The sequence below is a fragment of the Clarias gariepinus genome, chromosome 10 (assembly GCF_024256425.1).
Source record: "Clarias gariepinus isolate MV-2021 ecotype Netherlands chromosome 10, CGAR_prim_01v2, whole genome shotgun sequence".
Taxonomy (NCBI): domain Eukaryota; kingdom Metazoa; phylum Chordata; class Actinopteri; order Siluriformes; family Clariidae; genus Clarias; species Clarias gariepinus.
Window position 1 is genome coordinate 31,285,656 of NC_071109.1, and position 72,089 is coordinate 31,357,744.

Below are 72,089 nucleotides of genomic sequence, written 5' to 3' on the forward strand. Positions count from 1 at the left end.
GGAGAACAATGTACGCAACGTGAAGCGGCGGCCACAAGGTAAACGAGCCGGCGTCAGGAACAGGTTAAGAGCCCGTGCACACCGCACACCTCTGCCTAGCATCCTGCTCGCCAACGTCCAGTCACTGGAGAACACTGGAGAAGTTTGCTATATTTCTATTTGTACAGTATATTTCTATTTTTAGTTCTATTTTTCCTAGTTCAATTTAATTTTTTTATCATATTTCTTTTATTCATATTTCTTTTTTTATTATAAGCTTTAATTCTCTTTTAAGATCACTGGCGGTCGTATAAGCATTTCACTACATTTCGTACTGTGTATGACTGTGTATGTGACAAATAAAATTTGAATTTAAAAAGGATTTCGTGTGCTCTCGTTTTTATAGTTTTTTTATATTACAAAGTGTTTAGGCGAACCTGGCATGAATGCTCGGTCACATTAGCAAGAGTGTGGTAACGTTAATTGTAAGATGGCGGGCGAGTTGTTCGTGACATAGAACGTGGGCGGGCAAGTTGTTCGTGACGTAAAACGTGGGCGGGCACGTTGTTCGCGACGTAGAACGTGGGCGGACATCATGCAAATATGTTACGGAGTGCCGTGCATCCGTAACAGAGTAAAAATAGATTTGCTAACGACTCGTTTAGGCGAATGTGAGCCGATTCTTTTTTTTATAGACAAAAACTCCATTTTTCGTGCACTGTCAGCGTCACAGATAATGCAGATAATTTATGTTTACATACAGCTACATGACACACTGCATGAAAGAAAATATTTGAAAAAGCATAATAGTGGCACTTAAAAAAAAAACTAAGATTCAACTTTGTAACTTTGGGCTGCATTTTATTAATTATAAGCTGTTTAACTGCTCTGGCTTTCAATGGTGGCCAGCTAAATGATGTCTTTATTTGGAAATATTCTGTCATTGTCTTTTAATTGGATTTAGGCAAGGCAAGGCAAGTTTATTTGTATAGCACATTTCATACACAATGGTAATTCAAAGTGCTTTACATAGAAGAAGAAAATAAACATGAAATGAAATAAAAGATAATAGCAATAAGACATTTTAACAAAAACTTTTAAATTTCATTTAAAATAAAAATAAATGCAGTTTGCAACAAAACTTTAAACTAATTAAAATTTTATAAAAATAAAAATAAAAGGCTGGGTAAAACTAATAAAAACATAATTTCAAATAAAAATAAAACAGTTTAAGAAATTAGATAAACATAAGATAGTACAGTCAGTTCGGACGTAGCACAGTGCTCATTAAATAAATGCACAGCTGAACAGATGAGTTTTGAGTCTAGATTTAAATGTGACTAATGTTTTAGCACATCTGATCTCTTCTGGAAGCTGGTTCCAACTGCGGGCAGCATAATGGCTAAAGGCGGACTCCCCTTGTTTTGTGTGAACCCTTGGTATTTTTAACTGACACGAACCTAACGATCTGAGTGGTCTGTTAGGGTTATATTCAGTGAGCATATCTGTAATGTATTTAGGTCCTAGGCCATTAAGTGATTTATAAACAAGTAAAAGTACTTTAAAATCTATCCTAAATGTTACAGGAAGCCAGTGTAAGGACCTGAGGACTGGTGTGATGTGATCAGATTTTCTGGTTCTAGTCAGAATCCTGGCAGCAGCATTCTGGATGAGCTGCAGCTGTCTAATGGTCTTCTTGGGAAGGCCGGTGAGGAGACCATTACAATAATCCACCCTGCTGGTGATAAAGGCATGGACTAGTTTCTCCAAGTCTTGATTTGAGACAAAACATCTAATTCTTGCAATGTTTTTGAGATGATAGTATGCTGATTTAGTTACAGCTTTGACATGACTACTGAAACTAAGGTCTGTCTCCAGAATCACCCCAAGACTCTTGACTTGATTTTTAGTTATCTGACCCCTAGAGTGAAGGTATGCATTCACCTTCAGAGCTTCATCTTTGTTTCCAAATGCAATGACTTCAGTTTTCTCCTTGTTTAATTGAAGGAAATTCTGGCACATCCAACTGTTAATTTCATCAATGCATTTGCAGAGGGAGTCTATGGGGCTAAAATCATTTGGAGATAAGGCTAGGTAAAGCTGGGTATCATCAGCATAGCTGTGATAGGCAATTTGGTTCTTTCTCATTATCTGACTTAGAGGGAGCATATATAGGCTAAACAGGAGCGGTGCAAGAATTGAGCCTTGTGGGACTCCGCATGTCATGGACGTCCACTTGGACTTGTGCTCTCCTATACTCACATAATAACCTCTCCCTTCTAAGTATGACCTGAACCATTTGAGTACCATGCCAGAAAGCCCGACCCAGTTTTCCAGTCTTTCTATTAGTATGGTATGATCAACAGTGTCAAACGCAGCGCTAAGATCTAGCAGTACCAACACTGATATTTTGCCGGAATCAGAATTTAAACGAATATCATTTATTATCTTTAGGAGCGCTGTCTCTGTACTGTGATGCGCTCGGAAACCAGATTGAAAACTGTCTAGGTATTCATTTGAGTTTAAATGGTTGTTCACCTGATGAAAGACAACCTTTTCAATAATCTTACCTATAAAAGGAAGATTTGATATTGGTCTGTAGTTATTTAATACGGAGTTATCAAGATTATTCTTTTTTAGAAGTGGCTTAACAACTGCAGTTTTCAGAGAGTTTGTAAAAGTCCCAGAAAGAAGTGAGGTGTTCACCACTTCTAATAGATCTGTTTTCAAACAATTTAACACACTTTTGAGAAAAGATGTAGAAAGTGTGTCAAGGTCACAGGTTAACGATTTGAGGTCTTCCAAGATTTTGCTATCAATTGCTTGAAAGACAGACATAGTAACTGTTTTGTGGGGTTGTGTTTGAGTTTTTTCTGATCTCTGCACAACTTAATGTGTTGATAGCTCTTCTAATATTACTGATTTTCTCAGAGAAAAAGAAAGCAAACTCATTGCATTTGCTGTCAGAGAGCATTTCAATAGGAATCTGACTTGGTGGGTTTGTCAGTCTCTCAACAGTAGCAAAAAGAGTGCGTGTGTTGTTTATGTTGCTGTTTATAATGTTTGAAAAATAGGTCTGTCTAGCTTTGGCTAGTTCCACACTGAAAACACGAAGGCTGTCTTTATAGATGCTATAGTGGATTTCAAGTTTTGTCTTCCGCCACATCCGCTCAGCTTTTCGACATTGTCTTTTCATATTCTGAACTGCTGTTGATTTTCTCCATGGTGATTTCTGTCTGCCCGCCTTTCGGACTTTTTCTGGAGCAATATCGTCGATAACATTCTTAACTTTTGAGTTAAAGGAATCAAGGAGAAGATCAAGATTTAGATTTGGTGTGTCTGCTTGAGCGTTTTGGATAACCACCTGTCAAGTAAAGTTTGACTCTGTCTCTGCCTTGTACGCCCCTACTGCATCCAGTGAACCTTCTCAGTCAATTCAAATGCTGCTGTCTTTTGTCTTTAGCTTAGTTTGGCTTTAAACCTTACCGTAGCTCCCCAGTTCACTCATAGCCCCTACAGAGGATCTTTCCATTCTCATCTGTTGATTGTTAATTGCTAAAAACCACAGACTCACACCCAGACTGCTCATTCCCCCACTTTCTTGAACATTCCTGCACTATAGTCATATATAAATAAAAAGATATTTCATTTAAAATTAAATATCTTAAAGGCTTCCCTGGTATCTATTTCAGTTCTTCCCCATGACCCATTGCACATGGCTAAGGGTAGAGTTTTGGGCCCCCTGATTCTAAAGAGGAAAAAGAAGCAGATACGAAACCCAACAAAAATTAAGGAATCCAACATGATCATGGTTTGTTTTTTATGCATATGTAATAAAATAATTAAATAAAATTTTTCATATTTTTGAATTTTTTTAACATTGGTGAAAATTAGGGTAACTGGCCTTTATTTTGACGGATGAGAATGTGAAGGGTCAATCTGCAATAATTTAAGGTAATTCTCACCCCAAGCTCTTGTCTAGTATTCCTCAATCTCATGTGCATGACCTAATTTTCTGACAGGCTTTAGCCAACATGCCAAAGCATACTTAAATGTACTTGCAGCCAGACTAATGACTAGTATACTTGAAGTTTGCTATTTTGGAACAACTAATTTTGTACTAAGTGTATTAAAGTTGTAATTAAATTGTACAAAAGTACAATTTGAAGTGTATTAAGTATACCTTTGTGTGCTAAAGTGGAACAACTTTAAGTATACTTAGTACACTTAAAGTATATGCCTGTGTGTGTACTAACATACATACCTGACAGTAATTAATACAATTTAAATATATATTATTATTATATATTTAAGTATATATAATTATTATATATTATAAGTACATTACAGCTATTTTTACTGTGTTACAAATACATGATTAATATACTATAAGTATATATTTTTATTACAGCAGTAGCTGTTATACTTCTGGTCAATTACAAATACCAAAAAAGTACACTTCGTGGTTAATACAAATATACTTTATTGTATCATACAGTACATAAAACCTTCTATATTACAGTATTGCAAATGTATTACCAGTACACTAAAGGTGTTTAGGATAATTTACAAATGCTGAATGTATTTTCTACACTATAACATGTTTTTAAAACATTACATCAGTAATTATGAGGGAGATTTTATATATGAGTTCCACAGATTTAATTTGCACAAGGTTACAATATAGTTTATTTGTATTTAACAAACACACAAACTAAAATGTAAACTGTTGTGTGAACACAGGCAGACATTAGTATTAGAGTATACAGGTACAGTATTAGTTTAAACCTGGTGTGTTGATTCTAGCTGTTACACAGAGACTGAAAACAGGCCGAGAGCTACGGAGCCATTATACCACAAGCAATAAGATTTAGCGACAACACATTAGACAATACATTCAATAGCTTAAACGATGTACTTAATTTTAAACTACCGAACAAAAACCATTAAATTTACCTTATGTCAATGAAAATAAAATAATAACGATATCAACGAACGCACGCGATGTTGCAGCTTCCAGCCGTTAATTCAAACTAGAAGTGGAGAACTGGGGAGCCAATCAGAGAGCGGACTTTACGAATCTGCCCGCCTACAATCTCTGATTGGCTGGTGGGGCGCCGAATACTAGTCTATGGTTGGCTGAAATAGATACAGAGATATCACACCGCTTCAGTGTCACTTTATTCTGTGAGCGCACAGAAGAGTAAAAGAGTGCAAACATAAATTATCTTAAACAGGAAAAAATTATTTTCAGCGCACAAAAATGAGTTTAACATCGTGCGCGCGAGAGAGATTCAGTGTGCAGAAACGAGTCTAAAAGCACGAGAGAGTAGTGCACTAAATATAAGTACATTTAAATTTAACTGATAATATACTAACCCTACTGAATATTAAAAATTGTCTTCTAATGTGTACTTTCTGTACGTTTGTACCATGATTATTTTGCGCATATTTTTTATTATTATTAATTTTATTTGCTTTTTTATGTCAATTTTTACCTCATCATTAAACTGACACCAGTTAAAAAATACACTTTAGTGTATTACAAATATATTGAAATCCTCGATAGTACATTGCAAATATACTAACAAAAAATTGTACCATCAGTTAATATATAAAAAGTATACTAACATCATGCTTTTACCAAATTTTGGAATTATACTTTAAATATACTTTAAAATAATTGTATTATAGTACACTTTCCAAAAATATATTATTGGAAAATATACTTTAAGTGAAAGGTTGGTCTAATTTCCAAAGAATACTTATTTAAACTTTTTTTTCAATGTATTTTTGGTATATTTTTAAAAAATATGCTCGAAATAATAATTGTACAAATGTACAGAAAGTATACATTATAATAAACATTTTTATATAAGGTAGTCTCAGTATATTATAAAATAAATGTAAATGTACTTATTCACATGTACTTATATTAATGCACTACTCTCTCTCCCGCGCGTGCCCTCAAACTCGTTTTTGCGCGCTGAAAATCACTTTTGCGCATTCGAGATAATTTCTGTGTTTAAATTTTCTTCTATGCGCTCACTGTAATAAAGCGACACTTGCACGAACTGCAGCAGTGATATAGCTCCTCAACTATTCCAGCCAACCAGAGACTAGAATTGGCGCCACACCAGCCAATCAGAAACCCATTAAACTAATACTGTACCTGTATACTCTAATACTAATGTCTGTCTGTGTCCACACAACAGTTTAAATTTTAGTTTGTGTGTTTGTAAGACAACCTGACTTTTGTTGAACACAAATAAACTATAGTAGTGCTTTTTTGTAACCTTGTGCTAATTAAATCTGTTGAACTCATGAATAAAATCTGCCTCATAATTACTGATGTAATGCTTTTCAAAAACATGTTATAGTGTAGAAAGGGCATTTAGCGTTCGTAAATTATCCTAAACATATATATATATATATATATATATATATATATATATATATATATATATACATACACACTATGTTCCAAATTATTACGCAAATGATATCTTTCTCTAGTTTTCATAATTAGTCAATGCAAATGACAGTCAGTATAATTTTTTAGTTATCAACCATAAGTGTATAATTTGAATTTTATTGAACAAACTTCCTATTGATAACAATATTTATTAAAAAAAAAAAAAAAAAAAAACGGAAATGGCTTACAATAATTTGTTTCAAATTATTATGCACAACAGAGTTAAAACATTTTATAGGCTGTAAAGAACTGAAAACTGGGCTTTTGTTGAATTTGCAGCTTTAAGAGGTCATATTCACTGAAATTAAAAGCTATTTTAATTAAAAACATCCTAACAGGACATGTTGCATCTTGACATAGGACCCCTTCTTTAATATCACCTTCACAATCCTTGCATCCATTGAACTTGTGCGTTTTTGGACAGTTTCTGCTTGGATTTCTTTGCAGCATGTCAGAATAGCCTCCCAGAGCTGCTGTTTTGATGCAAACTGCCTCCCACCCTCATAGATCTTTTGCTTGAGGATGCTCCAAAAGGTTTTGGGTTTGAGGTCAGGGGAGGATGGTGGCCACACCATGATCTTTTATGCCCATAGCAGCCAATCACACAGAGGTATTCTTTGCAGAATTAGATGGTGTATTGTCGTGCATGAAGATGATTTTGTTACCGAAGGCATGGTTCTTCTTTTATTACCATGGAAGAAAGTGGTCAGTCAATATACTTTGCAGAGGTCATTTTCACACCTTCAGGGACCCTACAGGGGCCTACCAACTCTCTCCCCATGATTCCGGCCCAAAACATAATTCTGTCAGCTCCTTGCCACCAACCATCCACTACTCCATCCATCTGGACCATCCAGGGTTCACAACACTCATCAGTAACCAAGACTGTTTAAAAACTTGTCTTCATGTATGCCCGGGCCCGCTGAATAGTAGGTTTGTGCACAACAGCAAGCCTCTGAAGGATCCTACACCTTGAGTTTCGTGGAACTCCAGAGGCACCAGTAGCTTCAAATACCTGTTTGATGCTTTGTATTGGCATTTTAGCAGCTGCTCTCTAGAATTTGTCTGGCAGAAACCTTCCTCATTTTGCCTTTATCTGCACGAACCTATCTGTACACTGAATCAGCCACAAATGTCTTTACAGTATGATGATCACGCTTAAGTTTTCAAGAAGTAACTAATGTTTTCATACCTTGTCCAAGGCATTGCATTATTTGACGCTTTTCGGCAGCAGAGAGATCCTTTTTCCTTTTTGCTTGAAACCTGTGGCCTGCTTAATAATGTGGAACAACCTTCTTCAGTACTTTTCCTTTAATTGGGTTTATCTGGCAAACTAATTATCACAAGTGTCTGAGATTCATTTCAGTGATCCAAAGAGCCCCGAGACACAACACCATCCATGAGTTTAATTTAAAAACTAAACATTTAATGTTTATGACACTTACATCCAATTTGCATCATTTGCATATATATTATAACAGCATGCCACTGCTGCAATAAGAATATACTTATAGTATATTAATAGTTTATTTGTAATACAGTAAAAATAGCTGTAATGTACTTATAATACATTAAATATATGATTGCATTTTATTAATTACTGTCAGGTATGTACGTTAGTACACACACAGCCACATACTTTAAGTGTACTAAGTATACTTTTGTGTGCTAAGTTCCACTTTAGCACACAAAAGTATACTTAATACACTTAAAATTGTGCTTTTGTACAATTTAATTACAACTTAAATACACTTAGTACAAAATTAGTTGTTCCAAAACAGCAAACTTCAAGTATACTAATCCATAGTCTGGCTGCAAGTACATTTAAGTATGCTTTGGCATGCTAGGATTTAGTATACTTAGCATCCTTTTTTTTTTTACTAGGGCATTTTAAAAAAAATCCTAAAAGTGCCTAAACATTTGCATAAGGCTGTGCATACTTTGTGATATTTCCAACATAAGATGGGTTTGTCAGTTATATAAATACTCTTTCAACAGTATAGATGAATCTATTTATATAATATATATAATATTTCCCAATGTTCCCAAGGCAAGTATTGCAAACAACCACTTAAAACCAACAACAGAACCTGAATACAGATAAGGGTTAGATGGACAGGCTTTATTCTTTATTCCAAATGTCCAAAACAACATTCCACCCAGTTCCTTTCGCATCCTTAGCATTCTTCTTCTTGTGGGCCTATTACTGCATCAGTTGTTCAGTTGTTGTGATATAATACAATTTCATTTTTCATGAAGTATCTGTCAGTATATATTATATCTCCTGACATTTTCTAGATTTCTCTAGCTGTCTGTCTCAGCCTAATTCCCATCTTGTATGGTTTGGGTGTAAGTGTGATTCCAAATACAGGGGTGAAATCTGGCTCTCCTGCATCTTCAGGCCAAATAAACTGAAAGCGGTGCAGCAGGGAGACAAAGATGAGAAAGAGCTCCATACGAGTCAAACCTTCACCCAGACATAAACGAGGCCCTGCACACACAGACACAAATTTACCCTGTTTACTCATTATTAAGTTCTTTCTTTAATGTTTTATGTATTATGGGGTCAAGTCCAAGACCTATGTCGACAGCACTTGACTGGGTCATATTTGGGTAATTTTTGTTTCATTTTTATAACAATGTGAGCTCTCACCAACAGAAAATGGTATAAACGCCTCAGGCTTCTCAAACTGTCCTTTTCCATTGAGAAAGTTTGATGGGTTGAACTCATTAGGAAACTTCCATTGGTCTTCTTCACTCAGCACTGACGAGAGGTTTGGGATGATAATAGTTCCCTGGAAACAGTGAATGAAATACATTAACATGGGCAGCAAAAGGTAAATCAACACACTGTTTAAAATCATCACCTTTGGGATGCTGTAGCCCATCAGTTCAGTATCTCTTGTGGTCAAGTGGAACACACTCAGAGGGGTGATGTTGCCGATGCGCTGACACTCATGGATTACAGCCTGTGTGTACGGCATGTTGTGTCTGTCCTCAAAAGACACGTGAGATTTTCCCTGTAGAACCCCATCAATCTCCTGCTAACATCTCTCTAGAAACAATATGTTTGGCTCAGTTACAAATCAAATGAAATCTATGAATGAAACATTTTAATGTTTATGCAACAAGACTTAATAATAAAGTGCAATGAAGTAAAGGTTGAACCCTGAATGTCTGGATAAGCCACGAGGTAGAGGAAAGCTGTAAGGAGGGTGTTGGACGTGGTATCAGTTCCAGCCATACGCAGATTTAAAATGTACATTACCAATTCGTCTTCATTAAATGTGGATCCTGTTTTTCCCTGTTAAAAATAGAGTCCAGTTAGTTCAGTTCTTACTAAAACTAGAACCTGACTCCTATTTTATGCATATTCTATGAAATCTAAGTGAGATATCCTTCTGTAGTTTTATATTTCTAGGTTTTTTTATGCTTCTCAGTATACACTTTGCACATTTTGTGTAATTTACAGATTTTATATATTTCTATTTGAAATATATATTATTGCAACTTTTGTAAATCTGTATACTTGAAGACTTGTACATTCCATCTATTTTATTTTTAAATTTTTTAATTTTATAATTAGTTTAACTGTATTCTATTAGTGCAGGGGTTGGTTTATTAATTGAACTTTAATTACTAAAGTCTTCTTTATCTTCTTTGTCTTTCGGCTGTTCCCTTTCAGGGGTCGCCACAGCGAATCATCTGCCTCTATCGAACCCTTTCCTCTGCATCCTCTTCTCTTACACCAACTAACTTCATGTCCTCTCTCACTGCATCCTTAAATCTCCTCTTTGGTCTGCACATGTTTTTTTTTTTGTTTTTTTTTTACCACATGACCCCTGGGAGGCTCCATACAAAAGGGTTTTGTGGCTCCCATTCGTTTTCTTATTTGTGGGTAATAGGTCCAAATGGTTCTTTGTGTGTTTAAGGTTGCCGACCACTGAAAGCGCAATTTTCACTTTATTGTAGTGAAATCTTTGCTCATAAGCATTTAACTGCATACCATATTGTGTATGGTTGTGTACAGAGGTGGAAAGTAACGAATTACATTTACTCACATTACTGTAATTAAGTATTTTTTTGTGTACTTGTATTTTTTTAAAGTACTTTTTATAGGCTGTAAAATTTGAAATCATATTCGCTACTGAGTGAATAAATAAATGAAAATTAAGAAAATATTATATATTATATATTAATATATATATTTATATATATAATAGAAAAAAAATTGCACCCCGGACAAAACAGGTGCCAGTGATGCAGACCTAACTGAAAGCGAAATGCCATCAAATTCTAATGAACCAAACCATTATAACGGCCACTACTATGTTGTATACCAGATAACAGTATGTATGTACAGGAGAGAATGAGTAGGAGCTCAGGTGTGCTGCTCACCCCTGAAATGCTCTATCCCTTTACCCTTTTTTTTACTTTTACTTTATGTCTTGTATTATAATTTTGTGACACTGAAATAGGCCGATGAAGGTTTTGTGCTGAATGTTATTCTCCGCTATGAGCTCTTTTTTCTCTCGGCTATCCGGCGCAAAGTGTCACATCATATTTAAGCGACCACTTGAATTTCAAGCACAAGAAAGGCAACAGCTTTATTACGCAAAGGTGTTCCTTCAATTAAAAACAACTAGGAGCGATTTATATCCGCTTGTCTTTTTTGAACTACACTAGAATCCCCTATCCCACCCTCGCTGTTAAAAATTTTTTAATGAGCTACTTTTTGTCTTTTACTGAAGTAGATTTTTATAATGGTAACTTTACTTGTACTTAAGTTAAATTTTACTGAAGTAACAGTCCTTTTACTTGAGTACAAAAATTTATTACTCTTTCCACCTCGTGTACTTGACAAATAAAAATTAGAATTTGAGATTTTTTATTAATTATAAAATACTACTAATGTCATACACTATAAAGCACAGTAAGTAGTAATTTTGGTCTATTATTATTGACCTTGCCTATTATAATAAAAAGGTACAGGATGTTTACTAATACAATGAGTAATTTTGCATGTATTTCTTACTTTCGCCTGCTGTGGATGTTCTTACATATATTCCCAAAACAATGTATTTATTACAATTTAAATACAATTTAAACAATTTAGTGTCACTAAAGTCTCCCTTGCTTTAGTACATGACTGGGACACTATATAAATATGAACTGCTGCTCACTTACACTCTGCTCATATTTAATATCTTTTTACTATTTCTTGTCTTTACAGAATAATTTTAGAAGAGTCTTGCAGTTTCCCCGGCTGGTATTACTCAGAAGAGGATGGTTACCTTTTAAAGTGTTATCTTTTAAAGGTTTATTTCTCATGGTAAACTCCTATTTTTCATTAAATGTTATAATGATCTTTAGGGTCCTATTGAAAAGTTTGTATTATACGTTAATTAAAAATTTAAAAGGATTGTGTAGAAAAACCCCACTACTTTTACCTGGTAAAAACTAGCTCTGTTCTCAGCAACCTGTTTCAGTACATGACAATTTATGTTTTTTTTTTTTTTGCGATTTTTCAACAATCATTTGCTCCAGCGGCGAAAAACAATGGCCGACAGCGTCTTCTCACTCGGGGCGGGTCTTTGCTCCTCTTTGTAGGAGCGTCCTCTTGTGGTGTGGCGTCACATCGACAGGCATTTGTGATTGGCCTGATTTCAGAAGGGGCATGTTATTGTAATAAATGAAAAGAAAACCACTGGGCGGCTCTTTATCATCGTAGAGTGGTTGTGTACGCACTCTCCTAAAACACAGTTCAGTCCAAATAGCTTAAGAAAGTGCATGTAGGACCGTATGACCCCTTTAAAGTGCTCCACAAATAATAATAATAATAATAATAATTACATTTACAGTATTTGGCCAATGCTCTTATGCGGAGCGACTTGCTTTTTATCACATTATACAGGTGAGGGCCTTGCTCAAGGGCTCAGCAGTGGAAGCTTGGTAATGCTAGAGTTTAAACCAGTACACTGAGATACCACTGAATTGGACATGAAGTTTTAGACATTTAATAAATACCTAGAATAACCCTTATACTCACACAAACACATACCATATCTAGCTCATCCAGATAGCAGTCGACAAAGTCTCTCGGCTCTCCTCTGACTCTTGTCGTCTTGTGGTTATTGATCATGTTCATTGTCATTTCTTTAAGTAAATGCTTGTTTTTGAACAATTTCATAAAAGGAAGAGGCAGAGATCTTATCCATGGAAGCGTATCATAGATCTATAAGAAAAATATATATATTTGTCCATATGGTTCATTATTAATTAGTGACAAATGTTTTTTTTTTTTTACTTTAAGCATGTACTTAGGATTAGCAACAATCATAATGCAGTCAGTAATCAGGTGATGTTATAATGTCTCACCATTGACCAAGGTCCATTAATAATCTTGGTAATTTCAGAAATCCATTTAACAGATTTATTAAGAGTTTCTTCACCGTATTCATATCGAGTGCCAGACAACATCAGGTAGATGATATTTGATGCTGCATCATGGAACAAAGTCTGAGGATTTAAGACACTTCCTACAAATAAAATCAGTGTTCATCAACATGTCTTTTCTTTGTAGACTCAAAGAATTGACCTTATTTGTCAGCTACCATCAACAAAAACATGATAAATAAAGTAGGATGTTGGTACCCGCATGCTTCTCAAGTTTTGCAACAAGATGTTCAATTTCTCCCAGAATCCTGTTCTCCATGGACTGTTTTCCCATACCAAAGTTCCTCAAGGTCATGATAGCAAAGCGTCGATGCTCCTTCCATGCAGGACCATAATCAGATAGTACGACTCCTGTTTCATTTTACTTATATTAAAATCTTTATTTCAGAGTCAGTACATAAAGTATCCATGTCACAGAAATGTGTATGGAAAATAGACCTTTAAGTCTAATTCTTTTTAAATTTTGTCATTGATGGTTGTGAATTTAATCATTTTTAATCTTACCTTTTCCTTCCAGCATATGGCTGATTAGCAAATTTTGTGGGCGTCCAGAAAAATCTGCAGATTTGGTCACCAGAGCTTCTTTTATAGCTTTCAAACCGTTAAGTACAACAACTGGGCTTCTCCCAAAATAGAGGCTATAAACATTCCCATAACGCTCAGCCAACTAAAAATAAAAGTTTTTATTCATTAGATGCATATTCAGATATAGTCCATGTCACATTTGGTATCAAGTTTAAGTATTAGAAGAAGTTTAATATTTGTTTGTTTATTTATGTGTTTGTTTGTTTGTCTCCTCACATTTATTTAATTATTATTGTTAAAATAATTGAAAACAACTATAGTTTTGCAAAACTATAAGTAAAACTTTTCTTTTCGAATAGATAATGCACAAAAGGCCTAAATAGAAATTTTTTCCAACTTTTCTAACTTTTTTATGTCTTTGTAAAAAATTTGAATTCAGATTAACCATTTTAGTTAAGTCATAAGTTTAGAAGACAATTTTATTTATAAATATATAATTTTATATAATGTATAAAATACAAGCATAACAACAATATAATTACATACCAATTCAAAGTCTTTTAAAGGATTGTTGATGTTAAAATGAAGAAGGTTGCCAACTATGGGTAAGGGTCGTGGCCCAGGGGGGAAGTTCTTTGGCTTTTGGATCCTGATTAGGAAGAAAAAGAGGAAGATGCAAAACCCAACAAAAATTAAGGAGTCCAACATGATGCCTGAACTACTGCTCGTCTACAGACTGTGTTAATTTGGCTGGTACACCAAGATCTTTCACTGACTCAAACTGTGAATGCTGTTAATCATTTACATAAGGAATCCCTAACCCATTTAGTCCAGAACTCAGGACCAATAGTCGTAATGGTTTGTGTTGATTTGATTATTCGTGTTTGACATTGATTATTCGTACAAAAGACTAATACTTTAGAACTACCGATTCGTGTTTAAAGTAAAATAGATAAATAAATAAATAAATAAAGCACCAACTCTATTAGTGTCAGTACATGTCACTACTAGTGGTGGATCTAGAAATAATGGCAAAATGGTTATAGCATGGCATGTCTTAAAAATAATTTTTCAAATATAAAACACTGATTTTATGTTTTTTAAAAATCTATCATGTATACATATAATAAAATAGTAAAGTTGGCATGTCTGTTTTGTGAAAAAAGATTGTGGTGACATAAGATTAATAATTAGGGGTAGGGGTAGCTCAGTGGTTAAGGCATTGGACTACGGTTTGGAAGATCCCAGGCTTAAACCCCACAACCACCAAGTTGCCACTGTTGGGCCCTTGAGCAAGGCCCTTAACCCTCAATTGCTCAGATGTGTAATGAGATAAAATGTAAGTCGCTCTGGATAAGACATTTAATGCCTAAATGTAAATAAATAAATAAATAAGGAATAATAGTAAAGTGTTTGTTGGTGCTGTTACGTGGTGCGGTATAGAGAGCCGCGTGTCTTCGCCTGTGTCTTTTACTTTCAGCGCGCTTTTCTTTTCTTTGGTCTTTGGCCCTGATACCATACCGGTGCTATCTAATATTCGCACGAAGTGTGGAGGTATTAGGACCCTTACACTGTGTTCCAAATTATTATGCAAATTGGGTGTAAGTGTCATAAACATTAAATGTTTAGTTTTGAAATTAAACTCAAATAATGCAAATTGGTGGTGTTGTGTCTCGGGGCTCTTTGCATCACTGAAATGAATCTCAGACACGTGTGATAATTAGTTTGCCAGATAAACCCAATCAAAGGAAAAGTACTGAAAAAGGTTGTTTCACAGAGAAGCAGGCCACAGGTTTCAAGCAATATGGGAAAGAAAAAGGATCTCTCTGCTGCCGAAAAGTGTCAAATAGTGCAATGCCTTGGACAAGGTATGAAAAGTCTTGGTTACAGATGAGTGTCGTGCAACCCAGATGGATGGAGTAGTGGATGGTTGGTGGCTGGCCACCATGTCCCAACAAGGCTGCGACATCAGCAAGGAGGTGCCAGAGTCATGTTTTGGGCCGGAATTATGGGGAGAGAGCTGGTAGGCCCCTTGTAGGGTCCTTGAAGGTGTGAAAATGACCTCTGCAAAGTATATTGACTGACCACTGCACAATGATCATCATTTTGGTTGAGGTTGATTATTCAATGCTAAATAATGTTGAATCAATGTTGATAATTCTTTGCTTTTCTGTGTTAAAAAGACAAACATTTAATCAATGTTGATTTTTGGTTTTGGAACCCATCCTCATTCAACAATGTAAGACAAATTAAATTAACCAAGTGCATTTCTATAAAATGTGTATGCAGGTTCAAAAATTGACTGCAAGAGATTTGCCATGCTTCAAAAAAAAAAAAAAAAAATATATATATATATATATATATATACACTTGTTATTGAGAAAATAAAAATTGACGGTTAGTTTTGTGTATTTATTTTGCTGTCCAGTTTACTCACTTGAGAGCTTAATTCCTGTTTGTCGTTCAAAATTACTCAAATTTTGGCTCGCATTTAACATCAGAAGGTGTCGGAGGGTGTTTTTACACTGTCGCCACATCAGTATAATACACTCTACAGGCATGAGAATTCAATATGTTGTAGTCTTGAAGTTCCTGCCACTCACTTTGAAAGAATTTTGGTGATCGGATAAGTTCCTGTTTGCCGTTGTCTGTGTCTGACCCAGAGCAGTGTGCAATAAAATAACAATTAATTGTAATGTGCAAAACTCTGTAGACTACCCTTCCCATATATCAACAAAAACCCAAAAAATACGTCTGCATAACTATTGGTTGTGTACAGATGTGGCCATTACACTGCGTGTGTTTTTTCGCCAGATGCCGCAATTTAGAGCGCGGCGTACCGCGACTTGCCATAAGCAACATTCGCAAATTTAAATAAATGTGTTGTGCTTCACTAAATATCTGCCAGATGGCGCATGGAAGAACTTTATCTAAAAGCCAGACCAAGTACTATACAACGAAGAATTGTATATAATTACTTAGCCTAAAACAATATTGTTTCCAATGCTGAAGCAAACATTAATTTTATTTTGTTTTACAACAGATATTTCATGATGAATGTGTGTATATGTGCTTTATATTATTTTCATAATGATGAAATGAGATGCCCAAATTCGTGCTTTAAAATTCCTAATACGTTTCTTATATATTTTTTGTAATGTTTTAACAGGGGCAAAACAGTGAAAGACATGGCAATGTCTCGGTTTGAATGGCCTTGAAATTAATCTAATTTCCTGATAGTAGGCTATCTGATAGTGTTAACTATGCGAATGTCCTGATTCGTGAATATGCCAACATATCTTATGTATATATTATATATATATTTTTAAGTTAATATTATTTTATGAACACAAAGTTCTTCAGGCTTTTTATAATAATTATCATATTTGCTGTTTGTGTCCAGCATTGAATAATTATTTCATCCATTATTTAACCACGGCTGGAAATAATAGCTGGATTGTGAATTTATGACTATAAACTTTCACTTTACAAAAGGCAGCGTTTTTATCAAAAGCTTGATAAACGTGTGTTGTACAGTATATACATCGCGACAGCGTGCTCAGTTACTCACTTCTTACCTTTCATGTAAATCTGCTCGGACTTATTAATTCGTTTTAAACCCCTCAAAAATGTGTGTATACAGCTCAAAATCTCCAAAGATAGCATCTATTTAAAAAAAATGCCCCAGCGATTTCGTAGCTTCAGAAAATCTCCCGGCGCTCTGCGCATAACACCGGGCCAACTCATGTAAACGGTTCCCTTTCAAAGGCTACACTCGATGCTGCGTGAAAACGCTATGGGAACATCTTGTCATGTTGCCGGTTGTGAAGCATGTGTGTACCAAACACGCCAAATTTTTGGCTTTTATAACCTCGCTCAGGTGACGTCATCTGATAGGACGCACCTGCAGGTTATAAATAGGAGTGAACCGGAAACATTCCTCAGATTCTTGTCTTCACCTAGTTGTGAGCGTGTGTGTCTAACCAGCAAAAATAAGTGTTTAACTCACCGATAATGGCAGAGTTTAAACGAGATGTCCCTCCGTGTGTATAATCCATATCGGAGGGCGATCTCTACACTTTACTGCTTCGATTAAGTGCTACGCGCGCGCCTCGCATTCCTTGAGAATCTTCGAGCCGCCGTGCATTCCTGGGGCTTAAACTCGTGCATCCGGCAGAGCAGTGAGACGGACTTAAAACTCCTTTCTTTCGCGTTCTCATCGGATCGGGAAATCCCTCTGTCCGCTCGCAAGCGCGCACCGCGCTTCTTGTGAATGGGCAAGGATAAACATCCTCTCTTGCTTCCGCGGAGATGGTAATTAAAAATAATAAAAATAAAAACATAGATGGCAGGTTCTGTCGGGTGGCTGGGGGCGGAGCCTCAACGACACTCTCTCCCTTTTCTTAGCAATCTCCATATGAGTTAACCCTTTCATGGAGTAAGCTGTATTCATCCCATGTTTTCCTGCCACCAACTTATTTATTTATTTAAATATAGTTGAGGTAGAAACGCGGAGTTATATGATGACACCCAGATAGAAGAGACGCTTCCAGGCTATCTCTCTTCTGGGACATCATCCTTCCTGGAAAGCTATTATTTCCTTTCAAGCTGTGTAAACTTTTTATCTTCCCTGGAGGGAAAAGCTTTTCAGGCAGCAGGTCAGGCTGGCGCATTGCACACCATGGCGGTTTTGCACGCCTACCAGGCTGACCTGCTGAGAGACTTGAGTACTGGCGGGGCTCTGCAAGGTAGGGCGTATCGGATTTACGCCGGGCCACAGACTTGTCTCTTCGTGCAACTTGTCTCTGCTATGGTCTCCGCGAAGAGGCACTTGTGGTTGAATCTCAGGGGCATTAAGGAGAAGGATCGTGTATTCCTCCTAGATGCCCCATCTCGCCTCCCGGCCTACTTGGCGATGTCGTTAACTCGGTCGCTACTAGGTTCATGAGGCGAAGTTATATAACAAGCCTTCGGGAAATTCCTTCCCCGCCTTGCTCAAGAGTCGGGACTGTCGGCCACCCAGTCTCGACCGGGTCTGACTGTTGCGAGGCATGAAACACACAAGGAGAGTGTTTTTGAGCTGGGCACCCCCTCGCAAGATTGGGGTGCGTCACGCAATCCGCCTCAAAAGAGGTCAGACTGGCATATTGTCTTCACAAAGAAGCCCTGAGGTTCATGTGCCCAGGACCGTGGGGGGTGGCCCCCCAATGGGGAGAGGCACGCAGAATTCCTTTTAAAGAATGAAGTGTTCTCCCTGGCACCCCCAGGAGATCGGTGTTCTTGCTCCGCCACCACTGGTGTTTCGGGCAACTCCAGTCTCCAATAAAATGTTAGTTCTTCGGGTTATTCCTGCCGTGTTTCAGGAACCGAACATCTAACATCCCTCCCGTTTAACCAAGCCGCTGAGCTTTGCCCCTTTCTGAGAAACTGGCAGCGTGGAAGCTACTGCCAAGTATATCTCCTTGGGTACTAAGCACTGTACAAAGAAACTACAGGATTCAGTTCTCACATCACCCTCCGGGTTTCAATGGCGTGGTCTCCACTTCCATGAAACCGGAAAGTGCAAGAGGAACGGGGGTCTGCGTCAAATTTTTTAGACTTTGCGGGCTTTACCGCTATCTAAAAATAAATCAATGGAAATATTGCCACAACACAGGAGGTTCCTGAGGTTCGCTTTCAGGGGCGAAGCTTACCAGTATCGGGTCCTTCCATTTGGTCTAGCTTTTTTACCCGCACATACACAAAATACATGGATGTAGTTCTGGCTCTTACGACTCCAGAGCATCCGTATTGAATTACATGACTGGCTGGCCCAGTCTCAGTAGCTAGCGCTTCGACATCAGCATGTCGTTCTAGCTAATCTTTGTTTCCTAGGATTGAGATCCAATGCCATGAAAGCATGCTCTTTCCTGTTTAGAGGACAACATTTTTGGGTGTCACATGGAATTTGAGCGTAAGCGGGCACAGCTGTCTCCCGCTCGTGTCGAATCCATTCTCACCACCGTCAAGGAAATCAAGCTAGACCAGAAAGTGACCATCACTTTCAGAGATCTTAGCTCTCATGGCAGCTGTATCCACGGTGACACCTTTGGACCTTCTGCACATGAGAGCATTTCAGTTGTGGCTAAGAACCAGGGGATTTTACTCTAGGGCCAATCCCCAATAAGGGCTACGCGCCAGGTGCTTCGTACCCTTCCTATGTGGTTCAGACCCCGGTTTCTGACTCTGGGTCCCACTCTAAGTTCGTCTTGTCGTCGCAGATGCTAACGACAGACGCTTCCCTCATGGGCTGGGGTGCGGTCTTAAATGACCGTCCAGCCCAAGGGAGCTGGAGAGGCCATCGTTTTGCGCGGCACATAAATTGCCTCAAAATCATGGCTCTATTTCAGGCCCTAAAGCACTTCCTCCAGCAGTTGAGACTACCATGTCCTAGTGCGGGTGAACAACACTATGGCAGTCTCATATATTAATCGCCAGGGTGGACTGCTAAATAGCTAGCGCACCAGATTCCTGTCCCTCAGGGCGATTTACATTCTGGGAAAATTTCATGTAGCGTAGTTGGACCTCTTTGCCTCGCAAGATCAGCAAATGTCCCCTTCACTACTCTCTGACTCTAAGTCAAGCTGGTCTTCCAGCCAGCGTAATTAAGACTATTCTAAGATGGTTTTTCTAAATGGTGTTACCTCTCTAAGAGGATCGGACAGCTATTGCCCTCTCCTATGAGGCGCGTGGGCTCACTTCGCCTCTAGGAATCAGGGCTTATTCAACCAGGGGAATCGCCTCATCAATTGCACTGTATGTGCATGTACACACTGTATGTATATGTACAAGTATGTGACGCGGAGGGTTGGTCCTCTCCGCACACATTTGCCAACATGCATCCTATTGTTTTGAAGCCTTCTGTCCTCCGCCTTTACAGCTTCGGAGCAGGAGAGACTTCACTTACTGTGTCCAGTACATGCTCTTCAGATTAACGTCCACCGCATTAGCCAGTGGCGTAAGTCAGAGCAGCTTTTACATGTTTTGAAGCCGCAAGCTGCGTGAGAGATGCTATTGCCCTCTCCTATGAGGCGCGTGGGTTCACTTCGCCTCTAGGAATCAGGGTTCATTTAACCAGGGGAATCGCCTCATCAATTGCACTAGCAAGAGGTATTCCTTTGCAGCAAGTCTGTGATGCGGAGGGTTGGTCCTCTCCGCACACATTTGCCAATATGCATCCTATTGTTTTGAAGCCTTCTGTCCTCCGCCTTTACAGCTTCTGAGTAGGAGAGACTTCACTTACTGTGTCCAGTACATGCTCTTCAGATTTACGTCCACCGCATTAGCCAGTGGCGTAAGTCAGAGCAGCTTTTACATGTTTTGAAGCCGCAAGCTGCGTGAGAGATGCTATTGCCCTCTCCTATGAGGCGCGTGGGTTCACTTCGCCTCTAGGAATCAGGGTTCATTCAACCAGGGGAATCGCCTCATTAATTGCACTAGCAAGAGGTATTCCTTTGCAGCAAGTCTGTGATGCGGAGGGTTGGTCCTCTCCGCACACATTTGCCAATATGCATCCTATTGTTTTGAAACCTTCTGTCCTCCGCCTTTACAGCTTCAGAGCAGGAGAGACTTTACTTACTGTGTCCAGTACGTGCTCTTCAGATTTACGTCCACCGCATCAGCCAGTGGCGTAAGTCAGAGCAGCTTTTACATGTTTTGAAGCCGCAAGCGGCGTGAGAGATGCTATTGCCCTTTCCTATGAGGCGCGTGTGCTCACTTCGCCTCTAGGAATCAGGGTTATTCAACCAGGGGAAACGCCTCATCAATTGCACTAGCAAGAGGTATTTCCTTGCAGCAAGTGTGTGACGCAGAGGGTTGGTCCTTTCCGCACACATTTGCCAATATGCGTCCTATTGTTTTGAAGCCTTCTGTCCTCCGCCTTTACAGCTTCGGAACAGGAAAGACTTCACTTACTTCGTCCAGTACCTGCTCTTCAGATTTACGTCCACCGCATCAGCTAGTGGCGTAAGTCAAAGCAGCTTTTACATGGTCTGGGGCCGCAACAGGGGTGGCCCCCACTACACTGGGCTATTGCCCTCTCCTATGAGGCGCGTGGGCTCACTTCGCCTCTAGGAATCAGGGCTCATTCAACCAGGGGGATCGCCCCATCTATTGCACTAGCAAGAGGTATTCTCCTGCAGCAAGTGTGTGACACGGAGGGTTGTCCTCTCCGCACACATTTATTACATTTATAGTTTGGATGTTCATGCTACTCAGGGCCCACGGGTCCTTGAGTCAGCTACCCAGACATAGTTCTGAGACCTTCTCGGCCTTGTGCGCACACGCTACACAACCTTGGAGTCCAGACACTTGCAGTGCGGCGGCGTTGGCACTCTCGTTCCCATAGCGTTTTCACGCAGCATCGAGTGTAGCCTTTGAAAGAGTACGTCTCGGATTACTTTGCTGTAACCCTGTTCCCTGAAAAGGCGAAACCGAGATGCTGCGTCCCAATGCCGCACTGTCTATGTGACCAGACGTCCGTTCAGACAAATCAATCTGAGGAATGTTTCCGGTTCACTCCTATTTATAACCTGCAGGTGCGTCCTATCAGATGACGTCACCTGACCGAGGTTATAAAAGCCAAAAATTTGGCGTGTTTGGTACACACATGCTTCACAACCGGCAACATGACAAGATGTTCCCATAGCGTTTTCACGCAGCATCTCGTTCCCGCCTTTTCAGGGAACAGGGTTACAGCAAATTAACCCGAGACGTTTCTAAACGTGGGCTATTGTTTTTTTTACTTATTGTATTTGTTAATTTAATTTAAATGAGGTTTGGGCTCAGGACTTCGATTCGTCATCGTGATTCTCTTCTTTAATTTACTACATAGTTTTTATCAGCGCTCAGCCGCATGCATAAAGTTTTCCAGAGCGCACCGGCAGAAGTAGACTAATGATTATGAACGCATCGGGAAAACAGCAAGCAGACTGACTCTGACCATTTAAAAAAACGTTTGCGTTCATTTTCTGACGCGCTCAAGTTCACCAAAAACAATACAGAACAGCGCACCTTATTTGCTTTCAAACATTTACAAAATCACAACGTTTTTTCGTTATTGTGAGTGCGCTTAAATAAAAGTTGAGTCTTATAAAGGCCATGCAGTCTTATATAGTTATATTATATAGTTTTTGCACATTAATCTGAGTCCTCATCTGTTACATTTTTGAGGACAATAATTTTTTCAGCCTGTCACGGCGTGCGCCCAAATCAATATCGCTCATCGCTCACTAGTTAGGCAACCTCCCCTTCAGATATGCGAAGGACCGGGGCCGGGGAATTAGGCACGGATGGTAATAGTTAAAATATTAACAAGGGGAATGTTTGATGTCATGTGGGCATTATAAGATTTGTACTGAAAACTTTTAACTAAAAGGTGGCAGCTGGCACGCCTAAAAATAGACGCAGGTTATTTTTTATAGTCTAAAAATCCTCCTCTTTAGTGCCTCCTATTCCTATTAATCCTAAATTGTTGTTCTTTTAGTGTCACTGCGCTTTACAATGGCAGACAACATTCAAATGCAAATTATTCACTCTCCCCAAGTGTGAATCAGCTGTTCTCACCTATACATTCAGAGAAACTGTAATGCACCTCTCCACACTTTAAAAACCTCTTGAATCTGAGGCTCTTCTGAAGACTTTCAGTGATTAAGGCCTCTTTTTAAATTTGTGTAAATTTAATCTTCTGGATTCTAGATTCTAAAGTTGACATTGTTACCGTTTTTAATCCTTGGAATGGAAGAAATTGAGATTTTCCTTATGATAGCATAAATTGCATTGTTTTTAATCACTCTATACACAATAATATTCTTTGGTATTTTTATAAAAAAAAACGGGTATGGGGCTATCTTGGTTCATTAATCCTCGTGGCTGGTTTAGATTTAGTATTTAGTGCGCACCGTACATCTGTTATTTTACAACTACAGTGGAACCTCGGATTACGAGCTTAATTCGTTCAGGAAGTGGGCTCGTATTCCAAAACACTCGTAAACCAAATTTAATTTTCCCATAGGAAATAATGAAAACTTAAATTATTCGTTCTACAGCACAAAAAATAAATACATAAATATAATTAATACAAAATATAAAGTAAAAATATAACAAATTAACCTGTACTTTACCTTAAAAAAAATGTACTATACTATAAATAAATCACGACAGATAAGGGTTTTCGTTTGTGCACGCAGAGTGTATGCGCAGCCGCGGCAAGTCGTGGGATCCCTTTTCCGAAAACGTGCGTTTTTAAAGGCCAGATCTGTACATGCCAGTGATCTTTTAATGTGACTGCATGCAGTGTAGACCTTTGTACAGGTCATTAGTGAGGTTTATTGTACTTCAACCTTAGTTCTTCAATATTTAATGTTTCACAACCACAACATTGACCATGTTAAGACCTTCAAAAAGACAACACCCACCCAGGTGCACCACACAACCTGTGTGCCTTTCGAGCACGCTAAGGCCTTTAAAAATCCCTGGACACTTATGCTATATTCAGTGACATCAGTAAATATGGCACAAATTTAAGGCGTCATCATGGCTGGACGTGTCTCTCTGGCCACCTCTAACAGGAGGGGGGCGCTGTTGCGAGAGCACACAATTTCTTGACCGTGCACCTTGTGCTTAGACAGCATGGTGCAACAAGCCAGCAAGCAATCTTTAAGTTGTTTGTTTTTGTCATGTTTAAAATCATTTTTACTTTGATTTAATAAACTTGAGTTATTGTTTGGAACACCATCAAGCCTTTCTCTGGATCTATTCATGCAACTTGCATGCGTCAGAATATTGCATCAACACCTCACAGTGGCAAGACTTTTTTGTAAGTCGCTCTGGATAAGAGCGTCTGCCAAATGCCTAAATGTAAATGTAAGAAAGGGTATAAAAGAAGAAAAACTAATGACATGGCCCCTTGTTCACCTGATCTGAACCCCATTGAGAACCTGTGGTCCATCATCAAATGTGAGATTTACAAGGAGGGAAAACAGTACACCTCTCTGAACAGTGTCTGGGAGGCTGTGGTTGCTGCTGCACGCAATGTTGATGGTGAACAGATCAAAACACTGACAGAATCCATGGATGGCAGGCTTTTGAGTGTCCTTGCAAAGAAAGGTGGCTATATTGGTCACTAAATTGTTTTTGTTTTGTTTTTGAATGTCAGAAATGTATATTTGTGAATGTGGAGATGTTATATTGGTTTCACTGGTAAAAATAAATAATTGAAATGGGTATATATTTGTTTTTTTTTAAGTTGCCTAATAATTATGCACAGTAATAGTCACCTGCACACACAGATATCCCCCTAAAATAGCTAAAGCTAAAAACAAACTAAAAACTACTTCCAAAAATATTCAGCTTTGATATTGAGTTTTTTGGGTTCATTGAGAACATGGTTGTTGTTCAATAATAAAATTATTCCTCAAAAATACAACTTGCCTAATAATTCTGCACTCCCTGTACACACAGTAGTGCAAGCAACAATGAGTGGGCCCCAGCACCCTGCACCATTGCCACCCAGGCACACCAAAAAGACAGCATGCACTTGTGGGCACAGTGGGCACATGCATTTAAAGGGGATATTCCAATAGCATTATGACAAAATTCTCTCTTTTCTAAAATTATATGTTTAGACCTCCAAAAAGCCCCAGATGCTGCAAAAAAAGCATCACACTTTGATGGCACTCAATGTGATGTCTTTGAATGTGATGTCAGTCAATATGATGTCCCACAGAAAGTTATTAACCACTTTTTGGCATAAGATTAAGGCATCCAGTTTAGAATATCAAAAATCCCTCTGCAATTTTGCATCCTCATGTCTATAGATCCCATAGGCCTTGTTTGGTTGCGGTTGTATAAATTCCTTAGGAAGAGGACACAAAATAACTGAAACTAATTGAAACTGCCCGAATCATCACCATTCCAAATCTGTCACATTAGTTTATTGTTGAAGTCACCGTCTCCAGCACAGGGGTAGGAGGTTTAGTTTCCCGGAGAACTGTGCACGACAACAAGCTGCACCTCTGCCCTTTTTATTTTCACACTGCTTAATCCCTGCTGAGGCGAACTATGGCATCGGCGATTAAGAGCTTCTGGCCATCAAGCTTGCACTAAAGTAATGGAGACAATGGTTAGAGGGAGCAGAGATCTCATTCCTGGTCTGGACCGACCACAAGAACCTGAAATACGTACAGAGCGCCAAGAGACTATACTCTCGTCAGGCTCGGTGGCCACTTTTTTTTGCCAGGCTCAACTTCACCCCCTCCTATCGCCCAGGGTCAAAAAAACTCCAAGCCATACGCTCTCCAGACAATTCTTGCCCACTCTTGACTCCACTGCAAACGAGACCATCATCGCCCCATCCTGCTTGCTCGGAGCGCTGAACTGGGATGTTCCACGTGTCCCAGTTCACTGTCGTGCCACATGTCCATTAAGACAGGTTCACTGTCCATTGGACTGCTGCTTTGCTCTTTGGTTTCCCGGTTACCAATCTAATGCTTCCACTTTTGACCATGACTGTCTTTTTGCGATTTGGCTCAGATGATTCGCTGATTGGTTCTCCTCGCTTCCGCTTTCTGACCACGCGCTTTTCTAATGTTGCAATCATTATCATGTCGTCATCGTGCTGATGTCATAGTGCTTGGGCTCCAAGCATCATCATCATCATCATTACCATATCTCCCAAAATTGATCTAAATACTGTTTTAAAATGAATGAACAGAAATTGAATGACCCTTGAATATAAAAAATAAACACTTGTCTTTTTGTAGTTGGCTAAGCATTATGGGAATGTTTGCAGACTCTATTTTGGAAGAAATCCAGCTGTTGGGCTGTAGGGCGAGAGAATATAGTCAGAATCTGCTTCCATACCTGCTGAAGAAAAAAAAGAGAAAACAACAAAGCACACAACAGCAGAGAAATTGCAGCCACAACCAACATCTGTATGATTCGCAGTAAATCATAAATCCTAAAACCTGTTGAGCAGCGCACATAATAAAATATTTTTAAATAAACATTTTGTTTTGAAGCAACAGCAAAGACAGTGTGTGTGTGAGCACCTGTTTGTACACCAGTGTGAACGTTTGTGTGCACACCAGTGTGTGTGAGCGTGCTTGTGTTCATAAGGTTCCTCCATGTAAATGTTTAATAGTGTGTGTGGGGAACCACAGTCCCGCCCCGCAAGGCATGGAGCAGACACGGTGGAGACCCGGGCCCCAGACATCCAGAGGCCCCCCAGAGCACAGGAGTCCCAGGAGAACCACCGCAGGGACAGCCCCCCAACCCCGAAAGGGCCAACCAGCAGCCCCAGGGCAGACGCCCCAGGGGACCGTGGCGACAGGACCGCAGGCTCCGCCAGCGGCCGTCCACTCCGAGGCAGTCCGGTCCCCGGGTCCAGGGATCCCAGGCGCCCCCCACCCCCCAGCCGGTGCCCAGCCAAGCCAGGAGAGCCAGATCCCGCCCAGCGACCGCCGCGAGTAAGCCAGCGCTCACCCAAGCGCCCCGCCTCGGAGCGAGAAACCACCAACCCACCAGCGGCCGGGGGCACCCCACAGCTGGGTGTGGTGGCAGAGCAGGGGGGGCCTGGGATGTTGAGTGAGGTGGAGTCTAGGACCTGACCTGACACCTGAACGTAGACAGCCAGGCACACATATACACAAACATACATTCCCATCCTCAAACACACAAACAAATATTTAACCACTTACACATGGAGACACACAAAAATAGACACAGTACACACACTCACACTCCCCATATATGCTCTATCCTCCTGGAACCAGCTGGACCCACTTCCCTCCGCTGTGGGGACAGAAAGTCCCCCCCGGTCCCCACAGCAGCAGAAAGGACCACCAGCCCAGACCCTGACCGAACGGCCAGCTCCTCCTCTCAGCCCCCGGCCCTGGACCGCGGACAGAGAACGGGGGTGTGGAGAAAAAAAAAAAGAAGACCCCCGCTTCGCTCCGCCCGCTCTAATGTAGTGTTGGTGTGTGTTTTTCTAAATTGGTTTAAAACAAGAGAGGGGCAAGACACTAACCGCCCTCCGGCAGCTTGTGTCAGCTCTGCCCCTCCTAAGAACCCTAAATGTCTACGTGCAACTAAAAATTGGGAACTAGGCACTGGCACCAGAGGTAAGGCTGATTAAACAGCCCGCCCTCTGGATGCCATTCAGTGTGCCCACCCCCAAGGCCCTATATGTATGTGTAACATGACAGTAAGTAATGAGAGTGTCTAAGATGTGATATAAAATTACCCCCAAGTACCCCCCCTTTGGAGCCAGCTCCCCTACTGATCCCCATAGGCACCCCCGTTGCCCAAAATCCGCCCAGGGCTGGGGGCCCAGGCCCATCCAAACCAGGGCCCATGGCAGCGGCCCCTCCGGCCACCGCAGAGCCCGGGGCAGCCCACTAGGCCCCACAAAAGAGAAAAAAAAAACTACTCCCACCCCCACATTCAGTCAACTCCCAGACTACATAGAACCCAGCCCAGAGGCAGAGTGCCCCCAGGACCCCAAACCCCCCCGGACCTATCTCGGAGCGGTACAGCCGCCAGGCCGGCAACCTACATCCGCCGACACGGCCTCCCCAGCAGCGCCACGTGCGGCCGCCAGAACAACACCGCCCAGGAGCCATCCCCGCCCCATCTAGGCCAGGACTGCAGCCCCAGCGCCGGACCCCCCAAGAACACCCAGACGCCCCAGGCCTTTCAGGGACTGGAATTCACGGTGCAGGATCTCGACCAGGGACAACCTCGCGTCGAAGCTGGACAACCGCTTGTCGATTGAACCCAAGATGTCAGTAAAACTTTTCCCTGTCGGCGATGCCCTTTCAGGAGAGTCTGCCGGCCGAATTCTTTTCGAAGACGGAGTCTCGCTTTTAGCTGGGGAACCTACAATCTGTGCTTTCCTCATGACTATGCTTACGTAGCACCAGTCGATGTAACCCTGGAGAGTTTCTAAATCTTCCTCGTTGTCCTCGCTGTTCATTCAGTTTTTCCGCCAAGTCTCCGGCGTCTGACGTCACCTACAGCATTTCCTTTCATTCTTCATTCACTAACGTGTGTTCATGTGTCCAGGGCCTCGTGTGAGTCTGGGTGAAGGTCTGGCTTGCATGGAGATCTTCCTCATCTTGGTCTCCCTGCTGCACCGCTTTTAGTTCATTTGCCCTGAAGATTCAGAAGAGCCAGATTTTATTCCTGTCTCTGGAGCCACACTTACACTCAAACTATACAAGATGTGAATTAGGCAGGGGCCTCTGAGTGGCGCAGTGGTAAAGTGCTTGCCCTATCATCCGGAGATAGCTGATTCGGTTCCCGGGTAATGCTGTGACCTCTTGTCGCTGGAGTTCTAAAGAAATTGGTTGATCTCTCTCAGAGGGGAGGAATGAGAGGTACTTAGTGCTCCCAGTGGCACTTAGTGGCAACTGTCCCTTACAGAAAAATTATAATTATACATTTTATTTATAATACACTTTATATTTAAAGGGGTCATACAGGCCTACATGCACTTTTTTAAGCTATTTGGACTGAACTGTGTGTTAGGAGACACAACCACTCTACAACCACTATACGATGATAAAGAGCCACCCAGTGGTTTTCTTTTCATTTATTACAATAACATGCCCCTTCTGAAATCAGGCCAATCGCAAATGCCTGTCGATGTGACGCCACACCACAAGAGGCCGCTCCTACACTAGTTGATTGACACTGGTGTTTTAGCAAAGACCCGCCCCGAGTGAGAAGAAGCTGTCGGCCATTGTTTTTCGCCGCTGGAGCAAAATGTCGCCTAAGCGAGTGTGGTGTACAGTTGTTGGGTGTAATACCAACCTGACCTGACACCTGAACGTAGACAGCCAGGCACACATATACACAAACATACATTCCCACCCTCAAACACACAAACAAATATTCACACACTCACGCATGTAGACACACAAAAATAGACACAGTAAACACACTCACACTCCCCATATATGCTCTATTCTCCTGGAACCAGGCACCGCCACCCCCGGAGGGGTGATCAGTGCCTGACCCCGGAGCTGGACCCACTTCCCTCCACCAGCCCAGACCCTGACCGAACGGCCAGCTCCTCCTCTCAGCCCCCGGCCCTGGACCGCGGACAGAGAACGGGGGTGTGGAGAAAAAAAAAAAGAAGACCCCCGCTTCGCTCCGCCCGCTCTAATGTAGTGTTGGTGTGTGTTGTTTTAAACAAGACACTAACTGCCCTCCGGCAGCTCGTGTCAGCTCTGCCCCTCCTAAGAACCCTAAATGTCTACGTGCAACTAAAAATTGGGAACTGGGCACTGGCACCAGAGGTAAGGCTGATTAAACAGCCCGCCCTCTGGACGCCATTCAGTGTGCCCACCCCCAAGGCCCTATATGTATGTGTAACATGACAGTAAGTAATGAGAGTGTCTAAGATGTGATATAAAATTGAGATGCAGGTGGTCACAAGGAGACAGGAGAGGAAAACCTCCCCTGCATCCCAGCAACACCCCCGCACCACAAAGCCCTACCTGTATGGTGTTGTGATGGAGCGGGAGAAGGGGAGGATTGGGGATGGGGAGGAAATAATCAGAGGGGGCAAGTACCCCCCCTTTGGAGCCAGCTCCCCTACTGATCCCCATAGGCACCCCCGTTGCCCAAAATCCACCCAGGGCCGGGGGCCCAGGCCCATCCAAACCAGGGCCTGTGGCAGCGGCCCCTCCGGCCACCGCAGAGCCCGGGGCAGCCCACCAGGCCCCACAACAGAGGGGAAAAAAAAAACTAGAACAGAACAACACCGCCCAGGAGCCATCCGCGCCCCATCCAGGCCAGGACCGCAGCCCCAGCGCCGGACCCCCCAAGAAACCCACCCCCCGAAAAAACCCAGACGCCCCAGGCCCGCATGTCCCCCGCTGCATCAGCAACCAAGACCAAAACCGGACAGAACTGCGGCCCCCTCCCGCACTAGGTAATGGAGCCGATGAAAGGAGCCCAGAGAGATGGATCTAATGTGGCAGTGCGTTTGCATGGGATTAGTGAAGACTCAGTCATTTTGAGAAACTCCCACCATGCTGTCAGAGAGGAGCTAATACTGATGCTTTTGAAGCAAACATGTCGTTTGATGTTTGAGCTAATGAATGGTAGATCTGAAATCGCTATATTATTGCATAGTGCCTGTTCTACATCTAGCCAAGGCTCATCTAAGAGGGTGTGTTTTAACCACCCTGATATGTGTTGAAGCCTGTTGGCTAAGAAATAGTGGTGAAAGTTCGGCAGATCTAGTCCTCCTTTGTCCTTGGTCTTTTGTAGTGTTTTTAAGCTAATACGCAGGGGTTTACCTTTCCAAAGGAATTTAGAGATGGAGGAGTCTAGAGATCTAAACCAGTCAGTTGACGGTTTGCTTGGGATCATTGCAAATAAGTAATTAATTCTTGGCAAAACCATCATTTTTATTGAAGCTACCCTTCCCATGAGTGATATGGGTAGAGACTTCCATCTGGTTAGATCATCTTCTATCGTCTTCAAAAGTGGGATGTGGTTTAATTTTGTTAAATCTGCCAGCCTAGGTGAGACATTAATACCTAAATACTTAATATTTCCAGATTGTAGTGGAGTGGAGGAGAAGGACTGAAAGGAGCAGTTAATCGGAAGAACAGTAGATTTTAACCAGTTTATTAAATAATCAGAGATTCTTGAGAAAGAGTTTATTAATGTAATTACCTCAGAGAGAGTGGTTTGTGAATGCTGGAGAAAAAGTAACACATCATCTGCGTAAAGACTGACTTTATGTTCTATATTCTTGCATTTAATGCCTTTAATCGCTATAGTCTGTCTAATTGCTGCTGCTAGTGGTTCAATAAAAATTGCAAACAGTGAAGGGGAGAGAGGGCATCCCTGCCTGGTGCCCCTCTTAAGACGGAAGCTGGAGGATGTTTGGTCATTTGTCCTGACACATGCTGTTGGAGAATTATATAATATTTTTAACCAGTTTATGAAGGAGTTTCCAAAACCAAATTTGTGTAAAGTTGCAAATAAAAAATTCCAATTAACCCTATCAAAAGCCTTTTCTGCATCTAGAGACAATATTGTAATTTAAAGGTTTTTATTACATGAATAGTCTATCAGGTTAAGTAATCTGCGCGTATTTGTTGAGGAGTGCCTTCCTTTTATGAAACCAGTTTGGTCGGGATGGATTATGAGAGGGGTTACCTTCTCTATTCTTTTCGAGAGAGCTTTGCAGATTATTTTAATGTCAACATTAATAAGGGATATTGGACGGTAGCTGGTAGGCAGTACCGGGTCTTTACCTGGTTTTAGTAAGAGACTAATGTTAGCAGAATTCATATTTGGCGGGAGTCTACCATTTTCCTTAGTTTCCTGCAACATTCTGTAGAATGTTGGTGCCAGAATTGTCCAGAATTCTTTATAGAATTCTGCTGGGAATCCGTCTGGACCTGAAACCTTTTTATTGGGCATACTGTTCAAGGCTTCCTGGAGTTCATCTGATGTCAGTGGAGAATTCAATGCCATCGCTTGGTTGTCCGACAATTTCGGAAGAGTTATATTATCAAGAAACTGGTCAACTTCTTCTTTGGACGGGTTCATCTGTGGTGAATAAAGAGATTCATAAAAGTCCCTGAAAGTGTTATTATTTCTTTCAGGGTCATATACTGTGTCCCCAGTTGAGTCTTTAACAGCATATATAGTTGCTTTTTCTTTATTTATTTTTAACTGGTTAGCTAGGAATTGACCAGATTTGTTACCATATTCAAAGTTTTCCAGCGGAGTCTTTGTGCTAAGAACTGAGTATTTTTATTAATAATTTAACTCTAGTTTTGCTTGACATATTTTCTTCAATATTTCCTTCTCCTGAGAGGATACATAAGCTTCTTCTAGAGATTTGATTGTTTCTTCTAATTCCTGAATATATTTATTTTGTCTTTTTTTTTTATGTGATGAGAATGAGATTATTCTACCTCTTATCACAGGTTTGCCTGCTTCCCAGAGAACAGATGCTGAAGTTCCAGGCTGGTCATTATAGTCTAAATATAAAGCCCATTCTTTCTTAAAATATTTAATAAAATCTTCATCTTTAAGCAATGATGTATTAAATCTCCATTTTGTACTTGGTGGAGTGTCCTTTTTGTTTTTTAAGGTTAAAAAAACAGAATGGTCGCTGACAGCTATGGGGTGTATTTCTGTGTCTGAAATGTCATTCAGCAATGAGCTGCTGACTAAGAAATAGTCCAGACGAGAGTGAGTGTGATGAACTTTTAAAAAAAAAATGTATATTCTCTACAGTTGGGGTGAAGAGAACGCCATGCATCGCAAAGTCCGTAGTCGCTCATGTACTGTTTAACTATATTAGTGGATTCCCAATTACGCTGAGTTCCAGCTGTGCTGAGCCTGTCCCTTTCTTTATTTAGTCCAAAGTTGAGGTCTCCACCAAGAATCAGTGCACAGTCTAGATGTTCAGAAAGTGCAGTAAAAAAAGTGTGGAAAAAGGAGGGGTCATCAACATTTGGAACATATATACTGGCAATACATAACTTTTTCTTAAATATAGATAATTTAATGATTAGATATCTACCCTCTGGGTCCATAACTGTGTTGAGTACTGTAAATGTAACATTTTTATGTAATAAAATTGCTACCCCCTTTTGCCTAGAGTTATAGCAGGCTGCGAACACATTAGGGAATTCATTTGTTTTAAGTTCATCTATAGCTGTGGCAGGTCTATGAGTCTCTTGTAATACAACAACGTCTGCTTGTAGTCTTTTAAGCTGGTGGAATATTTTTAATCTCTTCTCTCTGGAGCCAGCTCCATTCACATTCCATGTGACAAGCCTTAGTGCATCCATGGATGTGTGTGTAGCTAGTATTGCCTGCTATGTGTGAAGCTCAGATGAATGAAATATGAGCTAGCGTGTATGTGTTTGTGTGTGAATATGTCTTGTGTGTCTGTGTGCGCTGAAAGTACGGTGTGGTAGTATTGACGCTTAGTGAATATATATATGGTCGTGCCGTGCAGATGTGTAAAGATATAAAGTGCTGTGTATGTGTGTGTGTGTGTGTGTGAATAAGGCGGGTGATCAGTGCAGTGAGAGAAGTTAGTATTGAGAAAGACAGCAGAAGAGGGAAAGAAGTAAACAGGAGGGGATGCAGGAGAAAAAAAAAAAAGAAACTTGACAGAAAGGAAAACATTAGATAACCACATTTAAACGCTGTAGAGACTGACGGTATCGTGGTATCATATTAAATTAGCGAGTTGGTAGAGATTACTGGAAGAAAAACGAAAAGAAGAAATATAAGAAGTATAGCGGATTCTTATCTGGAATTGTGTTAGTAAAGCCACTGCGTTGTGGGCAATGCTTTGTGGGTAATGCAGTCCAAAGTGGCTATACCCCACGTGTTTTGTGAAGACACGCCCCACAGAACTGGGGGGGCGGGCTCAGCAGAGATCATAAGCATTTAAGGGAACATGTACTGAAATAGGTTGCTGAGAACAGAGCTAGTTTTTACCAGTTGAAAGTAGTGTTTTTTTTACACAACCATTGAGAATTTTTGATTAAATATATTACAAACTTTTCATTAGGACCCTAAAAATCATATTAACATGTACTGAAACATGTTTCTGGATGATCCCTTTAAAGCAAATCTCAAAGTGCTACAAATTAATTCGACCCGAAAGCTTTGATAAAAAGATAAGTTTAAATCTACCTGGTTGGTAGGAAAGCACATTGCACATGAGAGCACACGAATTGCTTTTACAGCTCTCCCAAGTGTGTGTGTGTCTTGTATTTAAAATTCAAAATGTTTTGCCCCTTTCCCCATTACATAACTTTGCTAACTGGCCCAGAGTGAGAGAGTTTTTGGCCCCCTGATTCTAAAGAGGAAAAAGAAGCAGATACAAAACCCAACAAGAATTAAGGAATCCAACATGATCATAGTTTGTTTTTTATGCCTATGTAATAAAAATCAGTTTTTTTTTTTAGCATAAAATTAGAATAACTGGCCTTTATTTTGACAGATGAGAATGTGAAGGGTCAATCTGCAATAATTTAAGGTAATTCTCACCCCAAGTGGCAAGTGTGTAAATTAGTAAGCTCTTGTCTAGTATTGTAAATATTCAAACATTCTTTAAGCCAGGTCAAACGTGTTTAAAAATACTGCATTTTTAATAATTTATAGTTAGTTTTGATTACATTATTAAAATAAATTACACTTTATTATGTGTTTTGAACTTCTTTAAGGTAGGCTAGACTAAGCAACCATGTTTGGTATTACAGTACTGTATGTCTCATGCCCTTGATAAATAACAGATTTTGGTGATTTTTTTTTATGAAAAAAAAAATGGAAATGGAAAAAATGTACAATATTTTCAGCAAACATTAATGCATGGTTACTTCTCATGCCATAAATTGAACAAAGATTAAAAAATAAGATAAAAACAATATTGTGGCACTGTTTGGGCACCCTACATAATCAGTACTTAGTAACACCTCCTCTGGCAGATATCAAAGCTTGCAAACACTTTTTATAGCCAGCTAAAAGCCTTTCAGTTCTTGTACTTGAAATTTTCTCCCATTCTTCCTCGCAAAAGTCTTCTAATTCTTTGGTCATCTTGCATGCACAGCTCTTTCAAGATCTACCCACAAATTTTTACAGGGGACTGTGATGGCCATTTGAAAACCTTCAGCTTGCGTCTCTTCAGGGATTCCATAGTGGATTTTAAGGCATGTTTAGGATCATTGTTTTGTTGGAGAAGCCATCCTCTTTTCAGCTTCAGCTTTTTTACAGATGGTGTGATGTTTGCTTCCAGAATTTGCTGGCATTTAGTGGAATCCATTCTTCTCTCCACCCGTGCAATGTTTCCTGTTCCACTGACTGCAACACAGCCCCAAAGCATGATACGTAGATCCACTCTCATGCTTAATATTTAGCAAGGTGTTCTTTTCATGAAATTTTTTCTCCAACCATGCCGTTGCTGATTGTGGCCGAAGAGTTCTATTTTACCTTCATCAGCCCACAGCACTTGTTCCCAAAACACATCAGGCTTCTGTAGATGTTCTGTTGTCTTATGCTGACTCTTCCATGAAGGTCTTGTCTGTGCAAGCATTGCTGCACAGTGGAACCACCACCACTTTTGAGTCTGCTAAATCTTGCTGCAGGATTTTTGCAGTCAAATTGGTCTATTGGTTTTGATTTGTCTCTCTGACCAGCATACGAGCAGTTCTCTCCGAGAGTTTTCTTGGTCTTCCAGATCTCATCTTGACCTCCTCAGTTCCCCTGAACTACCATCTCTTAATCACATTTCTCACTGTGGAAACTGCAAGCTGACAAGGCTTTACTATTTTCTTGTAGCCCTCTCATACATTGTGGGCATCAATAGTCTTAGCAGCTGCTTAGAGGAACCCATGGTTGTTGCATGTCCGCAAGTGTGTGCAGGTTTGAAGAGTTTAAGTCTTTGTAAAGCTTTGAAAATGGCATTTAGTAATGACAGCTGTTGCCATGCATCAGATCTAATGAGCTGATTAAATTCTGAAACCTTGTAAAAAGAATCTGAGCCTTAGGGTGCCCAGACCATTGCACAGTGCCATGATAATGTTTTAATTTTTGTTAAATTTATGGCATAAGAAGTAATTATGCATCAATGTTTGCTGAAAAAATAGTGCATTTTTCCATTTCCAAGAGAGACTGTGTTAACATCTTTTCAATTAAAAAAATCACCAAAATCTGTTATTTATCAAGGGGTGCCTAAACTTTTGCATGAGACTGTACATACAGTACATTATGATATTTCCAACATAAGATGGGTTTGTCAGAAAATACTCTTTCTACAGTATAGATGAATCTATTTATATAATATATATATATTCCCAATGTTTAAGCTGAGGCAAGTATTGCAAAGAACCACTTAAAATTACAACAGAACCAGAATACTAATAATGGTTAGAAGGACAGGCTTTATTCTCTATTCCAAATGTCCAAAACAACATTAGCATCCTTAGCATTCTTCTTCTTGTGAGTCTATTACTGCATCAGTTGTTCAGTTATTGTGATATAATACAATTTAATTTTCCATGAAGTATCTGTCAGTATATATAATTATATCTCCTGACAATTTCTAGATTTCTCTAGCTGTCTGTCTCAGCCTAATTCCCATCTTGTATGGTTTGGGTGTAAGTGTGATTCCAAACACAGGAGTGAAATCTGGGTCTCGTGCATCTTTAGGCCAAATGAACTGAAAGCGGTGCAGCAGGGAGACAAAGATGAGAAAGAGCTCCATGCGAGCCAGACCTTCACCCAGACATAAACGAGGCCCTGCACACACAGACACACATAAGACAAACCCTGTTTACTCATTATTAACTTCTTCCTTTAATGTTTTATGTATTATGGAGTCAAGTCCAAAACCTATGTCGACAGCACTTGACTGGGTCAGATTTGGGTAATTTTTGTTTCATTTTTATAACAATGTGAGCTCTCACCAGCAGAAAATGGTATAAATGCCTCAGGCTTCTCAAACTGTCCTTCTCCATTGAGGAAGTTTGATGGGTTAAACTCATGAGGAAACTTCCATTGGCCTTCTTCATTCAGCACTGACGAGAGGTTTGGGATGATATTAGTTCCCTGGAAACAGTGAATGAAAAACATCAACAGGGCAGCAGAAGGTAAATTAACCCACTGTTTAAAATCACCAACTTTGAGATGCTGTAGCCCATCAGTTCAGTATCTCTTGTGGTCGGGTGGAATACACTCAGAGGACCAAAACTGGCAATGCACTGAGACTCGTGGATTACAGCCTGTGTGTCTGGCATGTTGTTTCTGTCCTCAAAAGACACATGAAATTTTCCGTGTAGAACCCCATCAGTCTCATACTTGCATCTCTCTAGAAACAATATGTTTACTATCAAACATTTTAAGGTTTATGCAGCAAGACTTCAACATAAAGTTCAATAAAGTAAAGTGTAAACCCTGAGAGTCACAATAAGCCATGAGATAGAGGAAAGCCGTAAGGAGGGTGTTGGACGTGGTATCAGTTCCAGCCATATGCAGATTTAAAATGTACATTACCAATTGGTCTTCATTGAATGTGGATCCTATTTTTCCCTGTTAAAAATAAACAGTCCAGTTAGTCCAGTTTTAAAACTAGAACCTTTGGTTATATTTTATGCATACTTTATGGAATCTAAGTGAGATACCCTTGTGCAGTTTTATATTTCTAGGTTTTTTTTATGCTTCTCGGTGTACACTTTACAATTTATCTATTTTATATATTTCTATTTAAATTATATTTTATCATAACTTTTGTAAATCTGTAAATTTGGAGACTTGTACATTCCATTCATTTTATGTTAACATTATTCAATTCCATAATCAGTTTAATTGATTTCTACTAGTGCACGGGTTGGTTTATTAATTGAACTTTTATTATGAATTGCACTTGGTTTAGGTTTTAGTGCACATGTTTTTTAAATTTTTTATTTTTACCACATGACCCCTGGGAGGCACCGTACAATAGGGTTTTTTGGCTCCCTGCGTTTTCTTATCTGTGGGAAATGCGTCCAATTCGCTCTTTGTGTGTTTAAAGTTGCCAACCTCTGAAAGTGCAATTTTGACTTCATTGTAGTGAAATCTTTCTAATATAAGAATTTTACTGCATACTATATTGTGTATGGTTGTGTATGTGACGAATAAAAATTAGAATTTAAGATTTATTATAAAATACTACAATTGTCGCACTATGAAGCACAGTAAGTAGTGATTTTGGTTTATTATTATTTACCTTGCCTATTATTTTGCATGTGTTTCTTAATTTCTTCTGCGATGGATGGTCTTACATAGATTCCCAAACAATGTATTTATTACAATTTTAATACACTTTAAACAATTTAGTGTCAATAAAGGCTCCCTTGCTTTAGTACATGACTGGGACAGTATATATACATATAAACTGCTGCTCACTCACACTCTGCTCATATTTAATACCTTTGAATTATCTGCTCATATTTTTATCTTTTTACTATTTCTTGTCTTTATAGAATAATTTTAGAAGAGCAATGAACTGCAGTTTCCCTGTCTGGTATTACCCAGAAGAGGATGGTTTCCTTTTAAAATGTGATCCTTTTAAGGTTTATTCCTCATGGTACACTCAGTATGGATCTAAATCTACATCCACATGTCTGTATCGGTCTGTACCTAGTAGATGCTTTGTGAGAATGTCTAGTGTTAAAGTGCTCCACAAATTATAATAATAATAATAATAATAAGAAGAAGAAAAATAAGAATTACATTTACAGTATTTGGCTGATGCTCTTATGTGGAGCGACTTGCTTTTTATCACATTATACAGGTGAGGGCCTTGCTCAAGGGCCCAGCTGTGGAAGCTTATTGATGCTAGAGTTTAAACCTGTACACTGAGATACCACTAAATTGGACATGAAATGTTGGACATTTAATAAATCCCTAGAATAACCCTTACACCACACAAACATACCATATCAAGATCATCCAGATAGCAGTCGACAAAGTCTCTCGGCTCTCCTCTGACTCTTGTTGTCTTGTGGTTTTTGATCATGGTCATTGTCATTTCTTTAAGTAAATTGTTGTTTTTAAACAATTTCATAAAAGGAAGAGGCAGAGATCTTGTCCATGGAAGCGTATCATAGATCTATAAAAATATATATGTATATATTTTGTCCATTTTTTCTTTAAGCATGTACTTAGAATTAGCAACAGTCATAATGCAGTCAGTAATCAGGTGATAATATAATGTCTCACCAATGACCAAGGTCCATTAAGAATCTTGGTAATTTCAGTAATCCATTTAACAGATTTATTAAGGGTTTCTTCACCGTATTCATATCGAGTGCCAGACAACATCAGGTAGATGATATTTGATGCTGCATCATGGAACAAAGTCTGAGGATGTAAGACACTTCCTACAAATAGAAAATCAATGTTCATCAACATGTCTTTTCTTTATAGACTCAAAGAAAAAAAAAACTTTGTCAGCTATCATCAACAAAAACATGATACAGTAAATAAAGTGGGATGTTGGTACCGCATGCTTCTCCAGTTTTGCAACAAGATGTTCAATTTCTCCCAGAATCCTGTTCTCCATAGACTGTTTTCCCATACCAAAGTTCCTTAAGGTCATAAGAGCAAAGCGTCGATGCTCCTTCCATGCAGGACCATAATCAGCTAGTGCAACTCCTGTTTCATTTTATTCATATTAAAATCTTTATTTCAGAGTCAGTACATAAAGTATCCATGTCACAGAAATGTGTGTGGAAAATAGACCTTTAAGTCTAAAATTTAAATTTTGTTCATGATGGTTGTGAATTTAATAATTTTCAATCTTACCTTTTCCTTCCATCATATGGCTGATTAGCAAATTTTGTGGGCGACCAGAAAAATCTGCATATTTGGTCACCAGAGCTTCTTTTATTGCATTCAAACCGTTAAGTACAACAGCTGGGCTTCTTCCAAGATAGAGGCTATAAACATTCCCATAACGCTCAGCCAACTACAAATAAACAAGTTTTAATTTATTAGATACATATTCAAAGGGTCATCAATTTTCAACTATAAACCGGATTCCAAAAAAGTTGGGACACTATACAAATTTTGAATAAAAACTGAATGCAATGATGTGGAGGTGCCAACTTCTAATATTTTATTCAAAATAGAACATAAATTAACAAATAAAGTCAACAAATCTCAAAAAAGTTGGAACAAGTAGCAATAAGAGGCTGGAAAAAGTACATTTGAACATAACGAGGAGCTGGAAGACCAATTAACATTAATTAGGTCAATTGGCAACATGATTGGGTATAAAAAGAGCTTCTCAGAGTAGCAGTGTCTCTCAGAAGTCAAGATGGGTAGAGGATCACCAATTCCCACAATGTTGCGCAGAAAGATAGTGGCGCAATATCAGAAAGGTGTTACCCAGCGAAAAATTGCAAAGACTTTGCAGTTATCATCATCAACTGTGCATAACGTCATCCAAAGATTCAGAGAATCTGGAACAATCTCTGTGCGTAAGGGTCAAGGGCGTAAAACCATACTGGATGCCCGTGATCTCCGGGCCCTTAAACGACACTGCACCATAAACAGGAATGCTACTGTAAAGGAAATCACAGAATGGGCTCAGGAATACCTCCAGAAACCATTGTCAGTGAACACAATCCACCGTGCCATCCGCCATTGCCAGCTGAAACTCTACAGTGCAAAGAAGAAGCCATTTCTAAGCAAGATCCACAAGCTCAGGCGTTTTCACTGGGCCAGGGATCATTTAAAATAGAGTGTGGCGAAATGGAAGACTGTTCTGTGGTCAGACGAGTCACGATTCGAAGTTATTTTTGGAAATCTGGGACACCATGTCATCCGGACCAAAGAGGACAAGGACAACCCAAGTTGTTATCTATGCTTAGTTCAGAAGCCTGCATCACTGATGGTATGGGTTGCATGAGTGCGTGTGGCATGGGCAGCTTGCATGTCTGGAAAGGCATCAATTCAGAAAAATATATTCAGGTTCTAGAACAACATATGCTCCCATCCAGACGTCATCTCTTTCAGGGCAGACCCTGCATTTTTTAACAAGATAATGCCAGACCACATTCTGCATCAAAGACAACATCATGGCTGCGTAGGAGAAGGATCCGGGTACTGAAATGGCCAGTCTGCAGTCCAGATCTTTCACCTATAGAGAACATTTGGCGCATGGACAAAGAAGGCCCAAGACGATTGACCTGTTAAAGGCCTGTATTAGACAAGAATGGGAGAGCATTCCTATTTCTAAACTTGAGAAACTGGTCTCCTTGGTCCCCAGACGTCTGTTGAGTGTTGTAAGAAGAAGGGGAGATGCCACACAGTGGTGAAAATGGCCTTGTCCCAACTTTTTTGGGATTTGTTGACACCATGAAATTTTGAATCAACATATTTTTCCCCTAAAATTATACTTTTATTCAGTTTAAACTTTTGTTCCGTGATTTATGTTCTATTCTGAATAAAATATTAAAAGTTGGCACCTCCACATCATTGCATTTAGTTCTTATTCACGATTTGTATAGTGTCCCAACTTTTTTGGAATCCGGTTTGTATTGTAGCGTTTTTCACTGCCACGAAGGGACTAGGAGAGACGAGTAAGCTTCCTTGCTGCCCAATGCAAATGGCTGGGAGTATTTTATTTGACATGGCACGAAAAGTCACACAACCACACATTCACTAAGCACAGATCAACAAGACACACTTCTAACTTACACACACACACCCTGGCCGAAGCCACTAACCCAAACACCTTTCCTCGACAGGGTGAACACCTAACAACCCCTCCTGCAAAGCATGATGGTTACTAGTCCAAAACCCCGCCCACGCCACAGTATTTTAAATCCAGCTTGGAAAGTATATTATTATTATTATTATTATTATTATTATTAATAAATAAATGTTATGCTTATGAAATTGTAAATATGGAAGACTAAAGTTGAGATACACTAATGACCTGAACAAAAATCTATACTGCAGGTCATCACAATAAAAGGTCACTGACACACAATATTGTCAAGAGTTTGACATTGTTAAAAATGTGGCACCACGAAAAGTTGCTCATGCGCATTAATGATATATTGGCAAATACAAATTAAACAGAAATTCCCACAAGCAGCACTGCAAGTACTGGAAGACTGCAGGTCAAAACCACAAGGATTGCAAATGCACATGTCAAGGCAAATCACCTATTTGCAAGGCCTTGGAAAAAAATTACTGATAGCCCATAGCCCACTTTAAAGAAACCCTGCAATGAGACCACCATTTCAGGCTCTATATTAGAATTGTGCACTGTTTGGCTTGTATTTAGGTTATTGGTGTAAGTCAGTGAATCTCCCCAGAAACAAGAGAGGGCTACACACACATACAAACACACACACACACACACAAACACACATGCATATGTGCATAGAAGTAGCGTTGATGAAGCTGGTACTGCTAAGGAGTGGCAACCAACAACAACAGGGACAAAAAAAAAAAAAAAAAGATGGCAGACATTGCTTGTTTTTTTTTTAACATGAATTGTTTAACCAGGTAAATCCAAAGAACCCTGTAGCCAATTGTGTTAGTATTCTAATACCTACAAAATACAATGTTACTTGGACTTACAAACAACTTGACTTCCAAACGGTAAATCCGTACGCAACTCATGCATATGTAGGCGACTTATATATGTATGTGCGTATATAAAACTTACCAAATTACTTTTATTGTATTCCTTAGGAAAAAAAAAAAATTTAAACAAAGTCCATCTCACATTTGGTATTAAATTTAAGTATTAGAAGAAGTTTAATATTTGTTTGTTTATTTATGTTTTTGTTTGTTTCCTCACATTTATTTGAATATTATTGGTAAAATCATTAAAAACAATTATAGTTTTGCAAAAAGTAAAACTTTTCTTCTAGAATAGATAATGCACAAAACACCCAAATGGAATCTTTTCTATTCTAATCTTTATAAAATTTTTTAATTCAGATTACCGATTTCAGTTAAGTCATAAGGCTAGAAAACAATTTTAGTAATAAATATATAATTTTTTATAATGTATAAAAAACAAGCATAACAACAATATAATTACATACCAATTCAAAGTCTTTCAAAGGATTGTTGATGTTAAAATGAAGAAGGTTGCCAACCATGGGTAGGGGTCGTGGTCCAGGGGGGAAGTTCTTTGGCTTTTGGATCCTGATTAGGAAGAAAAAGAGGAAGATGCAAATCCCAACAAAAATTAAGGAGCCTAACATAATGCCTAAACTACTGCTCGTCTACACACTGTGTTAATTTGGCTGGTACACCAAGATCTTTCACTGACTCAAACTGTAAATCCTGTTAATTATTTACATAAGGGATCTCCACCCCATTTAGTCTAGAACTCAGGACCAATAGTCCTGATGGTTTGTGGTTTGTGTTAAATTGATTATTTGTTACAAAAGACTAATAATTTAAAACTACCTGATCTCTGTTTAAAGTAAAATAAATAAATTAATAAATAAATCAGCAACTTTGTTAGTGTGTCAGTACATGTCACTACCAGTGGTGGATCTAAAAAAAATTATGGCAAAAGATTTTGGGAGGGTGGCATGGGAAAGCATTATACACATATTATAAACATCTTTTAGTTATAGCATGGCATGTATTAATTACTGATTTTATGAATTTCCCTATCTATCATCTATACATATAATAAAATTGTAAAGTTGGCATGTCTGTACATTGAAGATTTTTGTGAAAAAAATTTTTGTGGTGAAATCAAGATGTTTTGGGGAATTTTTGTCTGTCTGTTTAAACTGTTTGTTGGTGCATGCATCATGTAAAACAAATTTTAATGGGGTTTACAGGTGTAATTGGCCGAGCTTAAAGTAACATATAGACTTTGTTGCATCGGTCCACGGAAAGGGAAGATATGCTACTTTAAAATGTAAATAAAAAAATGTTCTTATATCTGACTTCATCTCATAATTCAACAGATAATGCTGTACATTTTTTAATACTTGCTTATATAACATAAAATAAAACTGTACTACAGTTTTTCTGGATTGCTAAAACACTAAATCCCATTGTAAAAACTAAACTGTCAACTACCAAAACTTTTTTATCAAATCAATTCCACAGTTGTCAAAATCTTAAACACTTTTCTTCTGGTTAGGGCACAATTTGCCAATCTGAATTTCTCATTTACCACACCTCTAAACACATTCTCAAACACAAAACACATTTATCAGTGTGGTGCACTTATACCCAGAATGGTGCACACAGGCTACAAAAGTTAAACACAACTAACACACTGTTTTCATCATTTACACACTACCACTCAAAACTGAAAACACACATGTCCAATCAGTGAACCCAATTAGTAAACAGTATACAGTATAAGCCTAGTCAAATGCAAATGGCATGAGTGGATCCAACAATGGAGCAATACAATAGAAGAGAAAGAGGAAGAGGAGTCAGTGTCAGAGGTGGTGGGCAAGGACTAAGACCAAGAAGAAGATTTGTAATTTAAAATGACATTTACAGTTTTTTCTGATTGCTTAAACAGTAATAATGATTCCTGTAGCACAATTTCTAAAATTATTAATAGTTGTAGAAAAACTATTCACTGAGTTTGCAAAATTAAAAGCACAAACACTGCTTTGCACACAGTTTGCACTTTTATAACACACAATTTGCAAATGTATAAATACAATCTAATCCACAGCACTCCTTTTGCAGAACTGTAAACACAACTCAGTACTTTACACACAATTTCCAAATTATCAGAACACTCCTAGTAAAACTATACACATTTATGGACATTTTTTACACTTTTTGTGTAACTGTTTGACCCACACTGCACATGTGAAAACAGTTTTATATAATTAGTTCACTTTGCAATCAGCTTGAGCACTATAAATAAGCCACAGGTAAGCTTTCAATGTGGAGAACAATGGAGGGCAGACTGAGAAGAGTGAGAATTAGAGGAGGGCGAGGAAGAGGAAGAGGACGAGGACGTGAAGGAGCAGGTGGAAGAGGAGGAGGACAAAGACTAGGAGGTGAATTTAGAGGAAGAGGACAAGGAGGTGAAGAGGAAGGAGGAAGGATAAGAAGAATCAGAATTCCTGATGACATCAGAGCAACAATAGTAGACCATGTAATCAACCATGGAATGACCCTAAGGGAAGCTGGCCAACGGGTTCAGCCTAACCTCAGCCGCTACACTGTAGCAAGTATCATAAGGACATTTCGAAATGAGAATCGGTTAGTACAGTTACTTCATACTACAGTAAGTTTTCTAGTAGCACCATACCCTAATGAAAAACAATACAGTACTTGACATGTAAAAACTGAATTTGTTACTTTACAGAGTTGCTAGAAATCCAGCATCTGGGGGCAGACAAAGAATGTTCACTGAAGAACAAGAGACTCATATAGTCAATATGGTGTTGGCCAATAATTCCATTAGGCTGCGAGAAATACAGCAGCGCATAATAGAGGATACCATCACATTCCAAAACATAAACAACGTGAGCATCTCTGCATTATCTCGTGTACTGGCACGAAATAGAATAAGAATGAAACAAATTTACAGAGTCCCTTTTGAAAGAAACAGTGAGCGCATAAAACAACTGCGATATGAATATGTTCAGGTAAGCTATAATATCATTGGTACTCAATGTGGAAGTCCATCCTGTAGTGCTGTGTATGAACCTGCTGTGCTGCATTTGTTTTGTCTTTTCCAGAGAGTGATGGAGCTAGAGGCAGATGCCATGGGTCATGAACTGATTTATGTAGATGAGGCAGGTTTTAACCTAACTAAAACAAGGAGACGTGGCAGGAACCTTATTGGACAACGTGCTATAATCAATGTGCCAGGACAGCGTGGTGGTAATATAACTATGTGTGCAGCTATGAGTCAAAATGGTGTTGTGCACCATCATGCAATCCTGGGCCCATATAACACTGCACACATTATTACATTCCTGGATACCCTATATCATACACTCACTAATGTTCAGAGAGCAGAGCAGATGAGATATGTTATCATATGGGACAATGTTAGCTTCCATAGGGCTGCTTTGGTCCGCAACTGGTTCACAGATCACCAACTCTTTACTGTACTAAACCTCCCCCCATATTCTCCATTCCTGAATCCAATCGAAGAATTCTTCTCTGCCTGGCGCTGGAAGGTCTATGACCGTCATCCCCATCAGCGCATGGCTCTTTTACAGGCAATGGAAGAGGCATGTGAGGATATTGACCAGGCATCATGTCAGGCCTGGATACGGCACTCAAGAAGATATTTTCCACGGTGCCTTGGACAAGAAGACATTGCTTGTGATGTCGATGAAATTCTGTGGCCGGACCCAGAAAGACGACATGATTGATATTTTTTCTCTCTCTCTCTTTCAGTGAAATTGTATGTTTTTTTGTGCTTCGTTTTGATATGTATGAATAAACATTCATACTTACAGTAAGTAAAATTTGAATCCTTGTGTGTTTGTATGACAAAATTATGTCAAAAGTATTACTTCAAATTCACCTACCTTGTGCACAGAGAAAGCAAAAGCCAGATGTGTTTTTTATTTATACCATCAGTGTGTAGTTGGCACTTTGTGTGCTTATAAATATGATGGTTAGTGTTAACTGTTTGGTACAAAAATACCATTTTTACAAAGGTTTGTAGAGTTAAACAAGATGTATACTCTTTTGCAAGAGAACTAAAATGTTTTGATAATTGGGTGAAAGGTTTTCTTATTTGTGTGTAGAGTTTTGCAAAAATAGCCAATAGTTACAAAAAATGTGCTTAAGCAATCAGAAAAAACTGTAAGCAACTGTCATAGTTCTAGTGCATGGCATGACTATGAGGGAGGCAGGGCAATGTATGCAACCAAACCTAAGCAGGTTCTCAGTGGTTACTATAATCTGGACCTTCAGAGAAGAAAACAGGTAAAAAGTATACTTGTCTCAGTAAGGGGACAATGAAAAATATTTTTTCCATTGTACTGTGTTTTACAGTATTTTTGAATTGCTAAAACACTAAAATCCATTTGCAAAACCAAAGTTGCAAGTGTACAAAACACTTTATTGATTGAATCACACAGCTTGCAGAACTTTAAACACTTCTCATGTGGTTAGACACAACTAGCAAATCGGTATCAGTCTTTGTGCAAAACTGTAAACACATTGTCATTGACAAGGCACATGTAGCATTGTGGTGCACTTCAACTCATGGCACAACACAGCTTTAAAAAAGTGAAAACACAAGCAACACACTGTTGTCATCGGTAACACACAAGCACTCAAAATTTAACACACCTGTTTCAAATCAGTAATATGTTGCACCTAATCAATAATCAGGATAAAATCCAAATGGCATGTGTGATTTTCACAATGGAGGGCAGGAGAGGAAGTGAAAGTGGACAAGGACGACTACGAGGAGGAGGAGGAGGAAGAGACAGAGGAGGAGACAGAGCAGGAAGAGACAAAGGAAACAGAGGAGGAGGAGGAAGAGACAGAGGAAACAGAGGAGGAGGAGGAAGAGACAGAGGAGGAGGAAGAAGAAGAGCCATCATTTCCAATGAAATTAGAGCAACAATCATACACCATGTTCTGGTTCATGGATTGAGGATGAGGGAAGCAGGACTACGTGTTCAACCAAATATAAGTGGAACGTCCCAGTAAATTACTGTAACATATCTCTAAAAATTGGCCCTTTTCTAGCAGTATTACAGTAAAACTAATAGTGGTACTAAAAATAATAGTATTTTATGTATTGTACATATTTGGTGACATTTCAATGCATAAGACCTGTCTGTACAATTCTAACAAGAGGTTATATTTGCTTGAATTGAAAGACTGCCACATGCCGGTGGAAGGAGGGGTATGTTCTCACAACAGCAGGAGCCCATTATAGTCAATATGGTCCTTCAAAATAATCTCATTCGTCTGCGTGAAATACAACAGCGAGTTGAGGAAGACAACGTGAACTTGGAACGAATCGACAGTGTCCTGAAACGCAACCTGATAAGTCTCAAACAAGCCTACAGAGTACCATTTGAGAGAAATTCTGAAAGGGTAAAAGAGCTACGATATCAATATGTACAAGTAAGTAATTATGTCCAGAGATTACACAGCACCATTAAGTTACTTTACATCTTTACTGTGTTGAATGTAATGCAGACAATGTATATAGAGGCATGAATCCTGGAATGCTATGTAATTTACGTTACTTCAAAAAGAAATTTTTGTTCTTTTCTATAGAAAATGTTTCAACTGGATTCCATGGAGAGGCCTCATGAGTGCATCTTCTTGGATGAAGCTGGCTTCAATCTCACCAAGAGGAGAAGGAGAGGCCGCAACATTATTGGTCAACGTGCCATTGTAGAGTTGCCAGGGCAGCATGGTGGCAACGTGACCATATGTGCTGCCATTAGTAGCTACGGGGTTATTCACCGCCATGTGTCTTTAGGGCCTTACAACACTGCCCAGCTTATAACGTTTCTGTATGCTCTACAGGAGGCATTACTTAGACGTGAAGAGAGAGGTGATGAGCAGGCAGAGCATCCCATGTATGTGGTAATCTGGGACAATGTGAACTTTCACTGTGGTCCTAGAATCTGTGAGCGGTTTGAAAATAACCCACGTTTTATAAACATGTGCCTCCCACCATACTCGCCCTTCCTTAATCCCATTTTTTTCCGCATGGAGGTGGAAGGTCTATGACAGAAATCCTTATGCACAGGAAAATCTCATTCAGTCAATGGATGCAGCATGTGACCACATTGGAGTGGAAGCGATTCAAGGTTGGATTCGGCATGCTAAAGGATTCTTTCCCCGTTGTTTAGCAAGGGACAGGGTTGCCTGTGACGTTGCTGAGATCCTGTGGCCTGACCATGCCCAGAGGCATGATGCTGAGGCAAAATGATTCTAAGACATTGCTTGCTATCGATCTGCTGCATTTTTTGTTTGTGACTACATTTATATGTGTGCAGGATTGTACAAATTCTTTTTTTCCCTGCTCTGCCCTGAGTGCAGTGTTTTGCATTTATCTCTGTAGTGTGTAATGACTGCTGTGTAGTGTTTATGCATAAGCTGGATGTGTGTGTTATCTGAAAACAGTGTTTGGTTTTGGGTAAAGATAACATAGTTCTAAATCAATTGTTTGATATAGCAAGACAAGTCAAAGGTTTTGACAGTGTAGCTTAAGTTTGGTGATTTGTGTTTAAGGTTTTGAAAAAGTGACAGAAACATTCAAAAAATGTGTTTTAGCAATTCAGAAATACTGTAAAACATTTACTGAATATATTTTAGAATTGAAAGACGGCCACATGAGGGTGGAAGAACACGCATGTTCTCACAACACCAGGAGACACTTATTGTGGATACGGTCTGTCAAAATAATGCAATTCGACTGCGTAAAATACAGCAGCGGATTATACACTCAACAAAAATATAAACGCAACACCTTTGTTTGTGCTTCGATTTTTCATGAGATGGACTTAAAGATCTAAAATTCATTCCAGATACACAATATTACCATTTCTTTTAAACATTGTTTACAAATCAGTCTAAATGTGTGATAGTGAGCACTTCTGCTTTTGTGATTCGATAAGCAGATGGAGGTTTTTAGTTGATAGCCATACCTTGTCACCTACTTGGTACAAACGTCCCGGAGGGTGTCGACAGCGATTTTGGGCGACGTAGTTGATGTTGGCACATTGGATGGCGCGATTTGCTTGGTCCCACAGCTGCCGGGACCTACGGACCAACTGTTGGGCCGATGGTACGTCAAATGGAAACCATGGCAAACCTCAAATGGGCTTAGGTTGGTGGATTAGACGTGGAGACAGTTCGGCCCATTTGAGGTAGCAAGCCCAGAAGCGCTGGCGATCCGAAATAAAACACCTCAGGTAGCGCTCCAGTTGTTGGTTGGTCCAGGGCATAGGGCATCGGCATTGGTTTTCCTTGACCCGGGGCGGTAAGACAGGTGGAAATTATATTGTTCGAAGAATAATGCCCACCGTGCCTGTCGTGGGTTGAGCTGCTTTAAATTTCCAATGGTGATAAGGTTCTGATGATCGGTCCAGACGATGAATGGCTCACTAGCACCCTAGAGCCAGTGACGCCATTCCTCCAAAGCCCACTTTATGCCCAACAGCTCACGGTCCCCTACCCAGTATCGCTGCTGAGTGGGATCAAATGTTTGGGAGAAAAAAACTGCAAGGGTGCAGCTTCTGGTCTGGACCTCGCTAAGAGAGAACGGTGCCGGCGCCCACATCCGAAGCGTCTACCTCCACAATGAAGGATTTGCTGGCATCAGGGTGGAGAAGGATGGGAGCGGTGGTGAAGCAGTGATAAAGTTCTTTGAAAGCAGAGATGGCAGCTGGGGTGAGTGAAAATGGGTGAGATGAGGGCCTGGTCAATGTGGTTAATTGTGCTGCAACTGTACTGTAGCCCCGGATAAAGCGACGATAGAAGTTCACAAACCCGAGAAACCGTTAAAGCTGTTTGAGTGTCCTGAGTAGGGGCCAGTGACGTACAACTTCTAGCTTCTGCGGGTCCATGGCCACACCCTGGGGCGAGATGACAAAACACAGGGATGTGGTGGAGTGCTTGTGAAAAGCACATTTTTTCAGCTTCTGCAGTACAGTTGGTAATTGAGCAATTTCTTTAGAACAGCACGTACATGTTGGATGTGTTCTTCGGGGTTGTGAAAGTAGATGAGGATGTTGTCTAGGTAGACGAACACCCATCGGCCCAGCATATCTCTGAGGATGTCATTTATGAACTTTTGGAAGGCAGAGGGTGCATTGCAGAGTCCAAATGGTATGACCAGACTCTCATAATGTCCGGTGGGTGTGATGAAAGCAGTCTTCCACTCATCACCCTCTCTGATGCACACCAAGTTGTTGCTGCTCCGGAGGTCCAAATTTGTGAACACAGTGGCACCAGAGAGGGCGTCCAGGGCTGAGTTGGTAAGTGGTAGTGGGTGTCTGTTTTTAATTGTGATGTTATTTAGCCCCCGATAATCGACACAAGGGCGAAGTTTGCCCCCTTTCTTCTTTACGAAGAAGAACCCTGCGGCAGCAGGGGATGTGGAGGGCCGGATGGTCCCATGACGGAGGGCGTTGGTAACGTATTCTTCCATCGCCTGCGTCTCAGTGGTTGATAGCGAGTAGAGATGGCCGCGGGGAGAGACGGACCCCGGCTGAAGTTCTATTGCCAGATCGTATGGGCGATGAGGTGGGTAGCTCGTCTTTTGCAAAAAACTTCAGCCAGGTCCCGATAGGCAATGGGGATGGCGTTGGTGTCGACATCGGGGTCCTCGGACTCCTTGGAACACGTCCCAGCCTATGCCCGTAGGTAAAGTTCGGTACAGGGTCGATGAACGCAGTACTTCGGACTCGTTTGTGGCCAAATTGGAGAAATACCTGAACCGTAAGTTGAGAGATGGTGGTGTTAGTGGTGGTGGAGATTTGGAGAGGGCCCGGTGAGTCTCTCCTCCTGTTCACCAGGGCTGTGCATTTCCTGGACTCAATGAGCAGATCGGCCGGTGGTGTGCCGCTGACCCACAGTAGGCACACAGCCCTTCTCGAAACCAGCATTCGCGTTCTGCTACGGTCAGGGAGGCACGTCTTAGTTGCATGGGTTCCCTGGCTTCGGTGTCAACCACGGCAGGAGGTGGAGATCCGACAGGTCCAGTAGTGGTGGTAGTGAAAGCTGCAGGTGGTCGTTGTGTGGCGTAGGAGAAGGTGGGTGCGGGTGGCAGGGTCCTCGAGGCTGGCTTCGGGCGGGATAGAAGGCGCTGATCAATTCGGACGACGAGCTGGATCAGCCCTTCCAGTGTGGCGGGAATTTTTCTCCTGGCAAGCTCGTCTTTAATTCGTGAAGCCAGTCCCTCGTAGAAGGATGTCCGGAGTGCGGCGTCTCCCCAGGAGGTCTGCACAGCAAGGGTTCTGAATTTAGCAGTATACTGGCTCACGGACAATCCTCCCTTCCGCAGGTGGTAGAGTTTAGGCTCGGTCTTCACCTTGCCCGCTGGGTGTTTGAAAGTGATTTTAAGTTGGCGGGTGAATTCGTTGTATGAGTGGGCGGTGTCTGTATCTGCCCGCAGAACTGCCATGGCCCACTCAGCTGCCTGCCCGGATAGCAACGAAACCAGGAGAGTGATGCGTAGCCGATCGGTGGAGTACTTGGTGGAAATGAACACGAACACTTCCTGTCCGTGCTACCAACAGATGCACGGAGATCTGCGTTCTCCTGTCTGAGCTCCGCAACCTCGTGGCGCAAGCCCGCGATGTCTTGGACACTCTGGCGCAGAGTAGCGAGCTCTCCGGTTAGCTTGTTGATAAGTGTGGCATGCTGATCCACCACGTCGCAGAAGTGCGCATAATTCGCTGCATTCACTGCCGAGGGCTCAGTCATTCTGTTAGAACTAACTTTAGATGACCAGAAGATGTAGCTTTAGCGGTTAGCTGGTTAGTGAATGGTAAACCCAAACACAGAAGAACACGAATAGGCAGGAGAATCACGCTCTTTAATCTAAGGACTCTCACGAAAGGGGAGCAGGAGAAAGACACAATCTAACCCGTGTCCTATAAACACACACTCAATCCGAAAGCAAACCCAAGAAAGTGAGTACTCACAGTTTGACGAACGATTCTGAAATGGCATGGGCGAACTTAATGAATACTTATGTGGAAATTACCATCACTATTGTATTTCTTCGATACAACATTTTTTTATGACTAAATTGTATTTTAAAACTGCGGCGAGTCAAAATGTCACTTTGCGCCGCCTGGCGGTCATTTCATGAATGACATTGAAATACAACTGATTTATTTTGGCCGCTGTCGTTTTGCTGCAGCGGTGAGCGTGGCAGTAATAGCCGTTCTGATTGGGTACCTTCTGTAAGTTTAAGGCATTATCACGGCTGACCCGTTTGAGATATCAAAAATCCCTCTACAATTTTGCATCCTCAATGTATTTAGATCACATCGGCCTGGTTTGGTGGTGATCGTATAAATTCCCTAGGAGGAGTATATCAAAATCAATCGAGTGCGTTTTTTTGCAAACGACCCATTATAACGGACATTGTTGACTTAAGCTCAGGACATGCAAATGCAAATGTTGATCACATGTGTAGTGCTTTTTGAACAGGTTAACACCACCAAAAAGACAACACTACCCAGGTGCACTGCAAAACTTGTGTGCCTTTTACAGTTTTTCTCGATTACTAAAACACTATAACCAATCTTTTGAACTAAAATTTTAAAAACATAATACTATTTTTCAAAAAGCACACCTATTTTCCTAAACTATAAACTCTATTACCTTGTTTTAAAACATGAGTCAGATTTGGTGAACTGTTACTGCAAAACTCTGGTCATTTAGAAAGCACAAGTATTCAATAATGTTAACTTATATAACATTATAATGTAATCCGCCCTTCCACAGATTTAAAGGGAAGTGATTGAGGTTGATCATTTTTGAGGGATAAATGCCATCAGCCTCTCCATAATTGACTGCATCCTCCAAGAGAACCAATTCCAGATTAAACAGGCATACCGCATCCCTTTTTGAACAAAACTCTGACAGAGCAAAAAAACACCGAGTGGAATATGTTCAGATATGAGTTTTATTAGAAGTATTATGTTCCATCACAGCATGGCATTTTATGCTGCCATTTGTGCACTCTTGAACTATGGTTCAGCGAAGCGATTTACTCTACTGTGTTATGTGTTTTGCAGAGAATATTCAAGATTGAAGGACAGCCTGTTCCTAATGAAATTATCTTCGTGGATGAGACAGGTTTTAACCTGACCAAAAGGAGAAGAGGGAGGAACATAATTGGCCATCGGGCTATTGTAAATGTCCCTGGTCAGCATGGAGGGAATGTCACTATGTGCGCAGCCATCAGCCAACGAGGGGTACTCCATCACCCTTGCCATTGTAGGACCCTATAACACTATGCTTCTCCTTGCTTTTCTTGATGATCTAAGACAACATATTTTTCAGCAGGACTACAGGGAAGCAGCACAGCCAGAGCAGCCTCACTATGTTGTTGTTTGGGATAATGTCAGCTTCCATCACGCTGCTCTGGTTCATGACTGGTTTACCAATAATCCAAGGATTTCTAACATCTTTCTGCCTGCATACTTTCCCTTTCTAAACTCGATAGAAGAGTTATTTTCAGCATCGCGGTGAAAAGTGTACGACAGAGAACCTTATGTCTGTCTTCACCTCCTCCAGGCCATGACCCAGACCAAAGACAAGATACTGAGGTGGAATAATGTTTTCGATGTGTGTTGTACTGTATAGTACATAGATAAAAATGTGCCACTTTATATACATTGGTTGCGTCTTTTGTGTTCATCATGTGAAAAGGTTTTTGAGGGGAAGAACCACAAGCAGGCAGCATGGTGGTGTAGTGGTTAGCACTGTCGCCTTGCACCTTCAGGGTCCGGGTTCGATTCACGGCCAGACTTGATTCCCATCCCTGTGTGAGTTTGCATGTTCTCCCCGTGCTTGGTGGGTTTCCTCCCACAGTCCAAAGACATGTACAGTAGGTGGACAAGCGGTATGTGTACTTTTATGGTCGCGGCGTATGGCGACAGCATTTGGGTTTGTGCGTTTGCTGGCTTTGCTCGCTAAGTGGCGCTATATAACTATAGGCATCAGGTAATTCTCTTCAGGCTAAATGGGCCACAGCTCGTCTAGAGCCGCACGTAGTTGCAGGGAAAATCAAGTGAAACATTGTAATTGAACAAATTTATAATTAAAATTAATTTCAATATTTTTAGAATGGAATTTATGAAACAGAAAAGCTAGACGTGTAGGGTCTTGCGTCATCTTATATTTTGTGTTCTTTAAATTTGTAGTAGATTTATTAACTGAAAAAAAAAAGGAAACTAATCGACCATAAAATAAAAACATTGTCAGATTAATGTTCAAAAACTATATACTGTAGTAAAACTATATAAGCTACATAGTCTTTATAAGACTCCACTTTTATTTAGGTACATTTACAATGACGAAAAAACTTTATGATTTTGTTAAATAATTAAAGTAAACAGGTTGCGCTGTTCTGTATTGTTTTTGGTGAACTTGTGCACTTCAGAAAATGACCCGAAACTCTGTGTATACTTGCCTCACAGACGTGAAAAAATATATACTTATAGAAAGCGAAATATCTGCTTTTATATAAAATAATGAAAAACAATTTATTAGATTATGTAATTCGTATGAAAAGTGAATTGTAGGCGCGTCCACTGCTGCGGAGACGACGAGATGACATGATCACCATCAGCACAGCCGAAACCAAAGAAATCACTAATTTATCAATTGATTATTAAATCATTCAGTAACAAGCCTGTAACTTTTTATGTACAGGAACATCTGTATGAATAAATTGTTTCAATGTATGTATCATGAGCTATTGATCAGTGATTTATGTAAACGACTCAGTTAATATGTAAGTAAATGCTGTGCTGTTTGGGGGAGGGACGTGCTGATGACGATTTGATCTGCTGTGTGTGTGTGTGTGTGTGTGAGAGGTCTTACATACTCATGAAAAATCATGGATCATTCAGTGAAACATAGGCTCTGCTAAAAAAAGTTAGCAGGCATATCAGTCACTTTACCCCAAATAAAAGGGGGTAAAATGAATAAACGGAGATGTGTGTTTCTTAGCCCCACCCCCGTGAACACAGCATATTTAGAGAAAAGCGCCCCTGCGAGAGGTTGTGCTCGGACCACTCAGCTCCTGCGGATCCTAAAATTGACAGAGTTAAAGTTTTTTTAATCGCTGGAATGGAAGAGAGAGAAAGTTTCCTCATCATAACATGCCTTGTATTGTTTTAAATTACTCTATACACAACCTGATTTTTTATGCTATTTAAGATATGGGAAATACAAATTAAATATTTTTTTATTTTTATTTTTTATTTTTATAAAATAATAACTTTCAATATTTTATAAAAATACCAAAGAAAATTATTGTGTATAGAGTGATTACAACCAATACAATTTATTTTATGATAAAGAAAATCTTAATTCTTCTATTCCAGTAAAACAGTAACAATGTCAATTTTAGAATCTAGAATCCAGAAGATAAAATTGTCAAAAATTTAAAAAGAGATTTTATGTGTAATTAGAAAAGCTACATGTGTAGGATCTTGTGTCATCTTATATTTTGTGTTCTTTAAATTTGTAGTAGATTTATTAACTGAAATAAATGAAACTGAACGACTATAAAATTAAAACATTGTCAGATTAATGTGCAAAAATATGGAGGACTAAACATGAAATAATTACAAATAAATAAATGTGTGAATAAATAAGTAAATATAAAAATAAATAAATACAATAAGCCCTGGAAAATTGCTAAATATATTCCTACTTTTGTTTAATAACATATTTCAAGATTTATTTATTTCTGACTTTTTACATTTCTTCATTTATTTATGTCTGCATTTCTACATTTATTTATTTCTGCATTTCTACATTTATTTTTTTTCTGCATTTCCACATTTCTACATTTCTTTGTCGCTGTATGCTGATAAGGTAGGCGGTCCCAGCCTTAGTCGAAACTGAGATTGGGCTGCAGGGCACCTCAGACAAAAGCAATCGATCTAATCAGCGTGATGCTATTTAGTTATCTGAAACTAACTATCAAATGGCTGCCAATGAAAGACTGTTAGCACACGTTCCAGGATCCTTAACCAAACTGTGTTTGATGGTCTTCAAGAACTTCATATCCTGATGAACCAAGATGGCGGCGCGTGTACATGCTGCGGCTTCTCTCTCCCCCAACACAACTGTGTTTTCGTGTTTTTTGTCTTGTAAGTCGCAGTGTTTTTGTATGTCTTTAACTCGTCCATCTGTCTTCAAACGCACATACAGTCGAGAGTTTCTGTTAGTTATCGGTAAATCCAAGTTAAACTCGGTGACCGTGGATGAGCTGCGGGACATCGGTCTGCTCCGGAGGCCTTCGCCATCACCGACCCTCACTCCGGCACCCCGCCCATAGTGGAGGCGCCACAGGCGGCAGGAAAGTAAGCAGAAAAGGGGAAAGTGCGGAGGTATCTGTGCTAGGTTAGTGGCTAACCCACACAAGCCGGCTATTCCTACCATCGTACTGGCTAACATACGCTTTTTGGACAATAAACTGGACCACATTCAACTTTTTCGTACAACCCTAAGGACTGTAAGAGACTGTTGTGTTTTTGTATTTACTGAAACATGGCTCAACAATAGCATTCTGGATAGCGCCATTGAGCTCAACCAGCTAACATGCTACCGTGCGGACAGAGCTCTCGCTAAAAGCAGTAAAATACTCGGGGTTTGTTGGGTTACAGTGGATTTTACTACGCGGTGTGAGTGCAAGCGGGGCAAATGGAACGCGCCCCAGGGACGTCAAATCAGCGAGAGATGGGAGGGGCCGGTCTGGCCATCGGTGGAGAGCAGAGTCAGAGCGAGCTTTCCTTACTCTTTTAACACTTTTCTTCCCATTTTTTCTCGTAAGACCTCGCCTCGAGTCCGTGCTTCATGGTGCCGCCCATGCACTTAGGCTCGAACCCGTTTCACGGCCCAAATGTAGTCAACAATATAAAAATAAATAAATAAATAAATGCTTAATGCTTGTTTTAATGTTATTTTGAAGTGAATGAAACAGTAATAGCTAAAATAGCAAAAAGTTTAAATATTAACAAGGGACATGTTTGATGTCATGTGGGCATTGTAAAATTTGTATTTTATATTGAAAACTTCTAACTAAAAAGTGGCAGCTGGCACGCCAAAAAATAGATACAGGTTAATTTTTTTATAGTCTAAATAAAAATCCTCCATTTAATTTCCTATAGTCAACCGTATGCATAAAGTTTTCCTGTGTGCGGAGGAATTTTGTTGTGCTAAATAATATTTGTGCAGTATAATCAGAGCCTCCTATTCCTATTAATCCTGGGTTTTTGTTCTTTTAGTGTCACTGTGTGTGCTTTGACATGCCAGACAACATTTAAATGCAAAATAATCACCTCCTGTTTTCACCTTTTACATTCAGAGAAATTGAAATGCACCTCTCCCCACTTTAAAAACCTCTTGAATCTGAGGCTCTTCTGAAGACTTTCAGTGATTAAGGCCTCTTTTTAAATTTGTGTAAATGTAATCTTCTGGATTCTAGATTCTCTAAAGTTGACATTGTTACCGTTTTTAATCCTTGGAATCGAAGAAATTGAAATTTTTCTTATGATAGCATAAATTGTTTTACATACATTGTTTTTAATCAGTCTATACACAATAATATGCTTTGGACACACACACACAGCAGACCAAATCGTCATTAGCACGTCCCTCCCCCAAACAGCGCAGCCATTTACTTTCTAGAACAGTGGCAGCTGGAACACCTAAAACAGATGCAGGATTATTTTTTATAATCTAAATAAAAATGCTTTTTAACACGTGGGCTATTGTTATTTACTTGCAATATTTATTAATTTAATTTAAATGGGGTTTGGTCTCCGGAATGTTGAGCATCATGATCCTCTTCTTTCTTTCTACGTAGAATCAGTGCTTAATTGCACGCATAAGGTTTTGTAAATTCGTTTAATGTTTAATAGTAAATAATGACCCCCGTTGCACTGTACCACCGCTGGGAAAACCTTATGATATACAAGTTAAAGACAATTATGATGATCTGTCATGGCGTGCGCCTGTGATAGGCGTGCGCCCAAATCTACTATCGCTACTCGCTCACTCCGTAGGCTCCCTGAATAGGCGGCAAAGGGACGAAGCCGGCTGGCGATAATTAACGTTAATATGATCTCGGGCTTGCTCCACATTAGCAAGGCGCGGAGTTTTGTCCGAGGTCTGGAAAGTACGTGATGTGATGGAAAATATGAAAGTAGCATGTAAGTGAGGCGATGTGACGCGCCCCAGGGACTTTAAACAAAGACACTAGAATTCTGCCCTTTGATTTCCGCGCTGAGGACAGCACGAGAAAGAGCTGTGCGCGCTCCCGCGGCATTTTCATTCCCGCACCGTGCCTGTCTTCGCGGCCCCTCTGCCGCAGAGGAAAAGGCTTCAAGGACATTTGTGTTAAGTTTTTGCATCAGCGAGAAGCACCGTCACGAGGTAGCGTTCAGCAGCGTTTGCACTATTCCTATTGCACTGTTCCATTTCTGCCTTCTGTGTTATTAACTGTCCCTTTTTGCAGGACAGTAACTAAACTACCTCACCTCTGTTGTTTTTCTAAGTTTGTGTTATTTAAGGTTTTTTCCCTTCAGTGTTATTTGTATCGAGGATGAGAGAAACTTAATTTCGATTCTCTATGTGTATGCACTGTACATGTAGCAGAATTGACAATAAAGTTGACTTTGACTTGACTTTGATCCTCTCGCAGAAAGTGAAAGGAAACGTTGGGCGATGAGCCTCAATTATATTCGGAGGTAAAACGCACCATGGACGCCCAACGTTCCCTTCCTCTTTCTGCGTGAGAATATGAAGTTGGCGGACAACTTCTTGAAGACAGTCAAACACAGTTTGGTTAAGGTCAACATCCATCTCAGCATCAAGCTGAACTAAATCGTCCATTAATCTTTCGACTCAATATAAAACATAGTCATTGCTGCGAGGTTCTCAGTTTCACCGACTAATGATTTTAACTGACTAGCGGCAGCTTGTAAAAAAACACCATAGTTGCCAGACAGCAGTCATTATAAGCCAAGGCATATCTAGTTAAGTCGAAACAATCTCACTTCATTAAATCAATCACGGTTTCGACTAAGGCTGGGACAGCCTACCTTATCAGCATACAGCGACAAAGATGTAGAAATGTGGAAATGCAGAAATAAAGAAATGTGGAAATGCAGAAATAAAGAAATGAAGAAATGTGAAAATGCAAAAATAAATAAATCTTGAAATATGTTAATAAAAAAAAGTAGGAATATATTTAGCAATTTTTCAGGGCTTATTGTATTTATGTATTTATTTATTTCAATATTTACTTATTTATTCACACATTTATTTATTTATATATTTCTATATTTACTAATTTATTTACACATTTATTTCTTTATGTATTTATTTATTTCTATATTTACTTATTTATTCACACATTTATTTATTTATTTCTATATTTCAAGTTCAAGTTCAAGTAGGCTTTATTGTCATTTCAACCATATACAGTTAGTACACAGTGAAACGAAACAATGTTCCTCCAGGACCAAGGTGCTACATGCAACATAAATTTACAACATAAATTAACAGAAAAACTAAACTAGCTAACTAAGAGGCCTAGGTAGCTGGCTAGCAGAGACAAGACAGATTGACCTAACATGAATTAAAATAATAAAATAAATCACAACATAAATGAACAAACTAAGGAAGACTATCTACAGGGTTTTTACAGACAACAGACAGCATAAAGTGCACGTGAATTTTATGATTTTGTAAAATAATTAAAGCAAACGTTATTCTGTATTGTTTTCGGTGAACTTATGCGCATCAGAAAATGAACCGAACCTCCGTGTATAAGTAAACTATTAAAATGGTAGAGTCAGTCTCCTTGCTGTTTTCCCCCCAACGCATTTCTTTACTTTATGCGTGCAGCTGAGCGCTGATTAGGCTACGTAGGAGGTAAAAGACGAGGATCATGATATGTCACGGCGTGCACTTGTGATGATTGTGCGCCCAAATTTACTATCGCTCTGTAGGCTCCCTAGATGCGGCAGGTATGTAAAGGGACGGAACCGCCTATTTGGGCTGGCTGGCAATAATTAACGTTACCCAGATAGCACAGGTATTTTGCAGAGACGTCTGCTAAAGAGTGTATAATCTGGTAAACATTGCGTTTGTTTTTTTTAAGTCGTATTTTTGTAGATCGCCTGTTTGAGCTGTTAAATGATACATTGTCTTTACATCTATACAACGTCTATATGACATATCTTTATCGTCCGAAATTTGCTGGTATGTGGAAGGGAAATATATATATAAATAATCTGGAAATAAAGTGTAGAAACACCAAAGGAGAATCAACCAGAACGTGGCGGTAGTGCAACACTTACGGATGCAAGCTGCCGTTAAACTCCAAAGAAAAAGAACAGTTTGTTGAGAAGACAAACGTTTGGCGGGCGTGTGGAAAAGGTAAGCAGGAATTTATTTCCATCTTCCTAGATAGAAACGAAATACTGAACATAATTGTCACCTGCTGTTTAGCGATATTTCTTGTATTTTTTAATCACACTTAAAATACCGACGTTTATGGAGTGATATCCCGGACAATATTCAAATAAAATTTCAAATTGCATTTGCAATTGCATTTCCCATATGTGTATGCATAAAGTGTGCAATTGCAAACTTTGCATTATCGTTTGCTTTTTTGCCTTCGCGAACGCACACTGACTGCCAAATTTCAAATGAAAAAGAAAAGTCGCGTGTCAGGCCGGCCAAAATTCAAACGCAATCGCTAATCCATTTGCAATTGCATTTCCAACACGTTACACAGAACTCTGTCAATCAGCGTTAGGGGCGGGTCTATACTGTGGGGTGGGATTGTGTGGGGAGTGACGTCACTCGCAGTCGCCAACCAAGGGGGTGGAAATTTGAGCAATAGAGGTGAATCGAGATTATCTCATTGGTTTATTAAGGAATAAACACACAAAAATGACAAATCGCATATTTTCTTACTCTAGAGTGGACAGAGATATAAAAATAAATATAAATATATTTTTTGGTCTTTTTCTGTTTCAGCCTGCTGGAGCTAAATCTGTCAGAAATGCTGCTTACCGGAGCGTTATAGCGATGGAGTCACTAAGGGAACGTAAAAAAAGTGCATGACCAAGACCCAACTGTTTGTTTATTGAAGAATACACAAGATTACAGAGAAATACCTCACAGGACATTAAACATATCACACTGTTAGGCTACAGTATGGATTATTTGTTTATTTAGGCCTACTTGTTTGTTTAATTGAATAATAATTCGGCTCCACGTGCTCCGTTCTGCCACTTTGCCGACCGCCACCTTTCGCCGGCTGTGTGCCCGCATGCCAGCATGGCACAGCCCCCGGATCTGCACGTGCACTTCATCCCTTCCCCATTTCTTTCCATCCTCCCTCCTTTAACCCTTTCCTTCCCTATTTTACCTAAATAAATTATCCCTTTCCCTGTAAGACCTCGCCTCGTGTCCGTGCTTCAAATATTGTGAGTAAACAACAATAGCCCACTTTTAGAAATTCTTTCTGAGGCTGCGTTGGGCCGGTGTTATGCGCAGAGCGCCGGGAAATTTTCTGAAGCTCGGATCTCCCAAAAACTACACTTGTGACACAATAATAGTAAAACTTCAAACATTTTGCAGGCTTTCATTTGGAGAAACCAGAAAAAAAGAATAAACCAATTGTTGGGTCAAAATAACCCAGCCAGGTTTTCATTTGTAAATGACTCGCTACATCTCATATGACCCAACATGAGCAACACAACAATGTGTTAAAAGTACCTGAAATAACCCAGAATTTGACCCAGCATAAACCACCCAACGATGTGCTTACTGAAACAACAGCATTTTTAGTGCTTCTTTTTTGAGTTATTGTAATGTTTAATTCTGAAAGTCTATTTTACCAGTTATTTCTATATTTAAAGTTTGATGTATTTTTAAATTAATTTTTTAAAATAACAATAAACAGATACAAACAGAGATGGGCTTTTTAACAGTTCATTCTTTGTACAAATAAAATTATCAGCTAGTAAACTTGATCGTCTGTCCAAACAACATTTAACCAATGTTTGTTTTTTTGACTCATTATTATACAATAAATATCAATATCTCTGGTTTAGATTTTTCATTTTTGTTGTGTAAAGTTCTCAAATGTGGAAGGTACAATCACTGTAGTATTTATTCGATACAACATACTGTATTGTTAAGACTATTTTCTATGACTCAATTTTATTTAAAACTGCGTAGAGTGAAAATGTCATTTTGCGCCACCTGGCGGTCATTTCACGAATGTCTTTAAAATGCAACTGATTTATTTTGGTTGCTGCCGCTTTTCCACGGTGGTGAGCGTGACGTTAAGAAGCATTTTGGTTGTCCACCTCCTGCAACTGTGGGTGAGTGAGTAAGAACCATAAGCAACATAACTTGCCAGTTTTGTAAATATTTTTTTTCATTTATTGCACCAATGTGTAAGACAATGTTGTAGTGTGTGTGTTTTTGAGGCCTTGTGTGTGATGTCTGTGGGCAAAATTAGTTTTTTCAGCAAGAGTGAATGGTTTTGGGTGTAGAGCTTCATTTTTACCTGAAAATACGCTGTTTGGGAGATTGGGTGAGACGTTAAAGATTTGTGTTCACTGTTTTGAGAATACAAGGCATAGTTTCAAAAAATGTGTTTGAGCAATCAAGAAAAACTGTAAGCACACTTAATGTCCCTTAGCATAAGTTTAGGCATCTCCTTGGCTGAACCATTTAATATATCAAAAGTCCCTTGACAATTTTACATTCAAGTTCAAGTAGGCTTTATTGTCATTACAACCATATACAGTTAGTACACAGTGAAACGAAACAACGTTCCTTCAGGACAAAGGTGCTACATGCAACATAAATTTACAACATAAATTAACAGAGACACTAAACTAGCTAACCAAGAGGCCTAGTTAACTGGCTAGCAGAGACAGGACAGAGAGACCTAACATAAATTACAACATAAATTAACAAAAAACTAACTAGTTAAGTATAACTATTTTTACAGACAACAGACAACATGCACGTGCAAATGTGCAAACAAGAGCAACAACAAAGTGACAGTGCGCAACCACAACATAACAAACCATAAAATATGGTGTTGAGGTAGTGGGTAAACGTAAACGTAACAGTAACAGAACCTAAAATATGGTGTTGAGGTAGTGGGTAAACGTAAACATTCTTTAAAAACAGCAGCAAGAATTGAGAAATTAGTGCAAAAATTAGTCCAGTAATGATCATTGTGCAAAAGATAAACAGTGAAGCATTTACAGGTTGGTGTGTACGATAATTTGGTGGTGTAGGTCAGTGTGTCTGCACTTGTGTTGATTAGTCAGTCCAGTCCCAATATTTTGAGGTAGTTGAGTTAAGCTGTGTGATAATGTTTGTATTAGTGTGTGTGTGTGTTTGTGTGTGCGTGTTTATCAGTCCAGTCCTTGATGTTTTGAGATCATATGAGCCGGGGTTTGGTGGCAATCGTAATGGTGCAATGGGCCAGTCATTGTTAGTGTGTGAGATGTGTGTGTGAGTAGACTAGGATGTTTAGTGTGTGTGTTTGTAGTATGTGTGTGTAGGATGTGTAATTTGTGTGTTCGTGTAGTGTGACGAGTGTGTCATCCATGTGACGAGATACTGCGACGCGAGACCATTTAATGCTTGATATGTCAAATCTAGTATTTTAAAATCAATATAGAATTTCATAGGGAGCCAATAAAGTAAAGACAAGATAGGAGTGATGTGCTCGTACTATGTGATGTGCTTTAGTTTAAAAAGTTAAACTCATATAGTATATAGATTTATTACACACAGACTGATTTCAAGTGTTTATTCTTTTAGTGTATCAACTTAGATGATTATGGCTTACAGCTAATGAAAACAGGAAATTTAGTATCTCAGAAAATTAAAATATTGTGAAAAGGTCAATATTGGAGACAGATGGTGTTACACTCTAATCAGCTAATCAACTCAAAACACTAGCAAAAGTTTCCTGAGCCAAATCACTAAAAATAACAATGGACTATGGAAGGTGTTACTCATTTATTTATTCTCTACAAGGGCACTAACTGCACAGACCAAACTGTTATCTTCTTGTACTGAGATAAAAATTCTAAATATAAACATTACAGAATATTTACAAAACTGAAAAGTTGTCTTATGAATAAAAAAATAAAAAAAACCTAAGTTAAAGCAGATGGGCTATAGAACAGATCATGTTGTGTTTTTTTTTATTTTTTTTTTTATCGTAAATTAACAGCTCTAAGTAGATGAATATAATCAAATTTACTATAGGCTTAACATAGGGGTCTGTCAGACAACGGTAATTTGTCTTCAGTCTGTCGAATTCAAATCGCCATCTAGCGATCATTATGTGTCAGCAATAAGCCTCCATTCAAAACAATAGGCGGTCAAAATTACCAGTGAACCGCATAAAAAATAGGGGACACTGGCGCGGCGCTTTTAGTGTTAAATGGTCTCTAAGTCTGGTCCAGTAGGCACACAAGCTGCTGGAGAACTAGACAGTTGTCCAGAAGATGATTATTGACATGGAGGGTAAAAAACAAAAGGTTGAATGGAAGGAAAAATGTGGTAGAAAATGGTGCACAAGGGATAACCACAGAGAGGATTGCAAAACAGAGCCCATTCAAGAATTTGGGGAAGATTTACAAGGAGTGGACTGCAGCTGGAGTCAGTCCTTCAAGAGCCACCACACACAGACATATCCAGGACATTACATTTCTTGTATCAAGCCACTATTGAACCAAAGACAATGTCAGAGGCATCTTACCTCAGTTTAGGACAAAAAAGACTGTACTGTTGCTCAGTGGGCCAAAGTCCTGTTTTCAGATGAAAGTGCATTGTGGATTTCATTTGAAAATCAAGGTCCCTGAGTCTGGAGCAAGAGAATTGAGGCACAGAATCCAAGGTGCTTGAGGTTGAGTGTAAAGTTAGCACAGTCAGTGGTTCTGTCTCTCATAGTGGAAATGCACCTACTGTATGCTGAAAATTGTAGACCCCTCCATGATTTCTAAGTAAGAACCCTTGCAAATTCACAGGGAGATCAAATACTTATTGACCTCAATGTATATGTAAGTGCTACTACCCCCGCGACCAGACTTCACCTCAGCGTTTTCAGGCCGGTGTGAAGATATAATCTCTTTATCTAGTCCTTGGTCTGCCCCATGGTCTCAGTCACGAATGACTGAGCTTCTTCCGGCAAACCTCACAGTCCAATTTTTTTTACAAGACCCCAAGATACTTAAACTCCTTCACTTGGGGTAACAACTTGCTCTCTACCTGGAGTAGACAGTCCATCAGTTTCCTGCTGAGGACCATGGCCACAGATTTCGAGGTGCTGATCCTCATCCCTGCCGTTTCACTTAGCTACAAACTGATCCAGCAAGCACTGCAGGTCACTGATGACATCATGGGAGCACTTACCTGAACCGAGGTGACTAATTAGTATGGCTATAAGAAGCCAGGATTTTGAGTTGACTTGGTCTTGCATTTGTTCTTTTCTCCTGTGCCAGTTGTGTTTAAACTGTGTTACTGCATTGTGCCTTTTTGCCTTTTGCCATGCTTCATGTTTTTTTGTTGTTTTGGTTTAGTGCTTGTTTTTGTTTGTGTTTCCTGCCTTTGTTTGTATTGTAAATTTCAACCTTTGTACTTATGCCTTGCCTGCAACCCCAACACATCCGTAACAACTTTAAACAGGTTTAGAATATTTTTCTTAGCCCACAGTTGGGAAAAATTATCCAACACAAAGCCTACTTTTTAGTAAAGTGTAGTTTATTAAATATAATAATAATAATAATAATAATAATAATAATAAATAAACATGGGCATGCACCCTTAACCTACACATTTGACTGGGCCTGAAGAATGTTTAGAGCAATAAACTAAAATTGATTGCTTAATGAAATAAAAACAGCAACGAAAATGGCATGAGAACATTGCACTGTGGTTGGGAGGGGTGGTGCCAGATCATACACTTCACTGAAGGTAACTTCCATTTTAAGGCTATGTTGATTTAGTTACCTGTTCCTTTTTTTGTTGATGTTATTGCTGTCACATGCCAGCCAGATCAACCCAGCACCTCCAGACTCTAAACTCCACTCCAGGTTTTTCCTAAGCGGACTGACAGCAAAAGAAAAGATCGCTTGCAAGAACCCGAGAGGATTCCCCCGCGTTCGACTTCCGGGATTGTGGAGATCCCCTCGAGTCATAGCCCCGCCTCCTCTCACGTCATTAAAGGCTTCCCCAGTCACTAAGCACACACAGCCACTGCTTCTCTCCCCTGCTCCTGCTGTGCCTGCTACCCGATCCTCAGTTTATAAAATAAAGATTAAAAACACTATTTCCCATCATTTAATCACTGTGTGTCTGCTATTGGGTTCATTTCCGTCCAGCCACCTCTGTCCGCCCCTGACAGTATACTGCGGCCATGACGGACCCAGCGGACGCTTCTCGCCACAGACCTAGCTCTCAGGCCAGGCTTCAACTCAGGTCTAGCGCATGCTCTGATGCCCGATTGCGTCAGACTGTCGCCCAGCAGGGACTTTTGATCAATTCCCAACAGCAAAGTCTCCAGCAGATCTCCCAGGCCTTGTCTCAGCTGTCGACTCAATTTCAACAGGTATGCTTTGCCCTGCCTTCTACTTCAACAGCCGCGACCCGGCACGAACCTCGCCTGCCCAACCCACAACCATACAATGGCGATCCTGGAACCTGTCGTTCCTTCCTGTCTCAGTGTTCTCTGTCACTGGAGCTTCAACCCTCAACTTTTCCCACCGAATGCTCTAAGGTGGCCTATGTCATCACCCTCCTCACAGACAGAGCCCGTGAGTGGGGAACCGCCGTCTGGGATGCTAACAGCCCTTGCTGTGCCACCTTCAGTGCCTTCACTGAGAAGATGAAGAGGGTCTTTGATCGTTCTTACGCAGGAAGGGAGGCCGCGAGGCAACTGCTGGAGCTTCGCCAGGGTTCTCCGTCTGCTTACGACTATGCCATTGAGTTTCGAACCTTGGCGGCTGCCACTGAGTGGGACGCCCAGGCCTTGTACGACACCTTTTTAAATGGACTTTCGGAGTCTGTCAAGGATCAGTTAGTCTCCCAGCAGCTCCCTGAAGACATTAATGGTCTAATGGATCTGGCAGGGCGAGTAGACGCACGCCTCCGACAAAGACGCCGCGCCCCTGGCCAACTCCAGCCCAGGACCAATAATTCTCCTGTTCAAACCACCTCCACCGGCTCTCCGACCGAACCCATGCAGATTGGGCGAACCCGGATCTCACCGGAGGAGCGACAACGTCGGGTTCAGACAGGGGCGTGCCTTTAGTGTGGGCAGCTCGTACACCTAGGCCTCCAGTGCCCATTAAAAGCAAGGCCCCCCCAGTGAACCTAGGCACACTGGAGGGGGCGTGCCAAGGACAGTCGCCTAAGGACCGTTCACTTCTTCCCGTCATGCTCCTTTGGGATCATTGCTCCCATGTTCTTCATGCTCTCGTCGACTCCGGCTCGGACCAGAATTTAATCAGTGCATCAAAAGTTGAGGAACTGCACTTGCCAACCGTCCCTCTGGGACCGCCGCTGTCAGTCCGCGCTCTCGATGGGACGCTTCTTCCCCCAATTACCCGGCGGACCGCCCCAGTAACCCTGAGGACATCTGGGAACCACTCAGAGGAGGTATCATTTCTTGTCATGCCAAAGGCTCAAGCCCAGCTCGTTCTTGGACGCCCCTGGCTCATCCGCCATAACCCACAAATAGACTGGCAGCACAACGCCGTCCTTGGATGGAGCCCACTCTGCCTAGCATCATGTCTCAAGTCTGTGCTCAGCCCCGCTCCAGTAATAATCTCCCCTGAGGAGTTTCCTGACCTCTCCTCAGTCCCAAGTGACTACGCTGATCTCAAAACGGTCTTCAGTAAATCCCGGGCGACTTCTCTACCACCATATCGACCCTACGACTGTGCCATTGACCTCCTCTCTGGCACGACTCCACCACGGGGACGTCTCTACTTACTCTCCCAACACGAAAGAGAGGCCATGGATAAGTACATCTCAGAATCATTAGCCGCCGGCATCATCCGACCATCATCATCACCCGCCGGGGCAGGCTTCTTCTTCGTGTCCAAAAAAGATGGGTCCCTGCGCCCCTGTATTGACTATAGAGGGCTTAATGACATTACCGTTAAAAACCGGTATCCCCTACCCCTGATGTCAACAGCCTTTGACCTTCTGCAGGGGGCCCAGGTCTTTACCAAGCTGGACCTTCGCAGTGCCTATCACCTCTTTAGAATCAGGGAGGGAGATGAGTGGAAGACCGCCTTCAACAACTCATCTGGTCATTATGAATATCTTGTAATGCCTTTCGGGTTGGCCAATGCCCCGGCAGTCTTCCAAGCCTTGGTCAACGATGTCCTTAGGGACTTTATTAATGTATTTGCCTTTGTCTATCTTGATGACATTCTCATCTTCTCCCGCTCCATAGAGGAACATACAAGACATGTTCGCCAGGTGCTTCAGAGGCTTCTTGAGAACCAGCTCTTCGTGAAGGCTGAAAAATGTGAATTTCATCGAAACACTGTTTCTTTTCTAGGCTTCATCATTGCCCCTTTAAAGATCCAGATGGACCCCGCAAAGTTGTAAGCTGTTACCGACTGGCCCATTCCGACCACCCGTAAGGACCTCCAGCGTTTCTTGGGCTTCGCCAATTTTTACAGGCGGTTTATCCGAGACTATAGCCCGTAGCTATGCCACTCACCTCCATGACCTCAGTAAAGAGCCCGTTTACCTGGATGAAACAAGCAGCTGAGGCATTTCGGGAACTGAAGATGCGCTTCACTTCAGGTCCGATTCCCCAACAACCTGATCCTGCCCTTCAGTTTGTGGTCGAGGTGGACGCCTCAGATTCTGGAGTAGGGGCGGTGCTGTCACAAAGGTCTCCCGCGGACAACAAGCTGCACCCCTGCTGTTTTTTCTCCCGCCGCCTCTCGCCCCCCGAAAGGAATTACGGCATTGGGGATCGGGAGCTGCTGGCTGTAAAATTGGCGTTAGAGGAGTGGAGACACTGGCTGGAGGGAACCGAGGCCCCGTTCCTGGTCTGGACGGACCACAAGAACTTGGAATATATAAGGACAGCCAAACGCCTCAATTCCCAACAAGCAAGGTGGTCCCTATTTTTTTCTCATTTCAACTTCTCCCTGTCCTACCGCATGGCTCGAAGAATACCAAACCGGACGCGCTCTTCCGCCAGTTTTCACCAATGCCTGGTAGGGGTGGCACTGCTAGACGTCGAGTCACGAGTCAGGACAGCGCTCAACCAGGGACCCGGTCCCCCAGAGACACCAGCAGGCAGGCTCTTTGTCCCGGAGGCAGAACGACCATGTGTCCTGGAATGGGGGCATGGTTCAAGGCTGCCCTGCCACCCTGGGGCGGCACGCACTCTAGCCCTTGTCCAGCAACGCTTCTGGTGGCCCACCATGAGAAATGACATCCGTCGCTTCGTGAATGCCTGTGACCTCTGCACAAGACACAAGACCAGCAATAAGCCGCCTGCTGGCCACCTTAGGCCGCTTCCAATTCCACACAGACCCTGGTCCCACATAGCCGTTGATTTTGTTACCGGGCTTCCCGAGTCCGAAGGTTACACCTGCTTCTCCAAGTCAGCTCACTTCGTTCCCCTATCTAGTCTCCCCACGGCCAAAGAGACAGCGGAACTACTAATCATTCACGTTTTCCGCCTTCACGGACTCCCGATGGACATTGTATCGGACCGTGGACCCCAGTTTGCGGCACAGTTCTGGTCTGCCTTATGTAGACTAATCGGTGCCACGCCCAGTCTATCCTCGGGGTATCATCCACAGACTAACGGGCAGACGGAACGGGCCAACCAGGACCTGGAGACAGCCCTCCGGTGTATGGTATCCAAGGAGCCCCGGTCCTGGAGCCGGATGCTCCCATGGATCGAATACGCCCACAATTCTCTGCCCACATCGGCTACCGGCCTGTCGCCTTTTCAGTGCTCTCTTGGGTACCAGCCTCCCCTGTTTCCCTCTCAGGAGGAGGAGGTCTCGGTCCCTTCGGCTCAAGCCTTCATTCATAGATGCCGGAGAACTTGGCTAAATGCAAGATCAAGGATCCGCCGCACCGTCTCGGCCTTCAAACAACAAGCCGACCGACACCGTTCCAGGGCACCGCCCTATCGAGTAGGCCAAAGGGTCATGTTGTCTGCTCGTCATATCCCCCTCAAGACCATCTCTCGGAAACTGTCCCCCAGGTTTCTCGGCCCATTTACTATCATTAAAGTCATCAACCCCTGCACCGTCAGACTCCGTCTTCCCTCCACTATGCGTCGGATAAACCCCTCATTTCACGTCTCCCAGATCAAACCTTTGGTCTCTTGCCCGCTAAATCCACCCGCCCGCCCAGCTCCTCCTCCCCAGGTCATCGATGGTGGCGAAGCGTTCACCGTACGAAGACTGCTGAAGGCTCGACGACGAGGCAGGGGTCTCCAGTATCTAGTAGATTGGGAGGGCTATGGCCCAGAGGAGAGGAGCTGGATTCCGTCAAGATTCATTTTGGATCCATCCCTTATTGAGAATTTCCACCAACAACATCCCAACGCACCAGCCAGAACGCCAGGTGGCGTCCGTAGGAGGGGGGGGTACTGTCACATGCCAGCCAGATCAACCCAGCACCTCTAGACTCTAAACTCCACTCCAGGTTTTTTCCCTCTCAAGCTCACCTGCCACTCAAGCACACCTGAAACCTATTATGCAATCATCTCTAGGCTTTTTAAGCACGCTGAGAGAACCATTCAGTGCCGCAGTATCTTACTCGTGTGCCTCACGTCTATCTTGTAAAGCAGCTTTCAGTGTTATCTAGCCTGTTATCGACCCTGCCTGTTTTTCGGACTTCTCTCTCATCTACGCCCCTCCTGGTACTTCTGCTGTTATCGGACTGATTAATGTGTATGACCTCGCACGTTCCCAGGATTTCGGATTTGCACTCACGTTTTGGATTTGTTCGCCCTCGCTGCTGGATTTTCGGATATCGACCTCTGCCTGGACAATGATGACTCTTCCAGCCGCCACTTCATCTTGCTCGCCTTGCTCGCAAGCACTTCCGCATTCAAGCACTCCCGTATTCGCAGAGAAAATACACTCGCGGCGTGCGCCGATCTTCACTTTCGCCGAAGAAGACAAGCCACTGCACTCCATTCACCAACTTATACGTGCTAAGCGGACTGACAGCAAAAGGAAAGATCGCTTGCAAGAACCCGAGAGGATTCCCCGCGTTCGACTTCCGGGATTGTGGAGATCCCCTCGTGTCATAGCCCCGCCTCCTCTCACGTCACTAAAGGCTTCCCCAGTCACTAAGCACA

At 40.8% G+C, this 72,089-nt stretch overlaps 3 protein-coding genes across 3 annotated transcripts; 1 reads left to right on the plus strand and 2 right to left on the minus strand.

Moving 5' to 3' along the window:
- Positions 1–7,873: 7,873 nt before the first annotated feature.
- LOC128531734 (cytochrome P450 2F2-like) lies at positions 7,874–14,299 on the minus strand. The gene is given in 9 exon segments (XM_053505845.1): positions 7,874–8,945; positions 9,108–9,249; positions 9,322–9,509; positions 9,623–9,758; positions 12,516–12,689; positions 12,833–12,993; positions 13,109–13,261; positions 13,415–13,577; positions 13,982–14,299. Coding segments are annotated over 9 exon segments (1,476 nt in total). The 5' UTR covers positions 14,144–14,299; the 3' UTR covers positions 7,874–8,748.
- A 22,090-nt stretch (positions 14,300–36,389) lies between these two features.
- LOC128531735 (cytochrome P450 2F2-like) lies at positions 36,390–43,261 on the minus strand. The gene is made up of 9 exons (XM_053505846.1): positions 43,081–43,261; positions 39,815–39,977; positions 39,517–39,664; positions 39,230–39,395; positions 38,933–39,119; positions 37,395–37,548; positions 37,147–37,333; positions 36,937–37,078; positions 36,390–36,769 (listed from the first exon to the last, which is right to left on the minus strand). Exons 1-9 carry the CDS (start codon positions 43,240–43,242, stop codon positions 36,573–36,575), a joined length of 1,506 nt encoding a protein of 501 aa, XP_053361821.1. The 5' UTR covers positions 43,243–43,261; the 3' UTR covers positions 36,390–36,572.
- A 1,267-nt stretch (positions 43,262–44,528) lies between these two features.
- Positions 44,529–46,790, plus strand: LOC128532101 (uncharacterized). Its single transcript, XM_053506327.1, has 3 exons — positions 44,529–45,235; positions 45,342–45,624; positions 45,718–46,790. Exons 1-3 carry the CDS (start codon positions 44,913–44,915, stop codon positions 46,360–46,362), a joined length of 1,251 nt encoding a protein of 416 aa, XP_053362302.1. The 5' UTR covers positions 44,529–44,912; the 3' UTR covers positions 46,363–46,790.
- The last annotated feature ends 25,299 nt before the right edge of the window (positions 46,791–72,089 follow it).

Coding starts and splice junctions, on each gene's coding strand:
- LOC128531735 (XM_053505846.1), bottom strand. CDS start 43,242: ATGTTAGGCTCCTTAATTTTTGTTGGGATTTGCATCTTCCTCTTTTTC. Junction 37,334..37,394: donor TTTACTTTATTGAACTTTAT/GTTGAAGTCTTG, acceptor GTTTCTAGAGAG/ATGCAAGTATGAGACTGATG. Junction 36,770..36,936: donor ATTTATACCATTTTCTGCTG/GTGAGAGCTCAC, acceptor CTGTGTGTGCAG/GGCCTCGTTTATGTCTGGGT.
- LOC128532101 (XM_053506327.1), top strand. CDS start 44,913: ATGTGGAGAACAATGGAGGGCAGACTGAGAAGAGTGAGAATTAGAGGA. Junction 45,236..45,341: donor ACATTTCGAAATGAGAATCG/GTTAGTACAGTT, acceptor GTTACTTTACAG/AGTTGCTAGAAATCCAGCAT. Junction 45,625..45,717: donor TGCGATATGAATATGTTCAG/GTAAGCTATAAT, acceptor TGTCTTTTCCAG/AGAGTGATGGAGCTAGAGGC.